A 72,089-nucleotide genomic window follows, 5' to 3' on the forward strand; every position below is an offset into this window, starting at 1 on the left:
GATGTCGGTACGATGCTAATATCATGACGCTCACTCACACCGAGTGAAGACATGGAACCAACCAGCTCAAAGACGGTTCTACAGCTGTTTGGGGATAAGTCGTCAAGTGACATACTTCACTTCCTGTTATTCTACAAAATGAACCACAGAGGAATGTGTGTGTGCAGGGGGAGGAGTCTTTGCCCAGGCTCTTTCTCCTCTGAAACCTTTGGCCTGCTTAAAGGAGAGCAGTAGGTAGTTTCCCCTCAGACCAACTGGTGGGAGGTGGAACAGTGCAGGGGAAGGCCACCCAGGTGGAAGAGGTGTGAGACCCGCCAACATCACAACTAATGACCAATAAACTGCTGAAGAGCCCCACTGCCTCACGCCACCGTAAATCAGTGAAAGGGAGGAATGAAGGCGAGGTGTGCCATGTCTTCCACCAGGAAGTCCGGCCATATTAAGATCCTTCACATGAACTGACACAGAGTTTATCTCAATTTAAGCTGTTAGACATGTTTGACCACGTTTCACACCTGAAACACTAAACCACTCCTCTGTCTGTTAAGTTCTGCCAGCAAAAACATTTTTTTAACAACAATTTGATGGATGGTAATCAACTCAATAACCTCAGCCCCAAACCAACTTCATCATTAAACATCCAAAGTAAAAACTGGATAAAGAACAGCAGGTAATTTGGCTTATCAAACCTGGCTACCTGAGGTTGGATAATAAAGGTACATTTAACAACACAGCCTCAGACATGGCTGGTGTTTCAGTGTTAAGTGTGACCCTGTTGACTGGCGACTCTGAGTCGACCATCACTGACACATTCAGCTGAGAGGCTCCAGTTAGCACAGTCACTCTTTGCTCCAAAACACGTGTAGCTCTGTATAACTCTGGATAGAAGTTGACTCCATGGTGTAGTATCATTTCTGATAGCTGAACAACCAGACATTTTTATGCTGCTCACAGCTTTGGTTTAATGTTCAAAGAACAATAACTCTTCTGAACTAATGGAGCTAAATGCTGCTTCTGTTACAAAAAATATGTGTGCACATTTTTGGTTGTAAACTCTGTTTATATGAGATAGTATGTTGTAAAAACAAAAAATTCCAATTTTTTAAATTTTATTTTATTCTATTTCATTTATTTTTCAGATAGTTATGTCATTAAAAACAGGAGCATCATTTTTTTTTTTTTTAGTGAACGGACCAGCATGTTTTGAGTGCAGTCCTCTAAAACAATAAAAATGACAGTTAGAGCATCTCAAAGCAGTCTATGACACTAAATCATGGTTTCAGACCACAGCAGGGTAGCACTGTTTGAGTTATAAATCATAAGGTTGACTTTACTCCATTTAATTTGATTTCAACATCAAAACGCACTCAGAATTTATTCCACAGAGCTTAAAAAACTTTCACAGTCTTTGGCAGAAACAGCAACCTAGCTTTTCTCTTTACAACCTAGCTTTTCTTTAAATTAACATGTATCCAACAGAAATCTACAATAACCAGAGCTGGCACTAGAGGAGACTCTGATACCTTAAAGATGGTCTACATTTAGTCAGTCCATGTGGTATGCTTAGGATGGAGATCTGGACCAACATACTGGAAACAGTACGGGTGTTTCCAGCATACCCTGCATGTTAACTGTCTCCAACAATGACTCAAGACCAAGCAGCCACCTCCTGCTGTGAGAAATGAAGCCCATGAGGAAGCGCTTAAAACTGCAGTTCCTAGAGTGTCCACCCATAACAGGAACCACATCCACAGCCATCCAGAGAGCCGAAACTAACACGTTTACAGCCTGGTTCAACACGTGAACCAGCTTCAGTCTGAAGAGATCATCTCTATCAGCACACACTGAACGGAGGAGGACCGTTTCATAACTCAGCAGTTTGCAAGATATGAAGATGACCAGTTTGTCCAATCGGAGGCTCAGCTCAGCTGATTGACAGGCGGGTGTCCAATGACTGTTAATGAGGGAGCTAAAAGCCCAGCCCATTACCAATATGGCTCCCAACAACCATTTACTCCAGAACTGTGTTTTAGAAACAGTCAGGTGATGTCACAGAGTCTGATCATTAACTGTCAATGGTTCTGTTTCAATTAGTCTTTATTATCTCTTTCTTTGACTGTGAGCCCGCTCTGACCTGACAGGGGTCTACAGATGAAAACTAGCTTCAGGGCTAGCTCTGGCTCTGGCTACATCAAGTGTTTGTTAGTAGGCACTGTCTCCACTGTAGAAAGGTAAATAAATACCTGTTTGTTGTCAGTGTGGGATTAAAAACTGTTTTAAAGTGTAAAATAACAACATTCTAAGTGTGGGAACATCAATGTCTGTAAGTGTAAGAAACTACTAAACCTCTAAACCTGACAGCCAAACTGAGGCAACTGAACGCTGATTATGAACCAGTCAGTGAATTAACACAGGACCAGCTATGAGTCCCCCTGCTAGGCCACAATCACAATCTCTGCAGTTAACTTAAGTCTGAAGAGCTTACCTACGATTATAATACGATTTCACAAGCAGCGATGGGCTGAAGAGAAAGAATAAATGAGGGAGAAATAAATCAGAGGAAACACACAGGGTGTACATGCTGTCCTCACATGTTTAGGTTATTTAATTGAGTCAATGAAATTTAAAACTTAAATTTTTCCCCTTCAGTCATAACTTCTGACAGTTTCAAGTGTTGGCCTATCACATTTAAATCACTTTATAGTTTGAGTCAATACAATTAATGGACTTTCAGAGAAATGGTGTTTTTATGCATTGTTTCAAGTCTTTGCATGTATCATCACAAGCCCTCATATAAAACCATTATAAACCACCAAATAACTGAGCACTGTTTTGTACAATTTATTAATAGTAGTATAAATAAACCCATTGAAATATTTTTTATTTTACTTGCAGTTAAACATCTCATCACACCTGATGATTTTATTTTCTTTTTTTTCCCTTCAACTTGTAGTTCAACCCTTTGGTCAAGTTGCTATATCTCATTAAACATGGTGAACTGAGTAAAACCTTGTGGCTCGTCTCTACAGGTTGAAATGATCTGTTTTTGGTTTTTGGTCTTAGTTCTCCAACATCATAAGAAAATGATAATAATAATTAAAAAAAGACATTTATATATAATAATTGTTTTTTCTCAGATTTTTTCTGGAATGTTAAAGGGTTGAAAATTCAATAGACTTCATATCCCTTGCATTTAAAAAGTAAAAATCAAACTGTAAAAGGGGAGGTAGTTGGAGCGCAGATGGCCTAGCAGTCCAGGTCTAGCTCCATGAGGCTCCCCCTCACACAGGCAGCCCAGCTTAAATCCAGCCTGTGGCCTCTTTCCCACATGGCACTCCCCACTCTCACCCTGTTTCCTGCTCTGTCCTCTGTCACCTCCTCTCGCATTAAGGGCATGAAAGCCCAATACAAATCCCTTAAATAAAAAAGGCAAGGTAGTTAAAGGGTTAATGTAAGGTCATGATAGATATTTGTGAAAAGATAAATCTTCACTGCCAGAGGTCTTAAGAACAGATTCATACTGTCTAGTTTTTAATTCTGTTTTTAATGTGATTGTACATTTTAATCAAACCCTGTCTTAACAAATTTCTGATTCAGATTCATCACAGTAGGAGCAAGTCTGTCATCATAAAATATATAAACAGATAACAGTTAAATAAACAAAGTAAACTATGATATATATATATATATATATATATATATATATATATATATATATATATATATATATATATATATATATATATATATGTTTGGTGTCCATGACCAACAATGAACCATACAAAGTGATGACCCAGTCCAAAAACAAAGATGACGAAAGAGAGACAAAAAAATTTACAAGAAACGGACAAAGAAGAGAGAGCTGCTGCAACAGGCAGCTACTTGGGCAGCGCCTAGCGATATATATATATATATATATATATATATATATATATATATATATATATATATATATATATATATATATATATATATATATATATATATATAATACAATAGAATAGAATAGAAAATACTATGGCTCACCATATTTAGTTAAAGTCAGTAATCTTCTTCAGAGCTTCAACAGCCCGACACAGCACAGCCCTGACTCCTGATCTGACAGCCCGTGGGAACAGGATGTGTTAAAACCTGCAGCTATCACACAGATGAAGACCACAGGTTAGTTTATGAAACATAGAATAGAATAGAATAGAATAGAATAGAATAGAATAGAATAGAATAGAATAGAATAGAAAATACTTTATTTATCCCCGAGGGGAAATTCAGGAGTCACAGCAGCAATCAAGAAAACAAAAGTAAGAAAGAGTATAGGAAGTGCAAAAAAAGTCCATAAGAAATTAGATGACGACAGCCCGTCCACCACTCTCCAGCCCAGCCAGTCTCCACCTCCACAGGGTCCAGGACTGAGCCTCCCCAGCAGTCTGTTCAGTCTCTGTCTCCTGTCTGCCCACAGCAGGTGGAGCTCCTCCAATGTGGCGCCGGCGTCTAATGTCAGCTCCGTCAGCCACGTCCGTGAACAGCACGATGCTGCTGGGTTAGCACAGCTAGCTCATCCATCCCCCGGAGATAGATCCCACATTCCCAACAACAATGGATGGAAGGACAGGTCCACGTCGTCACCTCCCAGCTCACACCTGAGAACCAGCACGTCGTCCTCACCTCCTCCTCCTCAGCTCGAGGGAAATCATCAAGCCCTACACTAGTTAGCATTGACATGCTACAGGCTGCTAACAGCTAATTTCGCATGTAAACAATGCAGCCATGGTTACATGTAGGATCTCCAGACAAACACAGGAGAAAAGTAGTAAAAATATCACTGAAGCCACAAAAAGTTTGGTGTCCATGACCAACAATGAACCATACAAAGTGATGATCCACTCCAAATACAAAGATGACGAAGGAGAGAAGAAAAAATTACAAGAAACGGACAAAGACGAGAGAGCTACTGCAACAGGCAGCTACTTGGGCAGCGCCTAGCAACGGAATGATATGAAAGAAATAAAAGAAAATAAAGCAATAAACATAAATAAATCAATAAAAAAATAAAGGAATTCCACCAAAGAGTGATGTTGTGTTTCCACTTCACAGTTAGAGAAGACAGAGGAGTTATTTCCTGAACTCAGAGAACATGTGCTGAATTGTTTCTGTATTTGAAAGGAGATAACAAAAAAATGTAAAATATTTTATTGCAGAACTCAATTAACCACAGACTCTGTCATCTCTAAGGTAAACAGCTGACCATCTTACTATCTGTGCTGAACAACCCATCATTTGTTAACCATCATCAAAGCCTGTCTTACATTATAGGGTCTCAGGCCTGAAACACACACCCTGGTTGTGTTCCTCTCAAGGAGAACAGTAATGATGACCAAACAGGGACCAGCTTCACCTCATGGAGACTCACAGAAGGCTTCAGACATCAGAATGAGACCAGGCTTCCTCTCCAAATGAAATCAGACCACTCGTCAGACTCATGGAGAGCAGATTTAGGTCCAGAGAGGTCCTCAGCTTGAGGGACTTGTGAGTAGTTGTGGTTATGCATGTACTGCAGTAAAACCATCAACAGGAAAGAGAAGGAGAGGAGGATGCTTTGAACTGAAAAAAAGAGGGAATCATTGTTTTGCTGCAGAAACGTTTTCCTCTGTTTAGGTCTGGGAAGTCTTCACCTGAATGTGAGCAGCCCCGATGATACAGTGATAAAATGACCTGAACAAAATGAGTCAAGAGAAATCTGCAAAAAAGGAAAAAAATGGACAGAAATAAGAATTAATATTTGAATTCAAACACCTGATCAGAACTGTTTCTCACAATGAACAACAACAGGGAAGTTCCTGTGCAGGTGGAAATAATGGAGACCACTTCCTAAAGCCTGAGAGGATCAAAATAGACCATTTTATTCACGATTTGATTGACATTGACAGGGATCTTTTTCAGGTGATGCCTTATGTGAATGATGCCTGGGATTATCTTCATTCTGAGATATCTAATGTGATAGACAAACATGATCCCATGAAAATGGTAAGAGTATAAGGGACATGCCCCCCCTCGATCAGTTTTGACCTTATCAGCCTCTTTTAACAAAGAGGCACTGCTTCGTCAAAATACTGGTCTACTAAACACCCTGACGACTGGGAACTATATAAACAGCTCAGGAATTTGAGCAAATTGAAAGCAAAAAACAATAAAGCAAACTATTATAAGGAGAGCTTGTCCCAGAGTTCCCACAACCCTCAGCATCTTTGGAATCACCTCAGTGGTGTCCGCAATAAAACTAGTAAAAGCTCTGTAAACTAGATACAAATAGGCAGTATAAACACATCTGATCCTCTCTGATTTCTGCATTCATTGATCATTTTTCCTCTGTTGCCCTCAAACTCCTACGTTACCACTAATCACACTGTTGTTTCCCCTCCTAATGGCTCCTTTTCTTTCAGGAAAATTATGCCTACTGACATCTTCAATGTCATTGATGACTAAAAGAAAGCTGCAGTCCTGGTCCAGATGGCTTGGAAGCTAAAGATGTGAAACTTGCTGCAGAAATATTGATGTATCCTCTGGCAGAGTATTCTTGTCTTTATCCACTTGCTGTATTCCCTCAATATGGAAATGTGCCAGAGTCACTCTACTCTTTTAAGGTGGTGATCCATCTGATGTAAACAATTACATACCTATTTCAATCATTTATATTACTAAAAAAAGAGAGAGAGAGAAAATAACTTTCAACCAGTTATTTTTCATTAATCAGTTTGATATTTTATCACCTTTGCAGTCTGGTTCCAAACCAAATTTTTCAACTACTCTTCTAAAATTGACCAATGATCTGGTTTCTGGTTTTTACTCTGTGCTGACTGTAGGAGCTATTTTTATTGATCTAACCAAAGCTTTTGACCTTGTTGATCATTATCTTCCTCTAGATATAGTCAGTGATATTGCTACCTTCGTTGCAGACGTCAATATGTTTTTTTTGATGGTTCTCAGTTCAGTTGTACTTTGGTTAATACAGGGGTTCCACAAGGTTCCACCGTGAACCCACTTCATTTGACATTTTTTATAAATACTTCCACAGATGTGCTCTAACTGTTACATCCATCTTTATGCCGATGATACTGTGATTTATTATGCTAATCCCGATTTTACTAAAATGCAAAACTCTGTACAGTCTGAATTCAACCTTATCCAAAACTGGTTCTCCGACAATAAGCTTGTTCTCAATAGAAATAAATTCTGCAGTATGATTTTTGGTACTAAAAACAGCCTGTCACGTCCTCTTAGACTGGCCATTCATTTCAATGATGGGTCTCTACTTGTGAAGGTTTCAGCGTTTAAACATCTGGGAGTCTGGATCAATCCAGTGCTCTCCTTTAAACCATATATTGACTATATTTGCAAAAGAACTTAGAGTATTTTGGGTATGTTGTATCTCTTAGTTGATTTTTTTTTTTTTTTCATTTCAAGTAAGGAAAGATTAATTTTACAGTTTATTTTTCCTATTCTAGATTATGCTGCACTGTTTATCAAAATACTTTAGATGATATCCTCAAACCATTAAATGCCTTACATAATTCCCTCTGCAGATTTGTTTTGAGATGCCCATACAGAGCCCACCTCTGCCTTATGTTTGACTCTCTTGACTGGCTTCAACTCACATCCAAACAACAGTTTCACTGGCTTCAATTTATTTTCAAACGTGTTTATTTCAGCTTGCCACCATACCTAAAACAACTACTCATTCCATATACATCTCCTTATCCACTTCGACACTTGAATCATCCCCTCTTCTCCATTCCTATAATTCATGAAGAAATAAGTCCCAAATCATTCAGTTTTAAAGCTCCATCTGACTGGAACGGTCTCTCAAATCCATCACATCTTTTCACAGTTGTAGGTTAAATCTGTTGACTTATTTAAAAACAAGATACTCCTGTTTTTGAGTGTTTAAGTTGTTAATTCTTGTCCCAGTAGGCTTACAGAATTTTATATTTATATATATTTCCTTGTGTTTGAAAATACACAGGTACAGTATTTGAATATGGACAGTATGTTTTCTGTATACCTTACATCTTCATGTTTGTACAAACGTGTAACTGTATATAAGTACTTTAAAACTGGAAATGGGTTGAAGGGTGGCTTCGTGGGAAAGCGGTGTGCTTGTTTTCGTTTTATTTTGCTTCACTTTGTGTTCAGTTTTTTGCCCGATCGTATTGCAAAATTTTATATTTCTTATTGGGACCTCCTCAATAACCAGAAGCTGCTTCTCAAGGGGCCAGCCCTTAATACACACCACCCCTCCTCTGCAGGTTCTACATGAGATCCAGAGTCTGCAGGCCTTGAAGGTTTGCCAGGTCCTGCAGGGTTACAGGGTCTCTATGTTCTCCAGGTTCTCCATGCCCCCACTGACCCTCTGCAGCACCCAGTGACAGGCATCCAGCACACCTGAGGTGGAAATGAGACAAATGATCCTACAAGTCCTGAGAGAAACACACACACACACACACACACACACACACACACACACACACACACACACACACACACACACACACACCAGGCACACACACTGGTTGCTGTAAATCCTTGGACCACCCGGGTCCAGGCAGACCACCAGGCTGATCAGTCCAGTGCTGCATGTTTTTGATCAGCAGGTCTGGGAACACACATAAAACCTGGCAAAGGTGAACACACACACACACACACACACACACATACATACACACACACACACACACACACACACACACACACACACACACACACACACACACACACACACACACACACACACACACACACTTACACAGAGTCAATAATGGAGCCTGGGTTTTATGCTTTAAAGTGTGTATGTTCCCCATTAAACCCGTGTTACATGATGAGAACCAATGGGCTGGCTGATAGCGGTGCTCACAGTGGGGGGTGAAGGTGATCAACATGAGGACAGCAGGAGCAGGTCAGACGTCTCCACACTGCTGAAATGATCAATCTGAGCTGTAAACAACATCAGGTTCAGGTTCAGAGTTTAGAGAAGAGAGACACACTCAGACTTCAGCTGTCACACTGACATGCACCATGCCACACATCAACGAGATCACAGAGGCTGAGTGCTAACCACAGTTCGGACAATACTGTTCTGATCACACATGAACATCATGACTGTTGAATACACTGACTCTCTTTTATGAGGTGCTGAATTTAAAATGTTAGTCACTGTTTAATAGACACATTTTGTGAAAAATTAGTTCTCTTTTCTCACATTGAGCTTGTTTTTCTTTCATCTGAGACCGAAGTTCATGCAAGACAGAATGTTCTATTTACTTAATAAATATGTGTACACATGAAAATAAATCTCAATCCTAAATCTCAATAGGCCTATTAAATCTAAATACTAAACCTGACTCTAAATCTACCTCTGAATACTAAATCTAAATCTAAATGTTAAAGCTGACTGTAATTTTTTTTTTAATGTAAATCTAAACATTTGATCCTTCTCTTAAATTGCTGGATCCAAGCTAAATGTCCAGTAGGCAGGTCAGTGCCTGTCTTCCACACCCTCTGCAGTTGCCTCGGATCACGCAGCCCCACCCCCCTGGTCATGAACATGCAGTTTGACCTCTGTGTTTCAGGCTGCTTGTAGCAAATGCTTGTAGCTGCCAAGCAGCAACCTCCGGTCTAAGAATAAGAGACAATGTTGAAGTGCTAAAATCTGCTCTTTCTCCAGTGTCTGCTTAAGGCTGGCCCCAGAAGTACAGGAAGTCACATACACACCAAGGCAAAAAAAAAAAGCCATTGGAAAGAAATTAACCTATTTACAGCCTGGTTCAAAAAAACATCTCCTGTATGAGTTGCTGATTTTACTGTCAACACACACTGGACGGGGGCTGAATTTTTTTCTAACTCGGCAGTTCAGAGAAGGTCATTTACGAACGGACCTTTAATTAGTATTGTAGCATCTGCATCAGAGACCCTGAGACTTAATCCAAATTTTGTTGTTTTCATTTGACCACTTAGTACCAGTTACTGTTGGCCGTAACCAGCAGTATAACACTATAATCAAATTATGGATATCTTGAAATAAATCTTGATTTCAGATATTTAAATGTGAGATATCTATAGATTTAATTCTGCCTAGTAAAATGTGATTAAAGATATCATGAATTAGAATTTTGACAAGGTAAAATTACGCAAATTATTGCAGGTATATGTAATCCTGACAAATTGTCCCGCCTACCACTTCATGAGGGAGCGGGCTGTTCTTCTATATGGTCTGTTGACACCACCATTTCGGAGGAGCCGAGGAGTTTTTCATTGACTTTTTAACATGGCAGCCCAGTCTGAGATATCTTTAATTCTCATTCTACCAAGTCAAAATTGAATTACTGGTATTTGCAATTACTTTTTGAGATGTGTAATGAGTTGAATGACGTTTCCGTGACGTCATTGCAGATATCTGTAATTCAGTTTTGCCCAGTCTACATTGAATCCAAGGTATCACGATTTTACATTTTACCTTTTTCAGATTGTATCACAGATGTCTTCAACTAAAATTCAGACAATCCAAATGTAACTGCAAGCAGTTACAAATATGTTGTTGAAATCCACAATGTTAATTTCAGATAGTCAAACTTAGCTCTTAAGTGTTAAAACCGCTTGCCATAGCTATAGCCTCATCCCCTCGTATCACCCACAGAGCTGCAGTTGGTGTTGTGGGTGGGGCTGTGTAATATGAGGCAACTGCAGGTGGTGTGGAAGACAGGTACTGACCTGCCTACTTTGCATAACCTCTGGACATTTAGCTTAACACTTGGCAAACAATTTTAGATTCAGATTTAGATCCAGGGCTCTAATTCCGTAGACCAGGCGCAGGTGCAGGCGCACCTGCCCTGCGCCGGCCTTCGCCGTGCGCACAGGGCGTGACCGGCGCACTTTGCAAGTTTCCTGCATTGCCAAGAGAGGCGCAGTACAGGCGCACATGAGCGCAGAGCTGCGCGTCCACGCCTCCCTCCGCGCAAATGGCAGAGAGGGAGGAGAAGAGCCGCGAGTGGGTTTAACACAGCCGAGCGCTGTTTTCACCAATCAAATGAGCGCCTCTCCTCGCCTTTAAATGCCCTGCGACTGAGGCGCAGCGTCTGATTGGTCTGACTGATCTCCAGCACCATAGAGAGAGTGTTGGTAGCGGAGACGGTCAGAGCCGCTGTGCCTGCAGCAGGTCAATGGACAGCGGGGCACATCGGAGGACACGACGCGCGTCACCGTGTGGGCCAGCTCCCGGGACAGATTTAATCTGTTCCTTTGTCTTTATCAGGAGTAAAAAATGAAGAGACAGTTACACAGCTGGCTTATCCATTCAGAATACTTTTGATCCACCTCCACTCCTGGTTTGTCATCGCCAAGCAGAGCCTTTGGTGATATACTGTATACTCTCCCAGTGTCTCCACCTCATCCTCCTTACAATAATGTACTCCATCTTTTTAGATCAGGTGAAAAATAAAGACTAAAACAGAGAAATATGGGAAATCACGGGTAAATCCTGAGTGACATACATTTATTTTGTCTGTTTTTCTTCGTCTTTTCTCTCCCTCTTTTCTTTGAATTAAATGAAATGAGAGAAGCCAGATATATACTCAGTATCAGATGTTAAGGCTGTTTATTGTTTAATTGTAAGATGTGCATCAAACTTCCAGCTGCCGTCAGGTTAACTTTCCATTATGACAAACGGCTTTAATCTGACATCAGATGTGACGGGACAGTTAATATAGATATAAATGTATATACTGGTTCAGACGGTTACATTAAATAGTGATTACTGTGATTGTTTACTGCATTAAAATATGCCTGACACTCTGGAAACCTGCCTCTGAGGCTTTGATGACATGTGCGCACATGTGCACCTGTCACCAAATTACAGCTGCGTGGGATGCGCTGCGCTTTGCGCCGAGGATAGACCAGGTTGGAGCTGGCGAGCTTTCAGCGCACTTTTTTGGCACAAAATTGTCACTCTGCGGACACCTCCCCCTGGTGCGCCGTCAACTCCCCCTGGCGCGCCGTCACACCCATCTCTGCGCAGACGGTCTACCAAATTGTCAAATTGGCAGCGCACGGCGGTGCGCTGCACGAAATTAGCCCTGCGCAGGCTGCGCCAGGCTTGCGCCCCCTGCGCTGCGCCACGAAATTAGAGCCCCCAATGTTTAGACTTAGTATTTAGATACTGACCTAAGATCAAGATGTAGATTTAGTATTTAGATCTCCTCCTCCTCTGGAGAGCTCACGCTGCTTTGCTGCTGTTTCATTAGTTAATTGTGCACAAAGGGTTAACTGCCCTCACCTAATGTGTTCATATTGAAGTCACAACCAGCTCCATGTTCGTTGCTAAGCCCAAGTTGCTGCCTCTTGCAGCAGCTCTCTCGTCTTTGTCCGTTTCTTGTATTTTTTTCGTCTCTCTTTCGTCATCTTTGTATTTGGAGTGGATCATCACTTTGTATGGTTCATTGTCGCTCACGGACACCAAACTTTTTGTGTCTTCAGTGATATTTTTACTACTTTTCTCCTGTGTTTGTCTGGAGATCCTACATGTAACCATGGCTGCATTGTTTACATGTGAAATTAACTGTTAGCAGCCTGTAGCATGTCAATGCTAACTAGTGTAGGGCTTGATGATTTCCCTCAAGGTGAGGAGGAGGAGGTGAGGACGACGTGCTGGTTCTCAGGTGTGAGCTGGGAGGTGACGACGTGGACCTGTCCTTCCATCCATCGTTGTTGGGAACGTGGGATCTATCTCTGGTGGGATGGACGAGCTAGCCGTGCTAGCCCAGGGGCAGAGGGGCTGCCGGAGGGCAGAGTGGCATCGTGCTGTTCACGGACGTGGCTGACGGAGCTGACATCGGATGCTGGCGCCACATTGGAGGAGCTCCACCTGCTGTGAGCAGACAGGATCCAGGAGACAGAGACTGAACAGACTGCTGGGGAGGCTCAGTCCTGGACCCTGTGGAGGTGGAGACTGGCTGGGCTGGAGAGTGGTGGACGGGATGTCGTCATCTATTTTCTTGTGGACCTTTTTGCACTTTCTATACACTTTCTTACTTTTGTTTTCTTGATTGATGCTGTGACTCCTGAATTTCCCCTCGGGGATAAATAAAGTATTTTCTATTCTATTCTATTCTATTCTATTCTATTCTATTCTATTCTATTCTGTTCTATTCTATTCTATGTTTCATAAACTAACCTGTGGTCTTCATCTGTGTGATAGCTGCAGGTTTTAACACATCCTGTTCCCACGGGCTGTCAGATCAGGAGTCAGGGCTGTGCTGTGTCGGGCTGTTGAAGCTCTGAAGAAGATTACTGACTTTAACCAAATATGGTGAGCCCTCAAAGCCATTGAAGAACCAAGCTTCAGGTTGTTTCCACAACCAGCTTCCTCCATTAGGAGCTCAGCTCTGGATCATTTCACTAAAACCAGTCAAATCAATTTCTAAGCAAAGCTTTAAGGTGCTGTGAGGAGGTGATGTTGAAACAGTCTCACTTTTACACAATTTCCTCTCTACAATTCATCATTTAAAATGAAAGTATCAGCACTAAACACTAACAGCCCAAAAACACCAGATGCAGCTCCCCTCTGTTGTATATCAGCTCACCCGGGCTGTGTGTCCAGTCCAGCACCATGCAGGACACCAGTCACACAGAGTGCGACCGAGGAGTTCCTGTGCTTCCCAATCCATAAATAATCTTCTCCTGGTTCCCCTCACCTCAAACCTGTCCAATGTGCCCATTTGTTGTTATAGTTGAGACAAACACCATCTGGTGATGACACTGTGGATTTTATTTTGAGAGTCACAGGCTGTTTTTGGGTAGTTTCAACCTACTGTCCCACTCGATCTTCCCTATGCTAAATTGATGCGTCACAGCTCTGACATCCAGCAAAATCAAGTGATCAGACCTGAAACCTCACAACAACCCTGGTAATCAGACCTAAGACCTCATTAAAACCCTGGTGATCAGACCAGAGCCCTCACAGAAACCATGGGGATCTGACCCTGGAACCTTTGAGAAACTATCCTGATCAGACCAGAGCCCTTAGAGAGACCCTGGTGATAAGACCTGAGACATCATCGAAACTGTCCTGATCAGACCTGAGCCCTCACAGGAACTCTGATGATCAGACAGGAGCTGTTACAGAAACCTTGGTGATCAGATCAGAGCCCTCACAGAAACACTGGATAACTAACCTCACAGAAACTGTCCTGATCAAACATGAAACCTCAAGGAAACCCTGATGATTAGACATGAGACCTAATGAAAACCCTCGTGATCAGACCAAAGCCCTCACAGAAACCTTGGTGATCACACATTGAACCTCACAGAAACCGTCTTGGTCAGACGTGAGCCCTCACAGAAACTGTTCTGATCAGATCAGAGCCCTCACAAAGACCCTGGTGATCAGACCAAAGACCTCATAAAAAAAAACCTTATCAGACCTGAGACCTCATAAAAAACCCCTAATCAGACCTGACACCCAACAGATCCCTGGTGATCAGACCTGAGACCTCACAGAAACCCTGGTGATCACACCTGAGACCCCATAAGAACCCTGGTAATCAGATCTGAGACCTCACAGAAACCCTGGCGATCAGACCTGAAACCTCACAGAAGCATGGTGCACACCTTAAACCTCACAGAAACCTTGCTGATTAGACCCAAGACTTCAGGGAAACAGTCCTGATCAGACCTAAAACCTCAGAGAGACCCTGGTGAGAAGACCTGAGAACTCGTGAAAACCCTGGTAATCAGACCTTAGACCACACAGAAACACTGCTGAATAGACCTGAGACCTCACAGAAACCTTGTTGATCAGACTTTAAACCTTGCAGAAACCCTGCTGATTATATCTGAGACCTAAAAAAAAAAAAAAAACATGATCAGATCTGAGACCCAACAGATCCCTGGTGATCAGACCTGAGACCTCACAGATCCCTGGCAATCAGACCTAAAACCTCACAACAACCCTGGTAATCAGACCTGAGACCTCACAGAAACCCTGGTGATCAGACCTGAGACCTCACAGAAACCTTGGTAATCAGACCTTAAACCTCACAGAAACCCTCCTGATTAGACCTGAGACCTCAAGGAAACCCTGGAGATCAGACCTGAGACATCATGAAACCCTGGGGATGAGACCCAAGACCTCACTGAGACCTTGGTGATCAGACAAGAGACCTCACAGAAACTGTCCTGATCACACCTGAAATTTTTTTTAAAAATCTGCTGATCAGACCTTAGACCTCACAGAAACCCTCCTGATTAGACCTGAGACCTCAAGGAAACCCTGGTGATCAGACCTGAGACATCATGAAACCCTGGTGATCAGACCCAAGACCTTACTGAGACCTTGGTGATCAGACAAGAGACCTCACAGAAACTGTCCTGATCACACCTGAAATTTTTTTTAAAAAATCTGCTGATCAGACCTTAGACCTCAGAGAGACCCTGGTGATCAGACCTGAGAACTCATGAAAACTCTGGTGATCAGACATGAGACCTCTTAGAAACTGTCCTGTATAGACCCAAGAACTCACAGAGACCCTGGTGATGAGACCTGAAACCTCACAGAAACCCTGGTGATCAGTCCTGAGACCTCACAGAAACCTTGGTAATCATACGTTAAACCTCACAGAAACCCTCCTGATTGGACCTGAGACCTCAAGGAAACCCTGGAGATCAGACCTGAGACATCACAGTAACCCTGGTGATCAGACCTGAGACCTCATCAAAACCCCCTAATCAGACCTGAGAGCCAACAGATCCCCGGTGATCAGACCTGAGACCTCATAAAAACCCTGGTGATCACACCAGAGACCTCATATGAACCCCCCAATCAGACCTGAGACCAAACAGATCCCTAGTGATCAGACCTGAGACCTCACAGAAACCTTGGTGATCAGACCCAAGACTTCACAGAAACCGTTCTGATCAGACCTGAGCCCTTAGAGAAACCCTGGTGATCAGACCTGAGGCCTCTTAGTAACTGTCCTGTTTAGACCCAAGACCTCGTAGAAACCCTGGTAATGAGACCTGAGACCTAATGAAAACCCTGGTGATCAGACCTGAGACCACACAGAATCACTGCTGATCAGACCTGAGACCTGATAAAAAACCCCTAATCAGCCCTGAGACCCAACAGATCCCAGGTGATCAGACCTGAGACCTCACAACAACCCTGGTGATCAGACAAGAGCCCTCACAATAACACTGGTGATCAGACCTGAGACTTCTCAGTAACCCTGGAGATCTTACCTTAGACCTCCTAGAAACCTTGGTGATCACACCCAAGACCTCACAGAAACACTGCTGATTAGACCTGCAACCTCACAGAAACCCAGGTGATCAGACATGAGACCTCATAGAAATCCTCCTGATTAGACCTGCAACCTCACAGAAATCCCAGAGATCTGCCCTGAGACCTCAAAGAAACTGTCCTGATCAAACATGAGACCTCAAGGAAACTTTGGGGATCAGACCTGAGACATTATGAAACCCCCCTGATCAGAACTAAGACCTCACAACAACCCTGGTGATCAGACTTGAAACCTCACAGAAACCCTGGTGATCAGACCTGAGACCTAACAGAAATCCTCCTGATTAGACCTGAGACCTCACAGAAACCCCAGAGATCTGCCCTGAGACCTCAAAGAAACTGTCCTGAACAGACCTGAGACTTCTCAAGGAAACCCTGGGGATCAGACCTGAGACATTATGAAACCATGGAGATCTGACCCTGGAACCTTTAAGAAACTGTCCAGATCAGACCAGAGCCCATAGAGAGACCCTGGTGATAAGACCTGAGACATCACCGTAACTGTCCAGATCAGACCTGAGCCCTCACAGAAACTCTGATGATCAGACAAGAGCTGTTACAGAAGTCTGGTGATCAGATCAGAGCCCTCACAGAAACACTGGATATCTGACCTGAGACCTCACAGAAACTGTCCTGATCAAACATGAAACCTCAAGGAAACCCTGGTGATCAGACATGAGACCTAATGAAAACCCTCGTGATCAGACCAAAGCCCTCAAAGAAACCTTGGTGATCACACCTTAAACCTCACAGAAACCGTCCTGATCAGATCAGAGCCCTCACAGAGACCCTGGTGATCAGACCTAAGACCTATAGAAACTGTCCTGTTCAGACCTGAGACCTCACAGAGACCCTGGTGATGAGACCTGAGAACTCACAGAAACCCTGGTGATCACACCTGAGACCTCATAAAAAAAACCCTAATCAGACCTGACACCCAACAGATCCCTGGTGATCAGACCTGAGACCTCACAGAAACCCTGGTGATCAGACCTGAGACCTCTTAGAAACTGTCCTGATCAGACCTAAGACCTCACAGAGACCCTGGTGATTAGACCTGAGAACTCATGAAAGCCCTGGTGATCAGACCTGAGCTGGGGTTGGCATTCTCTTTGAGCTGAGGAGAAGAAGGTGAGGACAATGTGCTGGTACTGCGTTGTGAGATAAGAAGAGGCTTTATGGACCAGTCCTTTCATCCATTGTAATGGGCAAAGTATCTCCAATAAGATGGACAAACTATCAGTTCTAACCAAGAACCAGAGGGAGTCCCAGAGGGCAGAGTAGCATCATACTATTCACAGACATGGCCAACAGAGCGTACACGGGACATAGATGCCACACTGGAAGGATTTCCTCTTTTTTGAGCAGACAGGATACAGGAGAGTGAGACTGAATAAACTGGTGAAGAAGGCCGGCCCAGTCCTGGACCCTGAGAAGGAATTTGCAGACTCGACAAGGTGTCCTCTCTGATGGACACATTTTTCTATTGAAACTCATTTTATTATTCTGTTTATATATAACTGAATGTTTTGCACTATAAACTTTCTTGTGCTGCAGCCGTGACTCTGAATTTCCTTTTGGGAAAGTACATTAAGTAGTGGAAAGTGGAAACATGTGATTGGTGGCCCTCACCAGTCTGCTCCTGTCATTGGTTACTGTGGGTATTTCCTTGGGGACGGACGAGAGCAGTTGAGTAATCATACTGATGCTACACACATGGAATATTTGGACTGATAACTGGCTACAGGACTCCTAAATCAGGTCATGCTGGAAAGGTTGGACTCTGGGCCAAGTCTGGATCTGTGTGAGTCCTTATAGATTTCATCTGGAGACACTGTGTGAAAACTATACAGAGATGTAACAGCTGTATAGGGGTTGGATGATCATCAGAGGAAGCAGATCATATTCTTTAAAGCTCAGTGTTTGTGTGATACATTCTTCATGCCAAAGAGCCTGGACCCACCCCTGACCAGTGGATCCTAGTTCCTGTTCATAGGATGTGAAAGTCCACTTTGATGTGCGTGCAGAGGGTGGAGCAACACTGACACCTAGGGGATAAGAATTCTTACTGCCCCAGCCTGAGAGGGCTCTGGATGCAGTGTTTCTGTGCAGACTAACTCTGGCTTTGATTTGTTTAAGACAGTGGCAGCTGCTGGTCAGTCAAGGAGGGGAAGCTCATTTCTTTCAGGCCTGCATCATAAATTTGTATATTCATTTAAACATGAATTCTACCCTCCGTTCCTTTTCAAGAAAATGATCAGTGACCCTGTCATACCAACCAAGTGTTTTTTTCAGAGCTAGACTGCTTAAACGGCCTTGGCCCATTGTGTTGTGGGTGTTCCACTTGAGCCGCTTTAAACAGGAGAAGCTTCTCTCTACACCTGCTGGCTGTAAGTGTGAGTGACAGGGGCAGAAGCTCCGCAGAATCTTTGAACACAACACTCATCGTTTTTAAGAAAGGTAAACTCGCTGGGGATGGATAAAGCCACCGGATCAGTCCAGAACAACTGAATGTAGAACTCAGAAGATGCTCCGGTGGAGGGTTATACTCTACTCCAAGATCCCTGACTGGCTCATTTCACTGTCAATCAAAAAGGGATTCGACCTCTGACAGATCATCCAATCATCATGCAGAAGCCCAGCGTCCAGGCCAGCCCACTGCCTCATAGACCCCCAGAGACGCTCAGTGTCCTATTGGCGGGACAAAGCCCAGCATTGAGCCAATGACCGTCCAGTTTCCACAGTGGAACAACCCACTCTATGCTTCCCCACTGAAGTCAGAAGACGCTCAGCGTCCTACTGTGTTGAAGCGCTGAGACGCTGCGGGGATGAATGAGAAGGAGGTGGAGCCAGTTACCTGTGATAGGAGCTGATTCTGAACTAAAGATGAAGGAATTCTAGCTCAGATTTTGTCAATGAAAAGCAGAGCATTTCACCACTTTTTTGGGGGACATTCTGAGGGAAGCTGAGCTTCCCTTGTAGTTTAAGAGCAGAATACCCTAAAGTTTTATTTTCATGGAGACAGAGTCTTAAAATCATTTTAACAGTTTCCAGATCCACTAATACTTCCACGATTTGAACATGTGTTGTAATGTATTGTATGAAATGACTTATCATTCAGGACATACAGTCAGCTGTATGTGCTCAGTCCTGCAGACTGACTGGCTGATGTGTCAGGCTCTTTAGGCACAGTGAGCCCTGTTAAAGTGAATCATTGATGCTGTCGTGAACCCAGCATGACTGAGAGATGGTTCAGCTGCTCAGCTCTCACCATTACCCTGATCACGTGACCCTGAGGCAGCTCTCTGTTTGTCACTTTGATCAGATGATGACCCAAAGAGCAATATCACCACTAAGATACAGTGCTTCTAATTGTAGGACCAATAGGATCTGAAATTCTTTGGTTCCAGCAGCCATTGTTCTGCTGAGTAGCCCAACCCTTTGTAATGTTGGTGATGTATACAGTCTTTCACTGACTATTTATTGTATTCATTTGTGTGTGTGTGTGTGTGTGTGTGTGTGTGTGTGTGTGTGTGTGTGTGTGTGTGTGTGTGTGTGTGTGTGTGTGTCCCTGTGATACTGCTGGCTGCAGAACAAACTGACCCTTAGCGTTAAAAAAGTTTTCCTTGACTTTGAACAATAAAGTGCATGTTCGTGCTAGTCAGTGTTCAAGGTGTCTGATCTTATTTTTACTGGTGGTGGTGTCTGCGAAGTTAACTACTTACAACACAAACATGAGGACAGCCGAGCACCTTATCCCAGATTCTGTAAAATCCAAACATCCTCTGATCAGAGATGCTTGACTGTTTTCTGATGTTTAGACACTTTTGTTTTAGTTTCTTCTGTATTTTTCAACAGGACCTGACTTGTTTCACTGGGTGTTAACATTAGGAAACCTGCGTCCTGAAGCCTGTTCCCCACAGGCTTCAATATATCAGTGCTTTCTCTTCATTCGCACACCATGCTAGACTATTGGATGTGTCTGTGTTCAGGATGACCAAATCACATTCAAACTCATGGTGAATAGAAATAGAAATAGAAATAGAAAACACTTTATTTATCCCTGAGGGGAAATTCAGGAGTCAGTCCAAATGTCATAATTTAAAGAGCCCCTGGATAAGCCTTAATAAAGCTGTTTGGCGCTTCAAGCAGGTTTTTCCTGACATGTTCTTGGTCCATCTCTCAGAAAACACCACAGTCCCATGGTCTGCAGAGAGCCTCCAAAGCATCAGCAGCTTTGGAGGCTGCTGATGCTCCAGGACATGGTCAGATGAAGTGACCTCAATACAAACCAATGTAACCACTTTTCAAAACCAGGTCACAACTCTGTGAGACAAATGTGAGGATATGCAGGGAAGAATAAGATGAGGAAACTTCAAGATTGCTGGAGTTGATAAACTCCCAGGCTGCAGCGAGCAGGAGTCCATGTCTAAAATGCTTAAAGAAGCGCTACAGCTGGACCAAGAGGTGAAGATTGACCGCTCACATCATACACTGGTCTAACTGAGTTAAAAATGCACAGTGTTTTGGATATTTACTTTTAAGAACATTTAACTATTTTATATCATTATGTTATTGGGTATTTGTGAATTTGATCTCATTTGCTTATTTTTATCTATGGTTGTTTTGGTTTTCCTGTGGAGGTTGCAATTTTGTCCCTCATGGCTTCTGTACCCCCTAGTAGCTCCCCCTCTCCCTCACCTCACAGCGTCGCTTTGCATTGCTGAGGGTGAGCTATGTGTGAAAACCATAGCCTGTATATAGAGTGGACAGCGTGGCTCCTCCATTTATTATTGTACGATTTTGCAGCCAAAATTCCCCCGTCTCAGGCGCAGCCATTGTAGCAGTTGTGCAGCCGGAGTCTGAGCAGCAGAGACTGTGAGGGATTCTGGGAGAATCTGAGTGGAGCTGGGTGACAAAAATAATAATGATTTTTTTTCTTTCGAGTTTTATCACTCCTTGGCTCTACCTCCCCACATATTTTACAATCCCTGAAAAAATACACGAGAACCGCAGCAATCGAACATGAGAAACATTTCTAGGAGGTGTATTATTTTTTTTAAAGTTTGACCACAGCCCATCTGGAATGACCGGAGAGCCAGACTTTTTTATGCCTATACTGCAGCAAGCCACCAGGGAAAGCAGTTTTCGTGGCAACCTCACTTCCAGCTGACCAAGAAGACATCCATTGTTTTTACAGTCTATGGTGAAAACAAAGTGTTATTAATTTGTTCTGAAAGTTATAAAAAGAGCGTATAAAGTGTGACCTTTGGTTCGTAGTAGTAAATGATGTAAACATGATGTTATCCAGGTAGTCCATGCTGTTTTTGTGTGGTTTCTGTTATAAGTTATGAACATGTTTACATGTAGCTTGTTGGCACAATTTGTGTTTCTGCATCCTGCCAAACATGAAAAGTAAATATAAAGGTTGTCTGCTTTATTCTTCTTTAATATCTGTTGTTAAGGAAGCTGAGGCACAGCAAGAGAGACAGAGGGCAAATGTCTCTTTGTGTCTACTGCAGGTATGTTTTTCTGTGATTAATTATATTATCTGTTGCATCTGTTTGGTTTTCCTCCATGCGTGTTATTTTACTCTGTCTTCCAGGTGTCGCCTTTTCACTAACATATTGTGTATTAGGCAGTATTTGCCAGTAATTTGTTATAACTTATATATATATATATATATATATATATATATATATATATATATATATATATATATATATATATATATATATATATAAGTTAGTGCTGCTTTGCATTGCTGAGGGAAGCTGAGCAAGAGAGACAGAGGCAAACATCTGTTTTTTTGTGTCTTCTGCAAACTAATTAAACTGAAAACCATCCTGTCACCCCTCTGCTCAAGAAAGGGAAAGTTAAACCCTGTAATCCCACAGATTAGATATTTTGATGTATACAATGCTAAAAAAAATTAATGCAGTGATAGGTAGCATATGAATGTGGTTTACACAGTGTAAAAGTAAAACTGACTTATTCCTGCTTTTACTTTGTTTTCAGGTCACTGCCTCTAACATGACTTGGCTTTGTAAATTGTTTTCAAGTTATCTCAATACGAGAGCAACATTTTCATTGTGTAGCACTGTCACTTAACTTTGTGAGCCCTCTGACATGTTGATTTATGCAAACATTTCAGCCCATTGTGGAGATCTGCCCACCAGTGAAACAGCTCATGGACCTCTGGCCAGCTCTTTGCATACAGTCTTAAATAAAATGGATGGCTCCAAGCATATATGAAGCTTAGTGAAAGCTCAGTCAGGAAGACTGGGTGCTCACACTCTTCTGTTCCTTCACTCACTCTTTCCAGCTTCTCAGCAGACCAGGGTGTGTGTCAACTTTTCTCTCTATCCAATCAAAGTGACTCTGCTTCAATCTTAAACCAAGAGCTCTCTCTCTCTCTCTCTCTCTCTCTCTCTCTCTCTCTCTCTCTCTCTCTCTCTCTCTCTCCCGTCAGTGGCCATCTGCAGCCCGCCCTCAAGCCCCGGCCAAGAAGAGAGGTCTCGTCACCGCAACAGAGCGTTCCCCCGTAATCCCAGTCTCATCGATTCCAGGGCCATCTATGTCAGACGACTTTCTCCCATCTGCGATCTAGTCCCTGACCAACTCCATGAAACTACCGACGTTTGCCTCAGTCATGGGAAAATGCTGCTCCTTCACCACCATCCCTTCCTGCCACTCAGGCTGTCTTGCTGCAGCCCGCTCTCTCATCCAATTCCTCTCCAGGTAAGTATTCTTCCATTCTTTTGGGGGATATTCATAATTCATAACGCCACCCCTAGATTGATTATTTTGCTCAATGCTTGATGTGGTCTAACTGCCAATCTTTTGCATTTAATCATTAAATTGTTGATAACTCTGTCTGGTGTATAACTCTCTCCTGATTGAAATACACTTGGAGCCATCCATCCATTTCCCTTTACAGAAAAGGTATGTTAATAAAGTGTTGTATTATTTAAAGCAATTTATCCAACTATTTTTTTAATGAACTAACTGATGTTACTGCACTGTCTTTTCCTTTCCTTGGACAGGATTTTATAATCTGTGTACAGCAACAAGACCAGCCTCCAGCTTTTATCTGCTGCAGATCAATGAACGCACTCATGTTAACTCGTTCACGCACAACACCTCCATGAGTTTAAAAAAAGCGCGTCTTTTAAATTCAGCCCTGGCCCCGTTCAGGTTTATAATGCTGAGTGTAAATACATTGAAGTGAAGGATTCATGGTATTAACTGCATTGCTTATGTGAGGTCATATACTAATAGGTTTATAGACGAAGGTAAGACTGGCATCCACAGTGTGAGGAATTCAGCCTTCCTGTAGATGAGATAAGTGTTATCAGAATGTTTGTGTGCGGATCATTTGCTTTCAGTTTGTTCCCAGTGACATGAGTTGTTTCAGCAGAAAAAAAAAGTTATTTTGACGTCAAACTGAATGTGTGGGTGGGGAGACGTTAACGTGCCTGGGTTACAGAAGCAGATGTGAGAAAGCTCAACTTTTGTTTTGAAAGATCTATGTACCTAAGTCCAGAAAAAGTTAAGATGCCATGGCAACAGATTTGGTGCTTATTAAGGAAGTATGAATGTGCAAGATGTGAGTGTGAGTGTGCACCAACAACTCCTTATGAGGTAAACATCTGTAGCTGTTCAAGCAGGAGGAAGAACGACTGTCGACCCAGCCTGCACAAGAAAACAAGACCTCAGATCAGCAAACACAGTGTCTAGATAGGTGGAGTGACTTCAAGTATAAGGGTTTGAGGTAACCAGTAGTCAAGGTTCTGAAGTGCTCACACCTCTTTGCTGTCGGCTGGCTAGGGAGAGCTATTCCAAACCGAGAGACTCTGGTGCACATTTTTTGACTCTTTGAAATCAATAAATCTTTGGTTAATTGAGACCTAAATGATTTCTGGTCATCCTTCTCTTCTCATCAAAGAAGAAAAAATGTTAAAAGGCATTCTGTGGAGTCAGATATTTATTAACCTGGATAATACATCTCTTCAACTACAGGAATAACTGTTTATAGTTTATTACATGTTAATTAGAAAGTGATAATTTACAATTGTTCCAACAATATCTCCTGATCAGACAGATTCTGTGTGTGTGTGTGTGTGTGTGTGTGTGTGTGTGTGTGTGTGTGTGTGTGTGTGTGTGTGTGTGTGTGTGTGTGTGTGTGTGTGTGTGTGTATGTGTGTATGTGTGTGTGTGTGTGTGTTGAGCAGTGGGAGTCAATAAAACCTAAGAACATGAGCAAGTGATCACTGCAGTCTTTACTAACGAGATAAAGACAGAAACACTGAAATGGCTTAGAGGGTAAAAATCGAACAAGGACGGCACAGAGTCTCCTCAGGGACCAGTGGCTGCAATCCTGCCGAATTGTTTGTTTTTCCTCAAATATAGTTTCTGGTATCAGCCGGCCTAGTCCTGCTAATGTCTGTTTGATGCTTTGATTAGGTATTTATTTCAGAGGAGGGTGGGGTACCATGAGGCTGCTGCAGCACCATGAACACCAGATTATCTGAGCAGAGAAAGAGTGAGAAGAAACGTCACACTAAACCCTGAAGCACAAGACACTGGACTTTCAATAACGATGAGTGTCTGCTTTAGACCAGCACAGGGAGCTGTCCTGCTGTGGATGGACCCCGTGAGAGATCCTGTGTTTCAGAAACCATTTACAGGACAATGGTTTTAGGACAAAAAGCAAAAGTATTGTTTCAGCCTCTTGTTTACACAAAAACAGAGTTTTAGTCGACTTTAACACTACTTCAGTGGAGATCTGCCAAATGCAGCTTTTGGGGAAGACAATTATAGCACCACCTACAGGCCTGGCATACTTTCTAAAGCGTTTTCAGTCCCTCAGGGTTTGGGCTTTTTTGGATGAAATGTTGTGTAAACGGGACCTCAGTGTGAGATCTGTTTAGCTCCTGGGGTGGCAGTCTTTTGGCTTCAAACACACGTTAGGCCTCATTCATCTGTCTGTCTGGAACAGGTTTTGGTGTAGAAACAAACATGGACACCTTAAGATCTCTGTCTCAACATGTTGAACAGTTCTGAAAGAAGCTGCAGACACACTGCAGCCTGCACCCAAGCCTGGACCTAAACCTGTCACAGACTGAGGAGTGGCTGGAGCTCTCACAGTTTCAGGTATCAGTGAGAGAGGGAAGGAGCGACCTGCACCGGGTCCAGACCGGACAAAATAGTCCGCATCCAGAACTGCAGACTGGTAAACTACCAAAGTGACACTAGGTGGGATCGTTTGGTCACATCTAGATGTGTGCACTGCATCTTCATAAGAGATGGATTTAACAGGGGTTGGTAAAGGTGGAAAAATGTAAAACATTCATGGTGTCGTAACTGATTTAAAATTCTGAATACTAACCTCTTCTCTCCTGAGCCCATTTTTTAGGCTCCTGCTTGAAAATGAGAAGCTCAGAATAAATCAGACATATCCTTGAAAATACAGGCTCTGAGTGCATCATCCTGGTATCACAGCAAAGGAAACAATTAGAGTTTCCACCAGGAGTGTCACCGTCACTATAGGTGCCACTGCATCCAAGTAAATTCAGACGAAACACAGCAGAAATGAAGGATTTCTTTCCTTGCATAGCAAAATACTTTATAGTTTATGTTCCCTTAAAAATCTGCAACAGCAGCCAAAGACTCAAGCAAACCATAGAAAAGCCTCCCGACATCAGCTGTGACAAGTTTGAGACCGCTAAAGTAAAGCAGGGTGAAATTTCAGAAGTTTCAGTGAAGAGATGTCTCTGGGCCTCACAGTCTGGCACAGCTGGGCTATTTCCCATTTTGACTATATTTCATTTTAATGTCACCAAGGGTCTAAAAATCCTTCTTGTTGAAAAATAAAACAAAATAAAATGATCCCATGATCTGAACATCACCTCCTTTATAGAAGTCCATACAAAGAGAATCTGACTCCAACAGGAGCAGATCTATTCATAGCAAAAAGCACAGAAATACATCAGTGAATGGATTAGTGAACCAATCAGTTAACAGTAATTAAAAAGCACAACAAAGGCCATGAAGTCTTTAGTCTCAGGACGATTCTGTGAAGGTCCTTGGGGGCCCCATTTGCCTGTGCACCAGCGCTCCCCATCCAACCTGTTGGGGCTGCGAGGTGCTGCAGGGAGGAATGGACTTAACCGTCTGTGGATACTGATGGGCATGTGGTGTCACTGTTTTTATGCATTTGGAAAAATAAATAAAAATCTTTGTTGATGTTTTTATTATGGGGTGCTGTGTGGAGACCATGGAGGACAAAAATGAATTATCTTTCCCTTTGAAATGAGGCTGTAACATTACATGCGGAAAACACGTAGTGCTGTAAAGACTTTCTGGATGCTATGTCTGTAGACCACCTTCACTGGACACCAAGGACACTGCAGAGATTTTGGACCTCCACATGGGCTCTCTTCTTCAATCCTGCAGGTTGCCTTTTGTAAACTGGACTGGACTGAGTGGTCTAACAGACACAAAGAAAACACATCCTGGGCTCCAGATGGCCTAGTGGTCGAGTCCCTGAGTGATCAGGTTTACTGGTTTCTCTCCTTTCTAGGGACTAAAGGCAGAAAAAGCCTGAAAATAACTTATTTTGGCCAGTGACTCCACATTCTGCTCTTTGTACACCCACCAAGGGAAGCCAAAGAGACATTTTTGGTGGTGTAGTGGTTGGTGATGTTAGTTCATAGCAGGAAGGTTGCTGGTTCAGTTCCTCAGCCTGACAGGTGCCATTCTGAGTGGAGTTTATATGTTCTACCTGAGTGTGTGTGGATTCTCTCCACATCCCTCCCAGAGTGCAGAAACGTGCTCATCAGGTTGATCTAAACATCTGTAGGTGTGAAGTCGTCTATCTATGTGTGAGCCCTGTGATAGGCTGCAGAACTGTCCAGGTGAACCCCACCTCACCTCTGACCCCCAGCCAGTGACAGCTGGGATAGACTCTAGCTCATTTCTGTTCAGTTAATAAAGAGCAGTCTCAGCACACTCAATCCACAGGCTGTGTCCACCTGAACTCTTTGATGACCTGATTGGATCTTATCACCTGATTCTGCTTTCAGCTGATTTGAGAGCAAAACTAGTGAAAAAAAATCAACTATAACAATAACAGTTATATATTTATTCTTCAAACAAATCCACACATGATGAAACCTCTTTAACTCATTAATAAATATTTTATACAAAAATAAGTTTCCTTACAGTCAACTGAATTCATTGAGAAGAGTTAAATGAGTTATATTCCTATCAGTTCAGAGCCTGATGAGCACTCTGAGCCCGTCACTGAGAGAAATAAGAGGAGTTAGTGACACACTGTGATACATGGAGGATGATGAAGAAAAACACATGGCTTGCCTTTAGCTTACTGCCTTCCCTTTAGTCTGACATGCCATAAGGTTGTTGAGCTGTCAATATAGTTTAAACTCTTTTGCTCTCAGTGTGGTATTTATACCCTGTGTGGTACTTTTCCTCCAGGACCAACGTGTTGGGGTTTAATTGGCCGGCTGCTGCTGGTCGTCAGCCCTCTGAAGAGTTGGTGAGCAGTTCAGTGGTTCTTCCTTTGTTTTACACACGGGGACACTCTCACTTTCCAGCTGTGTACAGCGGTGTTTCTTTAAGGACTGGGACCGGGTAAACAGTCTCTTACAGTGAGAGCACCAGTAGGGTTTCTCTCCTGAGTGCACGCGCAGGTGTCGGCTGTAGCTGTACGAGCTGTTAAAGCATTTCCCACACTGCTCACAGCTGTACGGCTGCTCTCCTGTGTGAATACGAAGGTGTCGCACATAGTTACTGAGCCGACCAAATCCTTTCCCACATTTCTCACACTTATGTGGTTTCTCTCCAGTGTGTGTGTTCACATGTTGTTTATATGTTTTGGAGATAGAAAAACTTTTGTCACACAGCTCACAGTGGAAAGGTTTCTCTCCTGTATGGATGCGCATGTGTGATTTGTAATTACCTAGCTGAGAGAAACTTCTCCCACACTGGGAGCAGGAGTAGGGTTTTTCTCCAGTATGGACCCTCATGTGAATCCTGTACCCGCTCAGGTCGCTGAAACTCTTCAGACATTGCTCGCAGTCGTACGGTTTCTCTCCTGTGTGGTTACGCAGATGCAAAGCGTAGTGTCCAGACTGGGTGAAGCTCTTCCCACAGAAGTCGCACTGGTACGGTTTCTCCCCACTGTGGCTCAGCTGATGTCTCTTATATGAGCTCAGAAAGCTGAAGCTCTTGTGGCACTGGTCACAGCGGTACGGTTTCTCTCCGGTGTGGACTCTCATATGAATCTTATAAATGCTGAGATAGGTGAAACTCTTCTCACACTGCTCACACCGGTACACTCCCGTGTGTTCCCGTAGGTGCTGTGTGAAAGCGCTGTGGCTGCTGAAGCTGCGTTCACACTGCTCACAGCGGTGCAGTGTTTCCTCTGAGTGTGTGTGAAGCTGGTGGGTCTTCTGCTGGCTGAGGCAGCTGTCACACTTCTCACAGTGGTAAAGCTCCTCTGCATGGTGACCAAGTTCATGACGTCTGAGGATACACACTGGGCTGAAAGACTGTCCACACTGCTGACACGGATGTGATCTGCTCCTGTCCGGCTCTTCCTGTTTGATCTGAGGAACACGCACAAGCGCGCGCGCACAAACACACACACACACACACACACACACACACACACACACACACACACACACACACACACACACACACACACACACACAGATCAGAGATCCCCTGACATCGTTCCAGATTACAGCCCAGTCCTAACTTGATGCAGATTTAATGTCTGAGTAGTATCATTGTGTACTTCCTGTTGTTCTTGATTTTGGCTAACAGAACTATGTTGTTCTAGAACACAGCCCAGGAAGACTATAAAAACATTAGTATGTAGTGTCAAAACTATCCCTCACAAGCTGAGTACACAAGCATTCAGACTAAATGAAACACATGCCTGTTTCACTGAACGACCTGTCTGAGCTGTCTGAGCTGTCTCGCCTGTGAGAAGGAGCTTTTCTCCTAATTTGATTCTTTCATCAAATAATATTGGGGGTGCCAAGTGATTTAAACTGTGATTCTTTGATATTTTAGGTATTTTTGATTTTTATTTTGCCTCTCTAACACCAGACCAAGAGAAAAAGTTCAATGATGATGATGATGATGATGATGATGATGATGTCTACACACTATACAAGGAGTCATAGAGTTCCAAAAAATGCTCATCAGATGACAGTGATTGTTTATTATTATTATTATTAATTTTTTTTTTAATCATTATTATTATTGTTATTATTACCATTATTGTTGCTGTGAATGCAGCAATGCATTCACAGCATATGTTCTTCTGTTATGGTATTCTTTATTTTTTATTATTCTTCCGCCCGCTTTGACCATTTTTCACCATTCAAACTTCAATGCAGCTCATTTAGGATAAGTGCGCTTGCTTTCCTAAATACTTTCAGAATTTTTTTTAGTTTTTTCAGTCTCAAAGAGAATGAGTGCAGAATCTTCAAAATTTGCTAATTTCATGACATTTTTCAGCCTGTTTCAAACCTTTCTCATTCAGTCATATTTTCAGCTAGAAACTCCATTCAAACAACAAAGTAATCAGCCATCTTTTGGTTTTATTCAGTGGGCTTCAAAGGTTCTCTTTATAGCATGTATAGTTTCTTCACGATGACCCTTAAAAAGTCATGATGCATTTCAGCTTCTCGAGCAATTTAACATTGGTGTGTATTGGACGGAATGTTTCAGCTTAGAGTGGGAGATTCAAGCAACAGAGTGGGCTGATGGGGAGACAAAACCTGGAAACTTTCTGGAAATATTGTTCTCTTGGTCATAATTTTTGAGCTTTCATCAGATCTAAGGTATCAAAACAATGGTTATCTTGTCCTGCTTCTGACAAAGTGGTTTTTAAAGCAAAAGGATGGAGCACTTAATCACAATGGCCAACTGTCAGGAAAAGTCAGAAAATTCACCCCATGTACTCCAATGTTAATTCCTGAGGGGTTTTCTCAGAGATCAGTGGAGAATCACTCATGTGTCTCTCGCCATTACGGCCACATTTTTTGGTCTTTTGACATGAAACTTTTATGAAACTTACATTCCGTGCAATACACACCAATGTTAAATGGCTTGAAGAGCTGAAATGCATCATGACCTTTGAAGGACCATTGTGAAGAATCTATGAATGCTAGGAAGTAGCTGAAAGATAGCTGGATATTTTGAAGTTTGAATGAAGTTTCTAGCTGAATGTATGACTGAATGAGTAAGGTTTGACGCAGGCTGAAAAAATGTCCTGAAGGGAGAAAATTTCGCATTCATCCAATGGGACCAAAACTGTGTAAATCATTGAATATTTCTGAAGTATTTGTAAAAAGTTCCCGAAAAGTCATAGCCCCATTGTCCTCACTGAGACACACATTAAGTTTGAACAATAAAATTAAGTTGAAGTTTGTAAAAGGAGTAGTGGTCCAAAAAACTGGCAGAAGAATGAAGAAGAAGAAGATTTTTCATTGTCACAGAAGATCATATGTGCAACTAGACAAGCAATTTCTGAAGAAATTGCGGAGTGAATGCAGAATGCTGAAGCAGCTTGTGCTGAACTGCTAATGCAGAATGCTGAAGATGAATGACTGAAGAAATGTCTGAAAATGGTTGAAGTAAGTCTCGGAAAGATTGCGCTCAACTGTTAATGCAGAATGCTAAAGATGAATGACTGAAGATATGTCTGAAAATGGTTGAATGAAATCCTGAAAAGCTTATGGTGAAATGCTGCATGTAGAATGCTGAATTAGCCTGCCACTAACTCTCAGATGGAAGGAAATGAATGGATGAATCAATGGAATGGATGAAGGAATTTAAAGTTTAAATGGCTGCATCGATTAAAAAATCAAAGAAGTGAATTTAATTTTTAAGAGCATCTATGGAAATGATGGCCTGACTGAGGGGAAATGGTAGTCTGAACCTGAATATTCTGTTTAGGAGTGATGCTACGCGTCATGTGTGTGAGTTTTATCATGTAAACCTCTCAGGTAAGGCCCATCTGAAGCCAAATGTTGCCATGGTGATGAAAGTTTACCAACTGCCATCAAAGAGCTAGGGAAGTCTGTGGATTCCCAAGACCTCCCCACTGAAATCATGTGTCAAACTGAGATTGTGACTCTTCGAACTAAGTGTTTTTTTTTAAAAGCAAAAGGATGAAGCACCTATTCACAAAATGGCCGACTGTCAGGAAAAGTCAGTTCCAGCAGCCATGTACTCCAATGTTAATTCCTGAGGGGTTTTCACAAAGATCAAATGAGATCACTCATTTGTCTCTCACCATCAAGCTCACATTTCTGGATCTATTGACATGAAACCTACATGGACAGCTTCCTAGGGATCTTGGGTTTCTCATGGTCTGTTCATTTTTCTTCTAGCCCTCAGGGTTTTGGCAAGGTGACAGTAGATCTGGACTCTTGCTTTGCCACCAAATGTCCTACGATAAACAGTACCAGAGGAAAGTTTGGCAGCTGCAGCCTAATGGTGCGGCCACACCAAACGCGAATTTGCGGCGCGATTACATACAAAGTCAATGCAAAGACGCGTTTAGCCACCGATTCGCCTCGGGTGGCGCGATTCGCGCGTTTGGCGAGGCGAGTTTGGAGCGTTCACGCGTTTGGGCGGTAGACGCGAATTCGCTCGAGTTCAAAATATTCCCCCACGACGTCATTGTTTTGACGACGTTGGGGGCAACTGCCGCCTGGTCCGGCTCCAACTCCGCTGGAGGATGGAGGAGAAAACAATCTGTGTGGTGTGTCATCATCCAGAGTTATACGATACGACGTGTGTACTCTACAGAGACCGGAAAAACAGGAGCAGGCTTGGTTGAAAGTCTCTGAGGAGACAGGTTTTGAATGTAAGTTCTGAAAACATTCGTTCCCAGCTGGATCTGCCTGTACGGGCTATCACTGAGTCCGACTGTGTTTTCCTCAGTGGAGTTTTAAGCCTGATAGAGAGGAGGAAAGTGTGGGGCAGGGGCAGAGCCAGGGAAAAGATGGAAGTTCTCTGTGCTCCTCTCTTTCCTCCACCCCTTCATTATCCCCAGGGAGACCTCCGGGAATATGGGTCGGGGGTTCGGGTGGTCGGGGGTACGGGGTGTCGGAGGTTCGGGGGATCGGGGATGAGATCGCAGGGAACAGCCAAGCAGGGCTGGTGGATTACCAGGGAGAGGCAGCAGGCATTGATTGTGATCTCCAAAGCTTTCACACACTCTCCTGTCATGCTTTGGAAACCACAGCTCATTGTTTTTCAGCTGCTCTTTTGGACTTTCGGTCTTTAGATGAACGAGCTCTCTACTCCGCATGCGCAGTACCGCGCATTCGCGTGTTCGCACCTCAGCTTGTCAAAAAAGTCCAGCGGCGAGACTCGGGCGTTCACGCGGCGCGTGACAGGCCATTCGCGCGAGTAAATTCGTGTGTTCGCGTTTGGTGTGGCCGCGGCATAATGAACAGGTCACCATGACAACCTTTCAACTCATGCAGCTGTTTATACTAACTCATCAAAACATTCAGAAACAAAGACACGTTTTTGTTTTTTTTTTAATCTATCAGTGATCATCAACGCAACATCTGGCTTTAGATGAGCCTCAGCAGACAGGTTTACATGATTGAACACACACAGGACACAAGGTATCACACTGTAACAGCATTCTAAAGATCAGACTTCCATTTCCCTGAGGCCACTCATTATTTGCCTAGATATTTTTTCTTCAATTTTAATCTTTTAATTACTGAACTCATTCAGCCATTCAAACATCTAAATTTATATATCCATTTCAATAATTCATGCATTTATTTATATCCTTTCATTCAAGAATTCATGACAGGCTCTTTCAGATTTCTGCATTCATAGGCCTGTCACGGTAATCAATAAATCAATTAACCGAACGATAAATAAAAATGTCCTCGGTAAGTTTGCCAGCCTCGATAAACTGACACGTGTATGCATGTTTGTTTTCCTCCTCTCTTTTGACCAAAGAGGCTGAATGAGAAGATGGCTCACTACTTCTATCTTTCCTAACATCGGAGTGCATAGGTTCTATAGCGGATTTAGCGGATTTATAGCGGAGTGAGCATCTGGCAAAAATGCGATCTTTGGGGTGAAGACGGGGCTGCTCGCGCGTACACACGGAGAGAGCTGAAGCGAGCGTCTTGAGGGGTAAGGAGGAAACACATACTAATATAAGTGATGGCACGAAAGATACGGTTCTTGAGCCGCCTGCCACAGTCCCAGTGTGGGAATATTTAGTTTTTTATCAGAATGAACAAAGTGTGAGCTCATGAACACCATCGAGCTGATATGTCGCATTTGTTTGAAAATAGTGGCGACGAAGAAGAAGATGGGGGGGGGGCGGAGTCTTGTTCTTTGAAAATCCGCTCTTACTGAGGCTTTTGGTCGGCAAAGTAAATAGAAATAAAAGCACCAAATGGTGGCGCTCAAAGACAGCTACATTTCCAAAGAAATGCAGCCCTTCAATACAGCTGAAAGCCAGAAATGTTAAAAATGTTTGACAGACAGTACGGATTGACTGGGAAAAAGGACATGTTACAAACAATTCAGGAACTGTATAAACTCCCTTCTATTAAGGCTATAGTTTTTATTTCTTTTTTTTGTGGAGTTTAGTTTTTTCTTTAGAGACAGGGTCTATGTTTTATTGTTTTTGATTAGTATTAATTATTTTCATTGACATGTATTTTTTTTGTAAAAGAGAGTCCATTTCATTTTCATTGTATTTTTTTTCTCTTTCTTGTTTGTTAAATTTATTATATTCTTTGTTTAATTTATTTTATTTAAAAGATCCTGACCTTTTAATTACAGTTAAATACGCTTAAGAAATTAAAGTTTCTTGCTTTTGATATGGTGTACTCACTTTATTATCCCATTTATCATAATTACATCAATGAAAAAATGGAAAAAAAAATCAAAAATAATATTGGCAATAATATCGTTTATCGGCAATAATATTTTGGAAAATTATCGTCTAGCAAAATTTGTTATCGTGACAGGCCATTCAGCATTTCAGAGCAAACCTTTCAGGACTTCATTCTACCTTTATCAGACACATTTTTAACATTCTGCATTAGCAATTCAGCGCAAGCTGCTTGAGCATTCTGCATTCACAGCGCAATGTCTTTAGAAATTGCTAGTCTAGTTATTATTATTATTATTATTATTATTATTATTATTATTATTATCATTATAAGCTTTATTCATTTTGCACGAAACAAGGTTACGATGTTTTTTACGGGCAGCTTAAACAACAAAGCAGGTAAAAGTAAAATCTGGCAGCAAACAAGATCAGATAAAAAGAAATGAATTCAATAGAATTTTAAGACAGTAAGATCAAATACAATTTAAAGTAATGGAAACTCAAAACTTGGGTAAAATCAGGGTAGGCTCTCAGATAAAAGTATGTATTTAGGGGTGACCTAAAAGAGACAGCTCCCTCAGCAGACTGGATTTTATCAGACTACTACAGAGCATGCACTGCAGATGTCTGGTCTCTCCTTAGTCTTCAGTAGAGTCACTGACAAAAGGACCGCCATAGACACATAGGCTCATATGGTGGATGCTACACAAAGCTTTAATTTATTTTAATTCCAAAAATGAGACGATGCTCATTCTTGCTGGATCTCACCTCCTGTGAAGAACTCATCTCAGATCTCTTTGTAGAGGGAGTTTCTGGGTGTTCCTGTTGGTTCCCCTCAGCTCTGAAACGATCAGAGACAGAAACAATAGTTCATTAGTCTTCATAAATCCATTGGAGAAAAGGGCAAAAATCAGCCAATCTGTTCAGTTATTTAGGTCAGCCTTTCTTTTCCCTCTGTCAGGATCTTCAACACAATGGCAAACACTGAACATCAAACTGAATAAAACCAGCTTACTGCACTACATTCTGCTGTGTTTCTGTACAATATTCATCACTCATAAATGCATTCATTTTTCCTATGTTAAAATGAACAGGTCAGATCATTTCAGTTTATTTCAGTTCATTTGATTCATTTTACTTTATTCCCATGGGGAAAATGTGATTTGACAAACCAGTAATTTGAGTTGCGAGCTCCATCACAGAACAAATTAAACAAATCCATGGATATAAACAGTAGACAGATTATCTATTTATGTCCATACAGAGGAACAGACACCTTCACTCTCACAGACACACATAGAGACACAGACACACAGACACTCGCAGACACACATACATACATAAAGCGGAACAAACACCTTCACACGCGAACGCACTTGCTTAGATACACATACATACATACACACACACACACACACACACACACACACACACACACACACACACACACACACACACACACACACACAGAGGGAAACAAACACCTTCACTCTTACAGACAGGGAGACAGGCAGAGGAACAGACACCTTCTGTTTTGGTCCCTGAAGCTGATGTTGCCACGCAGCCATCGCCATCTTGAGACATGACGTCATCTCAGACGCGCCTTCTTCCCCGAATCATTGAGCAGCTAAGAGCTGCGGTGACACGTCACTGCCCTCTGCTGGAAGTAACTCTGCGCACGGACCGTCATCCTCCTCTCACCGTCAGAGTCATGGTAAAAAAAGCCTGTAGCGACTAGAATCCTACCACCATTCATACATTCATACATTCATCATCATCACTCCTCTATCCCAGCCACGTGTCACTACAGAACCAGTTCAGGCGCTGAGTCTGAGTTCTGCTTCCAAGTACATGTGGTGGTCTGCAGTCACCTGTGAGTCTGGCTGAAGGAGATCACCGGTGGACCTCGGTCTGCGGGTCTTTCCGTCCGCTACAGGAGGTCTGGTTGGAGCTCTTGGGTGGATGCGTGGTGTTTCTCTCCGTGGGGGAGCTCTGAGACAGCTGTCTCTGTGTGGGAGAGAGACGCTGGTTTGTTTCTGTGTCTCAGCTGCAGGTCCGCGGTGAAACCCGGACTGGATTCTCTGTTGTTGGGTTGTGATCAAATACTGTGAAGGGTCTGTCTGCGGCTTGCAAGACGGAGGCGTGTCGTGTAGAGGGCGTGTCGTGTAGTGACATAATGACTACACGACACGCCCACTAGATAAGACGGAAATCACAGAAAACCACGCCAGACACTGTTAAAAGTTCATAAAAAAGGAAGAAGACGAAAAATAAGAATGAGCCATGGTAAGATTATCATTATTATTATTATGTAAAGAATTGAAATGATGTATTTCTGTGTGTAATGCAACATTTAATAACTTTAATCTTCTTTATGGACAGTGAATTTAAAATGATGGAAAAAACCCTGGTGGTATATTGTAGTGGGTGTGTCACGTAGTGACGTCACTACGTGACGCGCCCACTATACTGTTCTTAAAGAGATATGATCTGGGGTAGCATTTAAAGTTTGAATTGAACGTTCTGCTCTGTTTCCACACTGAATACCGTTTTGCTTGTTGCCTTATGATGAATTGATTTAAAAGTATTGAAATGTTAATATTCTTTGACCCACAAAATAATAATAATAGTTAAAGATACAACTCAGGAAAAAATTAATGAGCTAAAATACATACATAAATATATATATGTATATATATATATATATATATATATATATATATATATATATATATATATATATATATATATATATATATATATTATATGTGTATGTGTGTATGTGTGTGTGTGTGTGTGTGTGTGTAAAATCGTTATTTCTAGATAAGATAATTATGAGAATAAATTAATAATATGGAGCTTGAGCTGTTCCTAGTCACAGAACTATCATCTTGATAGGCTATATAATGTGTCTTTGTGATATTAAGTAGCCTATTTATAACTGTAATGTGTTGATTATTGTGAGATTATGAGTTCATTATTGTGTGGAACCGTGGGAGGAAGCTGGAAGAGAGCGCATGTGTCCAGGCAATATCTGGACGGATGGATGTGGCTCTCAGTGTTTTTAGTGAAGCTTGTAACATTTGTTCCCATTTATGTGATGGCTCTGTGACATGTAGAACTTGAATGTTGCTATGCAAATAATAAAAATGCAACATATTTCAAAGCTTCCCAATCTTTATTTTATATCATAAACGGCTGAGAAAAGCCTCAGAAGAGAGGGCTCTGTCCATTTTCAGCTGGAAACTTTTTACTTTGAATGCTGCCTCCTCCGCTCCGACAGGTTCTGCACCAGGGTTTTCTCCATCATTTTAAATTCACTGTCCATAAAGAAGATTAAAGTTATTAAATGTTGCATTACACACAGAAATACATCATTTCAATTCTTTACATAATAATAATAATGATAATCTTACCATGGCTCATTCTTATTTTTCGTCTTCTTCCTTTTTATAAACTTTTAACAGTGTCTCGTGATTTCCGTCTTATCTAGTGGGCGTGTTTTGTAGTCATTACGTCACTACACGACACGCCCACTACACGACACGCCTCCGTCTTGCAAGCCGCAGACAGATACACTTGCAAATACTGACGGCTGAGACCTGTGGGAAGGCTGGGCTAGACATCCAGCCCCACCTATGTCACCTACGCCACACATCCAGCCCCGCCCACATCCACTACACCTTTGTGGTTTGTTCAGGGACAGTCGGGATTTTAGAAACTCGATTGAAACAGTGTACTATTTTAATGAAGGCTGACTTAGAAAAAATAAACATTAAAGGAACATGAATGAACATGAAAACTGTTTGTTTTGCAGTGATAGGCTACATTGTGTTTTTGCAAATAATAAAAAGTTTTTCACCGTTTATTAAACTAACAGAAACCCATAAGGAGAATGGTCTAGCAGAATGCTAAGGAGTGGAGAAGTGAGTGACTGTCTTTTTATTAGTGCTGTCAGGTGATTAAGAAATTTAATCTAATTAATTACAAGATTTGTAATTTATTAATCTAATTAATTGCATTTTAATCTCATATCTGCTTAAGGTCCCAAAATAAAGAATTTGAATTCTAGGACATTAAAATTACATTAAAAGACATGTAAAAATAAGGTGGGAATATATACAACACATTTTTCGGTACCCTGAGGCATAAGGAACAAATTAAAAAAGTGTTAAGATTCTATCTTTGCAAAATCTACACAGTCCTGCACCTAAGGTAAGCTGATTTGATTTTTAGGACGTTTTTTGCTTTTGTTCACATTTTTACTCGATGTGGACTCAATTTTCACTGCAATATGAACTTCTATACTTCTATGAGGTCAGGAGAACCAGGGCTCAAGGCTAAAAAAGGAACTATGTACAAAACACATTTCTCTCAAGTCTTGGATCAATCAAAAGTGAAGTATTCTCAGTTTAACATGCTCTGAACACACAAACTGTTGTCATTGGTGCAGAGCAGCCCCAAGCTGAAACATGACACCAGGAAGATGGAAGCAAATTTTCAGAGAATTCTTTTTCAATCATTCATGGCTTGTTTGATGCAGTAGAGAGTGTAAAATTATCTGTTTTTTACAGAGTTGAGCTAGAGCAAACGGTTGATTTTCTGTAGATTTTCAAAAAGGACGTGTGAATAGACGAGATGTTGACAGCAGTCCCCTTAACAGCGCCCCCCCCCCCCCCCGCCGTTCAAAGCATGTTGCTAGGTGTGATACATTCAGGGACCGTCGGAAATTTGAAAATCTGACGAGAACACCACTTTTTTCATGTAGGGCAAACGGTTTGTAAATGCAAGACATTTGAAAATCAGTGCGTCTTTGAACGCCTCGCGGGTTTGGGATCCAGATTAATCCGCGTTAATTTTTATGACGCGTTAATTTGCGGTGTAATTAATTAATCTAAGTAAAGCGTTAAAATGACAGCCCTACTTTTTATTAATCAGTTACTCACAATCATGTAGGCTACATCAATCAAAACACATTTTCAAATAATCAGTCAAAACATCACATTATATAATTAATTTATCTTCCAGTGATGTATCAGAGGGAAAAAAAGTTTTTATTTAGCCAACATCAATTCATTAATATTAACCTCTGTTAAAACTGTATTGACTACGTCATTTATTCAAATTGTTACCAACAGAATTTACCTTTGCCAACCTCCTGACCAGCCCTCTCTCTACAATTACATTTCTATAGAGGGCATCCAGTACACCACTATTTTTTGTACTATTTTACCATTATATCTGACCTAATATCAGAATGTGTGAACAAGTGTTAGCAAATAATGGAAACTAAAGGAAAAGCTGTTCTATTATTTAGCAACAATGAACAGACTCTTCTGATCAAATTATGGAAGCAATAGCAGGTCAGGCTAAACATGGAACAGGAAAGCATAACATGTCAATAAATTTGGATACAAAAGTACAAAAGTGTCAATGATAACTACAGTTATCATTTAGTCGTGAACACATTTACTCAGTCTGGAAGAACTAGAGGAAGGATGAGTATTCGTTGAGTATTTGTTGAATATAACTGATAACTAGTAGTCATTTTGTTTTCAAAGTAAAAAAGGGAACATTTCTAAAAAAATAAAATAAAAGTTGTATTGAGATGAAAATAATCAATGACCAATCAAAGAGTCTTCACTCTGGAACGCCAGCACAAATTTGGCAGAACTTTGAACAAAAGCCAGGGTGAGTACATTCAGAGTAGATTCCCTGCAGCTCCCCTCTCTTCCCCCTTCCTGCACAGCCTGTGGGCAAATAAAAGATTAATTAACTAACAGTACTTATTTGAGGCCTGACCTCAATTTTTCTATGTGCAACAGGTCTGCATTGGAGGCTGCATTTGCAGATGCGGTATTCTGCAAGACAAAATATTTATTACATTAGAGCCCCTGACACCCTCACACACGATGCACATGTACTTGTAATGGGGAGGTGAAAAGGGAGGAGTAGGAGTAAAAGTTACTACGTGATATGTTAAAGTAAAATAAATTCAATCAGTAAATTCAGACCATACATCCATGGTGGACTGCTCCAGATAAATGATTCTGTAGATGGTAAAATGACTTTGTTGTGTCCAGAAAAGGACAACATGGACAATGGTATTCCTCTGCTGGAGGAAAAACAGGTTCTTCAGTCACTTGGAAATGGGTGGGACGCTGTGGAAATATCCACACACAAAAAAAGAAACAACTGACCACTAGATTCAAGACACACAAGGCCTATTAGCATTAGTGTCCTTTTACATTCCGGTTAGTTCATTTAGTCAAATAAGTTTTAACTACAACATGAACACCTTAGATAACTGTTTTGTTACATTACATAGTGTAGCTATTTCATGTAACTTCCAAGTTCGTCACTTTCGACATATGCAATAAAAATGACAGACAGACACAGACATACACACGCACCGCTAAATTGGGGTTGCAACCTATGGTTACAAAAACAATGCTAACGCTAACTCTAACAATGTTGACGCTAATATCGCGTAGGATAATGTCACCACACAAGCTAAGTGTTGATCATTAACCTGCCAAAATAACCTAAAGCTATACAACAGCAATATACAGCAACAGAATCGCCATGAGATATGAATAGAGCTTTTCATTCATTGCATTTATTGTAGCAACGTAATTTCACTCACCAACATGAACCATCTTGACACTGAAGCATTATAGGAAGAGGTGGAGTAACCTGGGGAGGATTTCTATATTTGGAATTGTTGGACGAGGCTGGACCTTTGTGGACGGGGCTGGAAGTCCAGCCCCGCCTTCCCGCAGGCCACAGTCGTTACCCTCTCGTTGTGATTGGTCTTAAAGCATGGACTGAACTGCGGGGCTATAGAAAAAAAACAGAGTGGAGTTTATTTCGAAAGAACTGGACTGATGAACCTTCAATGATCAGTGGAGGTTATTCCATGAAGCTGGCTTAGCTCAAAGCCTGGCTTATTTTGTTTAGCTGCGCTAACTTTAGGGGCCGTTTACATGACAACAGTTTTATGGTGCGTTGCAGCCTCACGTTTACGCGGAAACAGCGTTTCAGCTGACCTATGACCCAGAACTTTTGAAAACGGCCTCCAGAGTGGGATTTTTCTGAAACATCACCGACACTGTTGCAATGTAAACAGTAAGACGCCGTTTTCAGTGGAAATGCCGACATCACACTCCAATTCACACGAGCGCATACAGTCCAACAGTGCTCTTACGAGCGCCTGCAATATCGTTCATTTGGGCTATATTTTTTCATCCATCGCTATCCATCGTTATCACAAACACACTCCTCTTCTGTTGCCATAGGCGAACACTGTTCACAAGCGCACCACCAGTTCACATTGAGTGGTGGACGTGCTCCTGTTTGTTGTTCTCGAGCCAGCTCTTTGTCTCTCTCCCTCTGCATCCTTCTTTCATGGAGCTCCTTGTCCGTGTACTCAGGCTCAAACTGGTAAGGACAACCATCAAACGTTTGTTTACCAGGTCAGCTCTGGGTCAGCTGACCCACCTGAAGACGGTTGATGAGCTGACTTTAAGATAACACTGTCGATAGATGAAAAAATATAGCCAAAATGAGGGATTTTGCAGAGGTTATGTCCCGCGCTGAAGCTCCCTTGCCGTGGCCCCCGCTAAGTGCGGCTAAAATGGGTTGGCTCTAAATAACTTCTGAAGGACTCCGAGCTGCACGATGTTTGTCTGAGTGAGTATATGAGCATGCACACACCTATAAATAAGGTCCAGGTGTCAAAAAAACAGAGTTGCCCTTTAAGGCGAGGACCCTTATAAATATATAAAAGTAGGATAGAGAACTGATCTCAAATAAGGCAAAAAGAAAAAAAAAACATAATATACAAATATAAAAGTACTGACAGAGTGAACTAAGGAAGCTGAATGAAGCACTGCTACATAAAAACCTTTCATTTGACCCAGCATAAAGAAAACATCCCTTGTGTGGTTTGCCGGAAAGATGGCGATAGGAAACCTTTATAAACCTTTCAGTGGAACTGCTCACCTCCAGCTGAAGTGAAAATGGAACAGCAGCAACATTAGAGGAAGAGCCATCTCCATCAGAGATACTTCACTTGTTCACTTTGTCCACATGTTCATGGACAGGTGTAGCTGGATCTCATACACTCACAGGCCTCTGCCATCACATATATGTGCACATGCTTGGCACACACACACGCACACACACGCACACACACGCACACACACACACACACACACACACACACACACACACACACACACACACACACACACACACACACACACACACACACACACACACACACAGGATGTGGTTTTCATGGTGATCACTCCTCTCAGTCTCACAGAAGGACTCTGAGCTGCCTGTTCCTGTTAATCAGGAACTGCACTGAGCCAGAGGTCATCTTCTACATCATCACATGTTCACGCATCTGCATAATTCAACCTTCTCACTTCTATTTTTTTACCATGTATGTTATTCTAGTGCCCAGTGTGATCATTTCCCATCCTGGGTCCTCTGGGTTTGGGTTCTTGTTGTTGGTTCTTGTGGTGTTTGGGTCCAGTCTGGGTCAGTGATCATATTGGTGGATTTATTGGTTGTTTGAAGTCTTTTAATTTGTTTTACTGTTTGCTTCCTTTGCTTTGCTCTTGTCTGCCAAAGCACTATGTGGAGCCTTGTTTTTAAAGGTGCTTTAAAAAATAAAGTTTGATGTTTTTTGAATTAACCTTTGTTTTAGTTTGCTTGGCTTCAGACAGTAATAACAGTATAACTTTGTGTCACATAACCTTTACAAACAATGATTACAAAGAGCATTGGAAGAAACTCAGGAGTTGGTGATAATGAAGCAGTTGAGACATGAAACAGGTGGGTCAGGTTTCTATTAAGAATTCAGTGGCAATAAAATGATTCCAGGGAGAAGAAGACGTCACATCAGACAAAATGTAAACAGCTCAAGGGATGAAGAGCAAAGGCATGAGAATTCATATATTTGTTTATGAACCCACTCCCCAGTGTAGGGGTAGGACCATTAAAGCACATCCAGGCTCCTCTTCAGCAGGACTACTGTGATCTGCCTCTAGGTGGAGCAGCATTCAGAGAACACAAAGTAAGCAGAGCAGACACACACCTGATCGACAGCAACCAACAGTGTGTGTCCTTACACACACACTCTCACACACTGACACACACCATGGGGCTGCACAGGAAAAACTTGGCTGTCTGTGTGACTGCAGGTACGCTCTCTCTGTTTCTGTTTTACAACAGTGATTTCTCTGTCAAACACTGTCCTCAAATGTTTCAGGTAGGTCTGCCTAAACGCTTAATCTGTCAGGTCATTCCTTCTCCCTCCTCTGTTCAACCATCATCTTTTCCAGCTGTTCCTCTCTTTTTCTGAGCGGGGCTTGAAGCTAGAGGCACTCAGGAACAAGAGAAGGGGTAAAAACAGAAACAGGATTGTGAACAATGTAGCTTTATACACGGTTTTCTCCTCCTCTTCTGATAAAAGACTGTTACGGCTCCCCTGCTCAGTTTCCAGGTGAGGTGTCTCAGCCTTTAAAAGCTCACTGCAGCTTGCAGCAGGAAAGAGGCTTTTTAGCTGGGGACTACTATACTGCTGCGTCTCATTGGGGATTTTGTTGTCTTGTTTGTTTAGTGTTTGGCCTCATAGGGCCACCTGTGAGTTGGGACGTTTCAGAGATCAGCAGTTTAGACATAGTCTCTCCAGCTCTGCTGTCTGTGTCTGGATTACAGGACAGAATGTGGCTATCCTGCCTAAGCACTGCATGGTTTGGATGGCCAGTGTGACCGCACCCTGAACTTTTTATCCCAGAAGCAACAGACAGGGGGACAAACTATTTACTGAGGATTAATTTAATTCACGTGTTAAACTTGGCCTGTGAAAAATGCGGGCCTACAGAAGTCTTAGAGCTGTTTAAAGTTCTGGTTCTGTATCACATGCTTGTCATCTGATTTCTTGCTGTGGCTTTAGCAGTGACAGCATCACTCACTTTTTTTAAATGTGATTTATCTTCAGCTGAATTCTGTTTTTGCACATTTTGTCCACCTTAAAAGTCATCATCTGCTGAATTTTTATTTGTTTTTGTGTGTGTTCCTGTAGTTCCTGCTGATTGTGTATCTGGAATCCATCATTTACTAGTTGTGTTGTACATTGTGTAAAAACCACTTTCCTTCAGAGTCCGTTATTTCTGTAAAGTCAAAACATGCCCTTACATTTCCTGGTAGATGACAGGATGTAGTGGTTTACTGCTTTTTCCACCTGCAGCACTGCCTGAGCTCACTCTTTCTCTCGGTTTTACTCACAGGTTTTCATGCTCCCTCTTTGTTTATAGCAGTTCTGTGGTTGTGCGGTTCAAAAGGAGTTCCATGTAAGATCTTAAAAACACTCCCATGTTCGGCTGTCAGTAAAAAAGAAAGCAGATGTGATCGAGTTTCATGTCTCTGTGGTTTCATGGTCTCTGTCCCCAGTGCTGCTGTGCTGTGTGAGCCTAGGTGAAGAGAGAGAGACGGTGAGAGGCAGAGAGGGAGACTCCGTCACCCTGAGCTCCAAAAGAGACGGATGTGATGGAGGCGCCCAGGTGGTGTGGATGTACGGCCCCCAACAGGACCCCAACCTGAGGATCTCCAGACTGAAGGAGGGAAAGGTGACACACTTCATCGAGCGCTTCAGAGACAGACTTCAGCTGGACCAACAATCAGGGTCTCTGAGCATCACCAGGCTCAGACTCAATGACTCTGGGGTCTACATGTGCCGCTCCATCGGCATCAACACTTTCACTCAGCACTTCAACCTGACGGTGTACGGTGAGTCCACCTGAGAGCCAGGAGAGGATCCTGAGGAGGAGATGAGTTAAACAGTACTGCTTTTTATAAACATGACAACATTTACAAAGAAAAAAAAACAGAAAGCACTTTGTCTATGGGGGTGGGGGGTGGGGGGTGGGGGGTAATCTTCAGTCCAAAGGAGTGCAGGTACAGAGCAGTGTCAAAACAGCAGGTTTTAAGTGTGTTTCCAAGACCTTTCCCATGAACACTGACACTTTGACAAGTGTGAAGAAACTCACAATAATTCAAAGTCAGGGTTCAACAGGAGGTAAGGTTTCATTCAACCAACCTAAAGGATAACTCACTCCTGCTTTCATCCAAAAATGACTGCTTGGAATCAGCTTAAAGATTCCTGAGAGAAAAATGTCTCCTGTCAAAGTCACCACAAACTCCAACCAACATAAACTATCTCTATGCCAAAAGGTTCCCATCAGTCACCCTGTTTGTTGTCCTTCCCCAGTCTTATTTCCCTACCACTAAACATTGTTCACTGTGTCTAAACCTTTGTTATTGAGCACTCCTCCTTGACAGAGATGGTCCATCCACCTTACAGGTGTGGCATACCAAGGTGCTGACTGGACAGCAGAATTATTGCACAGGCTGGCAGCGCTAACTTACACAGGTTTAGACATATTAGTGAACAATACTTGTGAGGAACAGTCCTCTAGTGTTCATAGGAAAAGCCTGAGATCTTTGAGTCCAGCTCATCAAAACAAAAGCTATATTTCTGTTCAGTGTACATGGTTCCTGTGGCCCATGGTTGCTCTGCTTTTCCACCAGGTGCAGGAGACACAGGTAGATGATCCAAATCAGACCAGTAACACACAGGGAACACATAACAGTAATCACAACACACAACCAGACCAGTAAAGGGCAGTAGGACATCAACCAAGGCCAGTCAGCAAAGATGAGACCATAGAAGGGAAACGCAGGCCAGCATCGTTTTGTGCAGCTCCACAGGTAGCCCGTTAATGCTGATTTATGCTTGACACGTCTGTGTTGTCTGCACAGTGGACGAACGATGTCATTTTGGCACCTACACCCCCTTGCGCGGCTCTTTTCATGCGGAAAATTTCGCGCACATTGAAAAATTTCTAACCTGCGAGATGGAGATGCATGGACAAGATGGCGGAAGGACAGGATCTCCTAGTGGTTGAGGCGCAGAAATACTGGCATCTGTATGACTTTTCTCACCGAGACCACCGTAATAACTTAGTGGCAAATAATTCATGGCATGAAATTGCGGCCACTCTCGGCAAAGAAGAGGAGTCTGTTAGAAGAACTTGGGAAGATCTCAGGGACAGATATGTAAATGTGTTGTAAACAAAGGCAAACCTCTTTGACGGGTTTAGTACTCTGGTAGACATACGTTTGTGATACACCGCCCCCTGCAGTTTGGGAATGGACACCAATGGACGCTTTGCCAGGTGTTAAAAAGCATAAAAACCTCACATGTTCTCTCATGCAGATCTCGTGTGTCTCATTTTAGCACGTCACATTTGTGTGGAAAGTTTTATTTCACCACAGATGGATTTGTTGATTCTTAAAGTAGACCAGCTCTAGAGACAAAGCCGTCAATGGCTGATCCTTTCCTAAATAGACCCCTCAATTGTCTCAAAGCATTAAGCTTCCTCATTAAATCCTGATCTGATGAGGAGATGATGGCAGCTATGTCAAACTAAGCTTGGACGAGTTCCTCAGGACTTTTTCAGCATCTGAATACTTGTTGTAAACAGGATAACTGCTGACACGTTCAGCTGAAGGTTTACAGGGTCACTCTCTAGACTGGAACACCGGGACAGTTAAAACACACCAAACCAAAGGGTCCCAGTCAGGGAGGCTGGACCCCCTGAAATGATCTCTCAGTCAGACTCAATAATCTTTCTCTTTGCTCCCTCTCTCCTCCAGTTTCTGTCAGCGCTCCATCCATCCGGGTGACCCAGTCTGAGATGAGCTCCAGCTGCAGCTCTCTGTGGGTGGAGTGCAGTGTGGGGAGCAGCAGGGGGCTCAGTCTGTCCTGGTTCAGAGGTGGAGACAGATTGGAGCAGACCAGGCGTCCTGACTCGTCATCCAGGCTGCGTCTCTCCCTGCTCGTATGGTCAGGTGATGGAGAAGAGTACAGCTGTGTGGCTGAAAACCCCGTGGATCAGAAGAGCAGCAGACTGCACACAGAGGACACGTGTCTGAACCACGGAGGTATGATGATGAAGCACGGGGACACAGGGCTCCTCCTCTTCCTCCTCTCTGTCTGTGTCCTCTTTCCTGCAGATTCACTCTGATTCAAACCGCTCTGGTGTTTCTGTCTCTTGTGGAGGACTCTGTTTTTCTGAATAAACTCAGATGAGGTGATTTTGATCTGTGTCTCCTGGTTTTCTGCTGGTCCACCACCAGGATCAGGTGGCTTCACTGCAAAGTTCCCAGCAGTGCTCTTTTTGTCCCCATGCAGCCTCTTCAGAGCAGCTCAGCTGGTGTCACACTGAGGCCACCATACGGCTGTTGCTCTCCGCTGTGCTTGCCTTGGCCCTGATGGTTCTGGTTGCAGACCACATCAGACTTGGACGTCAATCTCAACCATGTGCTGGGAGCCGCCTGATGAGACGGAGGAGGAGAGCATTGGAGGATCAGTAGGAAACAACCTGCTTAAATCATCAACATTGCTCTAATAAAAAAAATGACTTCAAAGTGTTGATCTTATCAAAAACCTGAAACAAACTTAAAATTGTTGTTCATTAGCTTCAGAACTGCCTCTGAGGGACCTTTTTGACTTCACTGTAGATCTGAGAACATGGTCAGCTCACATGTCTCTGAAAGCAGTGCAGTGCACACAGAGGAAAGTTTTCTGTCATTTGTCACCATATACCACTCTGCCAACCATCATCAGACACACTGTGCACCCTCTGGGCCTATGTTACACAGGGATCAGCCTCGGTCAGAGCCTTTCTTAGTTTGAGTGTTTGTGTAGTGAAAGAGGACCTGATGGTTGTCTGAAAGGAGAACAGAAAGCAGCACGAGGACTCCAGGGCCTGACGGAACAGCTCATTTCATAAATTCTTCTAAAGAAATCTGACATAACACAAAATACCTGATGACTCTCAAAACTGTGTATTTACTTTCACAATAAATCAACATGTAAAGGCTAACGCTAAGCTAATGCTCCAGAACAGCTTAATCTGTTTTTCTCTGACGGAATATATGTGGAAACTGTGTGTGTGTGTGTGTGTGTGTGTGTGTGTGTGTGTGTGTGTGTGTGTGTGTGTGTGTGTGTGTGTGTGTGTGTGTGTGTGTGTGTGTGTGTGTGTCTGAGTGTGTGTCTGAGTGTGTGTGTGTCTGTAAGTATGTATGTGATTGCGTCTGTGGGCGTGTCTGAGTGTGTGAATGTGTGTCTGACTCTCTTTGTGTGTCTCTATATGTGTCTGTGACTGTCTGGGAGGTCTTTGAGGTCAGTGTTGTCCTTTGGAGTTCATGCTGTGGCACAGTTCCTTCACAGTGGCTGTTTAGTTCGGTGTTGGTTGGTGTTTGGTTCAGTGTTATTGGGTGTTGAGTTCATTTTCATTGGGTGTGGGGTTTAGTGTTTGTGGGTGTGTGGTTTAGTGATTTAGGGTGTGTGGTTCAGTGTTGGTGTGTCACCTATGCATTAAACTCTACCTTGAGAATCTTCTGGCCACACATGCCATTAGAGACACAGCCGGTTCACTTTAGAATGACTGAAGGACCGCTGGCAAGCTGCTGCCACGCCTCACCCGTTGTTATTCACTCTTTTTAACATTTCATGTCTGTTCATTGAACATTGTCCTGTATGCTTACTGGTCTTCAGACCCTACTGATAGATTTGGCTGGCTCAAGCTAACATTCTGTGACTTCGAAACAGCAGTTATACAGCAAAATAGCAGTCTCTACCTGTCTGCTACTACTACCTCACTACTCGTTAGCTTGAAGCTAGCTCCGCTGGTTAAGGGCTCACCTGTAATGTGAGTATATTGTGGCTCCTCTCTACGCTGGGGCTGTATAACCTGCCCTGGTGTGCACCACGAAGCACACCCATTCAGACCATTACACTGCTTCCCTGCCAGCCTGGACGCTTACCTGGGCCCATGGTTTGCTGTCAACACAAAGGACGCCGCCTCCCCCGTCACACCAATACCCTGCTGGTGTCCGCCTGCTGGCTGCTAGCTAGCCAGCTGCTAATCCCTGGCGCCGTCCTACTGGTCTCTCCGTCCTCTTTTCAACAGTCAGTCACCTACTTCAGCCCCCTGAAACCCTCCCTCCAGACATCTCTGCCAATCAGTGCACTGCCTACCTGGATTTCTTTAGCTCCAAAAACAACACCATTCACCAACAACTGCACCTCGTATTTCAAATATAGGACTGCAGTCTTCCACCTCCACAATATCTCCAGACTCTGCCCAACACTGTCCCAATCCAGCACTGAAAATCTGGTTCACTCATTTGTCACCTCCTGCATGACTACTGCAATGCCCTCCTCACCGGTCTCCCCACCAAACTCATCAACAAACTGCAAATCGTTCAGAACTTGGCTGCCTGCATCATGACTCACACTAAATCATTGGACCACATCACCCTTGTTCTCATCCAACTTCACTCTCTCCCGGTTCAATACCGGATCCACTACAGAAACCTTCTGCTCAACTACAAAGCTCTCCATAACCTAGCCCCCTCATACCTCTGCGATCTTCTTCATGAGTACACTCCCTCCTGCACTCTCCGCTCAACCTCTGCTGGACTACTCACAATCCCCACTTCACTCCTCACTACCATGGGTGCCCAAGCCTTCAGCTGCTCAGCACCCAGACTCTGGAACTGCCCCCCCCTCCCCTCACATAAGAGAGTCTGATTCCATCAAATCATTCAAGACACAACTCAAAACTCATCTGTTAAAACTAGCTTACTTACTTTAACTCATCACTGTGCAATTCACTTGTTTTTATCCTGATGATTTGTTTTAGTTATGTTTTACAATGCTTTTATCTTTTGTTGTAAGGTGACCTTAGGTGTCATGAAAGGCGCCTCCTAATAAAATGTATTATTATTATTATTTAGAGGCTGATGGTGTCACTGCAGAGTAATGAAACATTCTAAAGTTCCCCGTCAACCTGTTTATCATTCAGGAACAAAGGATCTATTGAGCGCATCTTGGCCCACATTTCCAAAGCTCAACAGGTCCAGTTACTTGGTGCTGGGTTGGTCAGCTCACTGGAGTGCAGCAGCTGAAGTTGCTATAGGACAGGTGCTTAGCAATGAAAGGATGAGCAGTTTCTGATGTCAGCAGAGCACCACATTTCAGCTGCCTTTAATGCTCTATTCAGACTACAGAGACCACATCATCCATGGTTTGTGTCCTTCAGAGGCTGAGTCCAGACACAGGTCCAGGTTCAGAGGACAGTTCAATGTCATGTCAGCTCAGTAAATGGAGAACAAATTCCAAAAAGATGTGAAACACTCAGTTTATTGACAATCACCTGTACACTCAAAGACTGATCCAATGGATGAAAGTGGTTTAAGGGTGGTCTCTATTCCTTCTAAACACACCAAATTTCATCATCATCATCATCATCATCATCATCATCATCATCATCATCATCATTACCGTCATCATCTTCATCTAATGACTGTCTTCGTTGAACAGCAGGTGGAACCTCACTTTCATCTTTGCATCCACTGAATGTACCTCTCATTAAGTTCATCTTCCTGTTCTAAGTCTAGTCCACATGATTAATATGTTAGTTCAACAACACTCCGCCTGAATGTATGAGTTACATTTTGATTTACACACTGTAAAAACCCACAGATGTCCAGATCTTGGCCTTTGAACTATCTGATGCTCTGAGCTCATTTCCCCTTCAGCACACATAGGACCTAAACCAGGGATGTCAAACTCGTGCCATGGAGGGCCAAGAGGCTGCAGGTTTTCCTTCCAACCAAACACTACACCAGCTGATTCCACTTATTACCTCACCTTCAAGCAGAGAGCAGGGACTAATCAGTGGAACCAGCTGGTGAAGTTTTTGGTTGGAAAGAAAACCTGCAGCCTCTTGGCCCTCCATGGCACGAGTTTGACATCCTTGACCTAAACCAACCTTCATTTTGATGAACTTTCAGAGGGAAACCAACACACTGCCCCCTCTGTCTCATCAGCCTGTGGTCAGTGATATGGAGCATGAGCATCAGTGGCTGGTTCTCATTAGACTAACATGTTTGATTAAATTAACAAAGAACCAATCAACCACACACCAGAAACACTGATAAATCATTTTATTCAGACACTTTCCTCATGAACTAATCCAACACATGCACCAGGGGACTTTGAGGAGCACACTCGTGACCACATTAGTGTTGACCCTGAAGGACAGCAGGTTCAGTATATGCTTCAGTTAAATTGCAAGTTTAAAGGCAGTATCCTGACTAAACACAACATCAAGACTTTGAGTCCAGATGCAGGCAGCGCTGAAGTCTGAGTCACCAGAGCCTGAGTTCGACTGGAGGTCTTGGACTGGGGAACTGAGGGCTAAAGGGTGTGGCTTAGATTTTAGATTTACTGAAGTCCAGACAACTAAAACAACAACTTTAACTGTACCACAGAGAGTTAAATTTAAATGTAATCTAAAGGCTGGCCCATGGTGAGGCCTCGAATGCTGACATTTCAAAATCCAGACGGAGTCCTGGAACAGATGAAGGGAAACTGAGTATCAATCCAACCATCTGGAATTCAAAGAAACAATATCAGTATGTGAAATAAATTGTCAAAAATACTGCCCTGAGAAAAAAAATCATCACTTATGTTTCTTTTAGTGAGGTACGGAAGCGTATTGCTGCCACCCTATACAAATAAATTTGATCAGTAACATGTTATAACGTGTTATGTTTATTGTTAGAATAAATTGTCACATTATGACTTGATAACCTTTATTGTAAAAACGTGTTAGTTTCACGTTATAACGTGATAGTTATATTGTAAAAACGTGATTACTTATATTGTACAAACGTGATAACTTATACTGTAAAAATATAATATAATTTGTATTGTAAAAACGTGAAAAACATGTGATGATGAAAAAGTAAAACAGGGTGAAGGGGAGTGAACAGTGGGCAAGGAAGCAGATGCAGTGTGCAGAAGACCATGGCCCAAGGCCCAGTCCTACTGGACAGTTTTTTACGAAACCGTGGCGTACCTGACCAGTACCTCTCACGGATGATACAAGAGCGTATTATATGTATTTATTTATATATAATATATTTATACAGATATCAAACGGTTTCAGTTTGTCGTAGGAGTCAACATGCCACATATTGGGTGCGTCTCAATGCGTTAACTTCGTGCCTCCTCCGTCCTATCTCCTCCGCGGCTCAGGAAATACTTTCCCAGTTGCCATTTTGAGGACTGTCCCAAAGCAATAGTTGCGCTTGGAGGAGAGAGGAGAGAGGATGGAGGAGACTGATTGCAGGAGCTATGATCAAGGAAACACAAGCGCCGGCTTTGCAGAAGTGTTTTCACTGACAGACACGCCCCCATATGGAATATCACTCTCTGATTGGACGCTGCAGCAGCTCAGACTTCTTTATATGAAACTTCACAAACACAACAGAGTTTGATGAGAGAAAAGGCGAGGGGAGGACAGGCACAGAGGATCGTTCAGAAACTGATCATAAATCTGGTAATTAAGTGTTTGTTGTGAGTTTAAAGCACAAAACACTGAACACAACCATCATCAAATCAATATAACAGAGGATTAATACTGAAGTCTAATAAATCATTTCTTCACGACTAGATGTGCTCTAGATAGGAGCTGAATAATTCACAAATAATCTCACAATTACGCATTTCCCTGGAAGAGTGATCCATGAGCTTCTAAACAGCACACAGAATAAACAGAGAGCAGGTTTTCTTCATGGTAACGTGTTTAACAGGTTAAAGGAACAGACAAATCTCTGTTACTGTTTCTGTTTGATCAGAGTTATTACAGCGCACATGCCCAGACGCACAAACAGCTGTTAGAGCTGACTGACAGATGATCCAGAGGTGATCAGCTGATGCTGTCATCAATGAAACACGTCGCTTCATGTGACGCTCCAGAGGAGAGGATGTCCCATTGCTCTAAAAACAAATCTCCTCCATCCTCTCTCCTCTCTTCATTTCCTCGCGTCTCTCTCATGCATCTCTGGTAGGAGGGTCTAAGACACAAGTGGAGGAAGGAAGGATGGTTAGGTAGATAGTTAGGCCCTGGGTTGACGTACATGCGTCACATCAGGCGATTTCTCCGTCTTTGCGCAACACAGCGGGAGTCCAGAAACTAACAAAAGCCTCACTGTGCTTTGGGTGACAACATACCCAGCCTGGATGCAGCTGAGATGGTGTAGCTTTTACCCATGGTGCCTGCCATATCCTTCCAGCTGATCAATAAGAAATGATGCTACTTCCAGGGAGTCAGACAGATCTTTCCTTCTGTACAGTCCCATGTGGTTCAAAATCCTTCGTAGCATGCACATACTTATCACAATGCCATCAACCGTGCTCAGTAACAAAAGAATCTCACCACCTCATTTCAAGCATGGAGTACAACTTAATTAAGTCACTTAGATGAGCCATTTCTTCCACTTATTCGCTCCCCTTCACACTGTTTTATCACTTTATCATCACATATTTTTAACCTTTTTACAATATAAGTTATCACGTTTTTATAATGTGTATTATCACGTTTTTACAATATAAGTTATCACATTTTACAATAAAATGATCACATTTTTACAATATAAATTAACACGTTTTTACAATATAATAAACTATCACATTATAATGTGAAACGTTTCATGTTTTTACAATAAAGATTATCACGTTAGGCTTCCGTAGTAAGGGAATAAACCAGGTTTCTTTAGGAAAAGGAAAAAAGCTAATTTCTGTCACACAGATTTGGGAAGTTGCAGGGAGTAAATGATCTTTTGGTCCCTGTGAGGATCTTAAGGACGCGGTCAAACTGGCAAACCATGCTGTGCCTGATCACGCTTCAGCCCTAAAGCTCGTTTGGAATGGCCAGTGTGACTGCAACCATACCGTGCTCAAGTACGATTCCCTTCTCTGCTTTGGCACGCTTCCAAGAGGTGGGCTTCGGCACGGTTTACTACATGCACGAGCACAACCACACGGTTGTATGACTTCCGAGAGCGCATCTCTCAACAATCATTTTAAACAAAGCAGGGGTGTTAGAGGGCTGTGTCGGGAGAAAACACCTCACTATAAGTCCAAAAGTCTCTAAAGTTGTAGCAGTGCTCTCTGTGTCTCATTGTGCTGACTCTGATGAGATCGCGCTTCATGTAAACAAATGCTTCACGATGACGTAGGCGGGCCGTGCGCGTGTGTGATACCCGCTGAAGTCTAGAGGCAGTGTGACTGCTGGCCATACTCTCCAGCTGGGGGACAGCTCTACGGGGGCAACCGTGCCCAAGCATGGCACGGTTTGGATGGCCAGTGTGACCGCGCCTTTAGTCCTGGTCCAAAGCCTTGTAGTGGGGTTCTATGTATGAGTAATTTTTTCATTTTCATTCAAGTTGATGCAAAAGTTTTGTTTTCACTTCAGAAATGTCTGAAAGGGTCTTCAGAACAATTTTGGTTTGAGAGTCAGGCAAGCTAATCAAAAAATTGCCCTCTAGGGGGCGGTGAAGACTACGAACCCACCACCAGCCTTAACAGAACATGGAAACTGTATTGATCAGATTAACTGATCCATACATTATAAGTAAGTATTGATTCAGGATCAGGAGTAGTAACTGATATTTCTAGTGTATGGCCAATGTAAGCCATTTTTCAGTTTTAGAGCACACCTTAAAAAAAATCAGTATGAAAATCATAGGTCTGTAAAACATGTAAAACAAGTGTAGTTTTGTGTGTGTGTGTGTGTTTTTTAATAATCTTGGTGATTAGTGGTTGTTCCACCACTAACAGAGAGACTTGATAGGGGTTGAGGTGCTGCGTTGACCTTTAAGCCAGTCTGTAACAGGAAGCAGTACTTTGGGACGTTTCTGTTGCATAGACTCACCATCTGGAAGTTTGAACATATGGGTGGAGACCAGCACCTATTGCTCTGAACTGAGATGCAAGGCTGGCAATACCTGTGAATGATCCCTCTCTATGACTGGGAACTGGACTTGCAAGAGTGACACCAATTTTGTTGTCCATTTGTTTTTGATAACAGACATTTGTTATTAAATGTATGGAATGAATATCCTATCTTAAATCAAGAGCATTTTAAATTGATTTGAGAGCAGTAATATATTGATTTCACTCTCAGATTTTGTGATATTGTCTCTCAAAACTCTGCTCTTGCGCTCAAATTTGCTCTGCGCCTGCTCAAACTGTGTCCTTGCGCTCGGTTATAATGCTGCGCGTGCTCAAACTGTCTCCTCGTGCTCGATTATAATGCTGCGCATGCTCAAACTGTCTCCTCATGCTCGGTTATAATGCTGCGCGTGCTCAAACTGTGTCCTTGCGCTGGGATATAATGCTGCTCACGCAGATATCCTGCGCTCACACTCCGTTTCTTCCTCTCGCGCTGAGGGATTTTTTGCTCACAGATCTCTGTGTGCGCTTGAAATTTTTGAGAAGGGTCTGTCTGCAGCTTGCAAGACGGAGGCGTGTCGTGTAGTGGGCGTGTCGTGTAATGACGTAATGACTACACGACACGCCCACTAGATAAGACGGAAATCACCGAAAACCACGCGAGACACTGTTAAAAGTTCATAAAAAAGGAAGAAGACGAAAAATAAGAATGAGCCATGGTAAGATTATCATTATTATTATTATGTAAAGAATTGAAATGATGTATTTCTGTGTGTAATGCAACATTTAATAACTTTAATCTTCTTTTTGGACAAATGATTGAAATCACCCTGGTGGTATATTGTAGTGGGCGCGTCACGTAGTGACGTCACGTGACACGCCCACTATACTGTTCTTAAAGAGATATGAGCCGGGGTAGCATTTAAAGTTTGAACGTTCTGCTCTGTTTCTACACTAAATACCGTTTTGCTTGTTGCCTTATGATGAATTGATTTAAAAGTATTGAAATATAAATATTCTTTGACTCTGCCACAAAATAATAATAATAGTTAAAGATACAACTCGAGAAAAAATTTAATGAGCTAAAATACATACATAAATATATATATATATATATATATACATACGTGTGTGTGTGTGTGTGTGTGTGTGTGTGTGTGTGTGTGTGTGTGTAAAATCGTTATTTCTAGATAAGATAATTATGAGAATAAATTAATAATATGGAGCTTGAGCTGTTCCTAGTCACAGAACTATCATCTTGATAGGCTATATAATGTGTCTTTGTGATATTAAGTAGCCTATTTATAACTGTAATGTGTTGATTATTGTGAGATTATGAGTTCATTATTGTGTGGAACCGTAGGAGGAAGCTGGAAGAGAGCGCATGTGTCCAGGCAATATCTGGACGGATGGATGTGGCTCTCAGTGTTTTTAGTGAAGCTTGTAACATTTGTTCCCATTTATGTGATGGCTCTGTGAAATGTAGAACTTGAATGTTGCTATGCAAATAATAAAAATGCAACATATTTCAAAGCTTCCCAATCTTTATTTTATATCATAAACGGCTGAGAAAAGCCTCAGAAGAGAGGGCTCTGTCCATTTTCAGCTGGAAACTTTTTACTTTGAATGCTGCCTCCTCCGCTCCGACAGGTTCTGCACCAGGGTTTTCTCCATCATTTTAAATTCACTGTCCAAAAAGAAGATTAAAGTTATTAAATGTTGCATTACACACAGAAATACATCATTTCAATTCTTTACATAATAATAATAATGATAATCTTACCATGGCTCATTCTTATTTTTCGTCTTCTTCCTTTTTATAAACTTTTAAGAGTGTCTCGCCTGGTTTTCGGTGATTTCCGTCTTATCTAGTGGGCGTGTCGTGTAGTCATTACGTCACTAATCGACACGCCCACTACACGACACGCCTCCGTCTTGCGAGCCGCAGACAGATACACTTGAAATTTTTTGTGTATCAACCAATAGGAGGCTGACTAGTATTGACCAGTCAGATTATCCCTGTTTGTTTATGGGTGTGTTTGCTGTTGTTCACGGAGCGTCACATACGGGCGGGCACTCTTTCAACCTGGTTTATCAGCCCCTGACCTCCAGGGCAGTAATAAATGTGATTTCTTTAATTTTTTTTCTCCACTGTTAAAATCAAATATAATTCAATAAATACACGAGCACCTGTGTTTTTCAACTGAAATAGCTTTGTTGTATACCCATAGCTGCATGACACAGTGCTCTTTGCGGTGTGCTGGTGGAGTAAACAGTGTCACCATCATGCAGCTAGGGAGACAACAGCTCTCATAAAAAAAATGGACGGACAGAGTCAAGAAAATCAGGCAAGTTGTTTTAAATTCATTTTAATGAAAACTATATTGGGCTGTGCACTGAATATTTGATCATATACCTACCATTATGTCTGAACAATACTACACCTGTATGACAGTAAATAAGCTACCTTACCTTGATTAACCAATGCATTAAGTAGGGTATAAATGACCTTGTGCCCTTCGTTATCAGCTATAAATGAACATTAATTACTGATATTAGGAAGCCTCTTCCTGCAGCCAAGATATTACTGATAGACTAATAAACCGTGTAAAATAGATGTTTCATATTCCAGTCTACAGCATGATTACTAGAGATTGAGCTAAACATGATGAGCAAACACGTTAGAGCCAGGCATCATTTTAAAATGGTGTGTAAGCATTAATCAATGGTTAACGTAATGATGACTAATTGATAAGTATAATGTTTGGATAAGCCCCTTTCCAAGTCCTCCTAAAGGATCACATCTTGCATACAGTATGATCATACTTCGCATTTATTAATGTTATAAATCATTTTCAAAACAAATTAAACAAATACAGGGTTAGCCTATGTAACCGGCTGGTTAGCGGGTTATGTGCTGCAGCTGGGGCGGAACCAATGATTGGCTCAACAGGTGTTGGGGGGAGATAAATTTCGGCCGGACATGCAGCTCGGTCCTTGTTTCCTCCTGGGACCGGAGCAGGTATGAGCTGTATGTTCAGTGATCGCTGTTGTTTGACGTTATGGTAATAATTTTATTGTCGTTGAAAGGTTTGGTGCAGCAGCATAAGCCTCGACGTGTTGGTGCTGACGGAGCGGAGCCCCGTGTTACGTGCGGGGTAGCACTGGAGTGAGGTCGGGACAGCCGAGGTAATAGAAGCTGTAGCTCACACAGTCCATGTCTCTCCTCTTGCACAGTGAATTAAGCTCAGCTTCTCTTTTACAGTTTGCCGCTGTTGCCTTGTCTTTTCTTTCTTTTCCCCTGGCCCTTTTTTTGGTTTGTTTTCTTGTCTTTTGCTTGTCTTTCGTGTGTCCTTTTCCCTTGTCTTTTGTTTGTTTTTCCTTGTTTTTTTCGGTTTATGTTCCCGTTTGTTCTTTGTTAGCTTTTAGTCATTTTAGTTAAGTTTCATCTAAGTTGTTTCCTCTTATGTATGTTCTTTTGGCCTCCAAGTTAACCTTTGGTTTAGTTTGTGGAGACACTGCGCAGGTCTGGTACAGCTGCAGGGACGCTGCTGGCGAGCTAGTTAGCTTTGGATATTGTAGGGGTGACTGGGGGGCAGACCTTTCGTTTGCTGCATGCCTACTTAGTACTAGTTGTGTTCATCGTTTATGGTCTGTCTAATCAGTTCCTTTGTCCATCCAGGAGTGTAGGCTCAAATTACATTCCAGAGTGGTCCTCGTGCTTATTTATTAAATAAAGAAACTTATTTTTATACTGTACTAAAGAAAATAAAGTTTGTATTTATATTTTTCTAATACTGTCTCTGTATTCATTTGTGCACGTGCCTGCGTTATCTCTAAAGGGGAAACCCTCTGTTGAAGGGTTATAGATCGCTGTCAAAGTTAAAAACGCTTTTGGTGAAAGTCCTAAGGTGGCGTTGTTGGAACCTGTAACACCAGAAGTCCCTCCCAGTCCTAACTTGGTCACACCTACATAAATATATTTTTTGTATAGTTTCCATGTATCTATAACCCCAGGTATATGATCAAATATTCAGTGCACAGCCCAATATAGTTTTCATTAAAATGAATTTAAAACAACTTGCCTGATTTTCTTGACTCTGTCGGTCCATTTTTTATGAGAGCTGTTGTCTCGCTAGCTTCATGATGGTGACACAGTTTTCTCCACCAGCACACAGCAAAGAGCACTGTGTCATGCAGCTATGGGTATACAATATAGCTATTTCAGTTAAAAACACGGGTGCTCGTGTATTTATTGAATTAAATTTGATTTTAACAGTGGAGAAAAAAAATTAAAGAAATCACATTTATTACTGCCCTGGAGGTCAGGGGCTGATAAACCAGGTTGAAAGAGTGCCCGCCCGTATGTGACGCTCCGTGAACAACAGCAAACACACCCATAAACAAACAGGGATAATCTGATTGGTCAATACTAATCAGCCTCCTATTGGTTGATCCACAAAAAATTTCGAGTGCACACAGAGATCTGTGAGCAAACAGTCCCTCAGCGCGAGAGGAAGAACCCGAGTGTGAGCGCAGGAAATCTGCGCGAGCAGCGAGCGCAAGGACACAGTTTGAGCACGCGCAGCATTATAACCGAGCACGAGGAGACAGTTTGAGCACGCGCAGCGTTATAACCGAGCACGAGGAGACAGTTTGAGCACGCGCAGCATTATAACCGAGCACGAGGACACAGTTCGAGCACGCGCAGCATTATAACCGAGCACGAGGACACAGTTTGAGCACGCGCAGCATTATAACCGAGCACGAGAAGACAGTTCGAGCACGCGCAGCGTTATAACTGAGCACGAGGACACAGTTCGTGCACGCGCAGCATTATAACCGAGCACGAGGACACAGTTTGAGCACGCGCAGCATTATAACCAAGCACGAGGAGACAGTTTGAGCACGCGCAGCATTATAACCGAGCATGAGGAGACAGTTTGAGCACACGCAGCATTATTACCAAGCACGAGGAGACAGTTTGAGCACGCGCAGAGCAAATTTGAGCGCAAGAGCAGGGTTTTGAGAGACAATATCACAAAATCTGAGCGTGAAATCAATATTTTACTGCTCTCAAATCAATTTAAAATGCTCTTGATTTAAGATAGGATATTCATTTCATATAAATATTATCTCAAGACACTGTCCAAAAACATCAATGTATCTAGACCCCAAACACTAAGTCAAGACAAGGAGTCTGATCTCATCTTGACTCACCATGAGTACAGAGCTTAGCAGCTTTTTTTTTAGCAAATTACATTGGAGAGTAAGAAACCTTGGACAGAACCAGACTCATGTTAGATGGACATCTGAGGAGACTGTGTTAAGGTTAGAGAGAGAGATGGGGAGCACACACACACACACACACACACACACACACACACACACACACACACACACACACACACACACACACACTGCGACGTAACGGTGTGATGTATAATCCATTCCGTATGATTGCTTTAACCGCTCCTCCGCAGTGCTGCCAGCTCAGCAGTACTGTGCTGCTTTTCAGAGGAGTGGACTGTTTGGTCTGAACTTTGTTAGACTCATTCTGAAACCCAGGAACAGTACAGTATTGCCCCCCTTTGGTCTAATCTTTAGGCTCACCACTCTCCATCGTTCACTCTTGTCTCCTGCTAATATCTCTAGCTTTAATTTGGACAAGAGGACTCTCGCCAGCTCTACAAAGCCAACCCCATGGCATCATAGCTTTAAGTTCACTACGCTCTGCCACGAAGAGTAAAACAGCGCTGTGTTTTCCTTTTATATGCTTTTATTTGTCTGTACTGTAATTAATGATGAGACTGGGACTCTTTCTGGTTAATACTATTAAATGACTGTTTCATTTCCACTTTAAAGTGTTGGAAAGGGCTGGATTATAAACCAGTTACAGTCTGTGGAGCATCCATCCACAGATTATTTTTCAATCAGTAAAATGAACAAATCAAGGCTTCAAACCCACAAACAAGGCCCAGGGCTTCAGTTCAGAGACTGAATGAGGTGAAGGGACACCTGACTGACAGCCTGCAGCTCCAACCTGTTCCTAAAAGAGGCCACGCCCCCTGAGTGCATACATTTAAGACTCTTCATAGTTTGACCAGGTGAGGAAAATATCAGTCTGCAGTTTTCAGGATCAGAGAACCAACAGGAACCACAGCTGGCTACACCATGTCCTACTATGAGGGACACTTTAACATGGGCTCCGTGGTGACTGACTCTGACTGGTGGACACTTGGGGTACTGCAGCTGTCTTTTTATCTTTATATATCTTTATATATATATATATATATATATATATATATATATATATATATATATATATATATATATATATATATATATATATATATATTTGTCAGCTGTGATTTACTGGGGACCAGTCCAGGGTGCACCCCACCTGGTGCCCTAAACAGCAGGGATAGGCTCCAGTCCCCTACAGCCCTGAACAGGAGGAGCAGTAGAAACTTAATTAATTAATGATGTTGACAGTTTTCCCCCTAATCTTTTCATTTCTGGGTTTTCTTTTTGAGTCCATCAACTTTCATTTTCTGCTTTGAATAATTGAAGAGGAAACAGAACTTTGACAATAAATTGAGACTTTTTATTGATTACACACATTTACAAAGAACTCAAACTGTCCTGGTCGTACAACACATCCTTACCATAGAGAAGAAAAACATTAACAGAGTGATCCATCACATGTGGATCAAAGAACACAGTATAAAACAGTTCATTCAGACACTCAGCAAGTAATGGACTTTAAACAGCAGAAATCTTCCTCCACTCTGTCAACAACCCTTTAGGTTCCTGGAGCAGATGAAGGACCGAGCAGTACCACACCCATCGTTCTGCCAACCAACTAAAAAGAGAAAACATTTGGAAGATTTTAATTTCTAAGGCCCAGGGCTGACTTATCTCAGAGAGAACCAGGTATCAGGGTCAATAAGAAAGAGGAGTCTGCAGGTAGAGCAGACAGGTGTGTGGACTCACGATTGTGTCTCAGAAAGATGCAAGAGTAGCTGCTGGGGTTAGACTGGTGGTACCAGTTTGTGTAGGAGAAACTATCAAAATTGGCCCACAACCATCTCCCCTAAAAGAGACAAACAGCAAGAGAGTAAGGGTTAACTTTAAGTCTATTAGAGACCTCTTTGCACTTGCTCTTAGTCTACGCCTGAGCCTAGACTGACCTGCAGGTAGAAGCCTCCAAGCCAGGGGTAGCTGAGACCCATTCCTTGACTCATCAGTTGCAGGAAGCTGTACTGCTGACTGTTTTTGGCTGAGGCAAGATGGGCCCCCTGACTTTTACAGAACTCCTGGAGGACAGAGGAAGGGGCTCATTGAAACAATACGTTTGGTATGGTTCACAAGACAACATGAGAAATCACAAAAACCTAAACAAGCTGAGTTGAAATCATAAACATCAAAAATTAAATAATAAAACTGAAAACAGAGAAAGAGTTTAAAATAGGCCCACAGACAGCATTTAGGAAGAAATACACGTACAACACACAGCTCGACAAATTGAAACATGACAGACAACATGAGAAAACACGTCAAACAATGAAGAAACATCATCAAAACAACACACAGATAAAAAAAAAACAATGGACCAGCCCTGAAAACAACATCACAGACATTATCAACAGAGTGAAACAAAGACTATTTCAAACTGTGGCAGGACTTAACGTCAGTACCTCAGCATCGAACCATGAAATGCGGATGGTATTGAATTGGAAACATTCAGAGTCGCGTTTGAACCAACCAGGAGGACAGTAGTTAAAACGAGCTGCAGAGACACAGAGGACATTCACTGTCTGATCTTTAAATAGAAGTCGAACCAGGGTGTTTTCTGCTCAGAGGATGTGCACACACAAACTGAGCTCTACAGACAAGTCCTCACCTTCAGGAGCGCTGGCCTCCTGGAACAGAGCTTCATCTGAAACATGGACAGAAACAGGGGTCAGGTAAGCTGAGAGGAGTGGATCTGACATGGTGAAGTGTTTTCTGTCTCATTACCATCCTCAGCTACAGGGACAGGATCAACAGCCACCAACTCTTCTTCCTCTTTGGGCATCACCTCCTCCCCCAGCTCTGAAACATCAGCAGCATCAGCAGCTTAGCTACCGCTCTTTTCTATTAGTAATTAAAGCTGGATCAGTGACCATTCAAACAGCTGATAGCTGCATCAGAGACCAGGACCAGACACAGAGCTGCTTCATGTCAGGACTCCTATGTTTCTCCTCCTAATCATTTGTAACAGCAGCCTGAATCTCCCCTCTGTGGGTCATCCTGCTCTGTGGTCTGAGTACTGTGTTTGAAGAGGCTCTGTGGGTCACCCTGCTCTGTGGTCTGAGTACTGTGGATGAAGAGGCTCCGTGGGTCACCCTGCTTTGTGGTCTGAGTACTGGATGAAGAGGCTCTGTGGGTCACCCTGCTCTGTGGTCTGAGTACTGTGTTTGAAGAGGCTCTGTGGGTCACCCTGCTCTGTGGTCTGAGTACTGGATGAAGAGGCTCTGTGGGTCACCCTGCTCTGTGGTCTGAGTACTGTGTTTGAAGAGGCTCTGTGGGTCACCCTGCTCTGTGGTCTGAGTACTGTGTTTGAAGAGGCTCTGTGGGTCACCCTGCTCTGTGGTCTGAGTACTGTGCTTGAAGAGGCTCTGTGGGTCACCCTGCTCTGTGGTCTGAGTACTGTGCTTGAAGAGGCTCTGTGGGTCACCCTGCTCTGTGGTCTGAGTACTGTGGATGAAGAGGCTCTGTGGGTCACCCTGCTCTGTGGTCTGAGTACTGTGTTTGAAGAGGCTCTGTGGGTCACCCTGCTCTGTGGTCTGAGTACTGTGCTTGAAGAGGCTCTGTGGGTCACCCTGCTCTGTGGTCTGAGTACTGTGCTTGAAGAGGCTCTGTGGGTCACCCTGCTCTGTGGTCTGAGTACTGTGGATGAAGAGGCTCTGTGGGTCACCCTGCTCTGTGGTCTGAGTACTGTGCTTGAAGAGGCTCTGTGGGTCACCCTGCTCTGTGGTCTGAGTACTGTGGATGAAGAGGCTCTGTGGGTCACCCTGCTCTGTGGTCTGAGTCTGCACGCCTCAGTTCACTGACCTTTAGTCTGCTTCTCCTCTTCAGCTTGAGCTGCACAGAGAAAAACGCTGTTAGAGAACCTGTGTGTGTGTGTGTGTGTGTGTGTGTGTGTGTGTGTGTGTGTGTGTGTGTGTGTGTGTATGTGTGTGTGTGTGTGTGTGTGTCTGACCTGCAGAAGCAGCACACAGCAGGGTGCAGATGATCAGGGCTGTCTTCATGGTGATGATCAGCTGTTTGTTGGTGGATTGAGAGAATCTTCAGGAGCACAACAGGAGTCTCACCTGTCCTGTCAGGTATTTATGAGGAAACACACACTCTGACAGTCTTTATATACACACCTGGAGCTCAGTGTTTGGCTTGGAGTGGGCAGGACCTCTGTTTCTTATCAGTGACTCAGCTGTGTCCGACCTTCTCCTCTGACCTGTTTGTGCCGGCACGTGAAAATTTGTGTATCACAGATTGAACACTTCCTGCTGGTCTCAGGTCAGGTCAGCTGGGTGTGCGTGTGTGTGTGTCCGTGTGTGTGTGTGTGTGTGTGTGAGAGAGAGAGAGAGATAGATAGATAGTGAGAGAGAGACTGAACCATAACCCCAGGCTGAGCTGATCTTGTTGTTGACCATCACTCAGTGTTTCAGCTTCAGTAGGATCAGCCGCTGATGTTCACTTTTACTTTGTTGACGAATATCACTGTTTTATCTTTTCATATTTAGACAGAAGTTTAACCCTTTATCCCTCACTGAGATAACCCAGTCATAGTAATGAACCCCTGTCGCTGATTAAAGTAAGAGCAGATGATCGTGTTCATGTCTAAACACTTAAAGCACCAATATAAGCTGGCATTGGTCTCATTACAGCAGGAAGTGAGAGTATTCTGGTGCAGGAAGTAGATCACCTGTCACTTTACAGGACATCATCGAACCTCCTCAGGTAACCACGTCAACAGACCTCCTGCCATGTCTCCATCACTCAGTCTGAAAAAGGGAAATTCTGTATAATCATTATCAGCCCAGACAGAAGCGGGGCCAGCACGGCATGGGGAGGCTCAGAAACCGTCAGACTCTCAGACTGTGGCTTGGTAATCACACAGAGTCATTGCCTCATATTTTTAGACCAGAAATTGCAGCTTGGTTTGGACCTGGCTACTTTAAAACAGCTCTCTAATTGGCTGGTTTTTATTGGTGCCGCCACAGTAAATGCCACGTCACTTAGGCCCCGTTTACACGGAGACTCCCGCAACGATTCTTCCTTTGCGTTTTCAAAAGCCACCCGCGTTTACATGAGGACGGCATGAAAACTATCCGCGTTTATACGACTCCAGGAGGACAAGTCTCCTCTTCTGCTCTTTCTTTTTCTGCCGTTTTGTTGTGTGAGACGGTCGGCAATCCAACCATAACGCGCATTACCGCCAACTACTGGCTCAACTGGAAATGTGGCTGAGCGCGGAGCCTTCACCTAAAACTGCGAGTGCGCATGCGGTGACGTCAGCGTTTCACCCTGAGACGCTCCGCTCTGTGTTTACACGAAGCTGGATGGAGGAGCGGATTCAGATCTTTCCACTCTGGGGAGCGTTTTCAAAAGTTTGCGTTTTCACTGAAAACGCAACGTGGTCTCGTCTAAACGGAAGGCCAAAACGCAACGAAATGTTTGCGGAATCGACCGTTTTCGGCGTCGTGTAAACGGGGCCTGAGACTGACTCTGGTTGACCCACTTTTGTGTCTTTTAATGGGCTCGGTACATTTTTTAACCTAGTGCTTCTTAAATATACACTGAAATATCAGTTGATAAACCAGATCACAGCATGATACTCAAAAAGATAATAACAAAAATGATCATTCATAGAAAAACTTGTAGTCACACTAGAGCAGATTTTTATTTATTCATTTATGTAGTTAGTAAATTGTATCCAGAATGATAAATTAAATGTACCCTCCAGCTTTATGTGTTGTTATATCTGATTCCTTCAGGTCTGTTGAAGTTTTCCCTCTTCTCTGTGTAGATGTTGGTGTTGCTAGTCTACCTGTTGGTCTAATTGGCTCTTTATTGACCCTCCTCCAGGTGCATCACTTCTTGTCCTGCCTTTATTTTAGGACAGTGACATCAAAGATCGTAGGCTTTGAGCTGCAAGCTGATGACAAGCTGGATGGTCCCTGTCCACTAGAGACTCAGGGACACCGTGTCCATGGTTTCCAAAAATAATTTCAAATTTGGTTACATCTGCCCACCGAACGCAATCATGCTTAAGCACGGCACAGTTTGTATGGCCAGTGTGACTGCGCTCCAAAGGCTCGCCCTCCCATGCTACCTATAGAGACCCTAGGTACGATAAGCAGCCTGGTGCTGAGAACACAGTGACTTTGACAGATATTACGGAACAAGGAGGTCTTTAAGATGGAATGGCCACATGCCATTAAGAGCTTTGTAAGTCAGAAGAAGAATTTTCAACTCTTTCCTAAATTTTACAGGTAACCGGTGTTGAGACGCTAACACTGGAGAGATGTGCTCTCTCCTCCCAGTCCAAGTCAGTACCTGAGCTGCAGCGTTCTGAACCAGCTGAAGAGTCCTAATAGACTTACTAGGACAGCCGGATAAAAGAGAGTTACAATAGTCCAGCCTAGAAACGAAAGAATGGACTAGTTTCTCAGCATCGCTCTGAGACAAGATGTGTCTAATTCTCTAAATATTAGATGTGAGAGTTAAAGGACAGGTCCTGATGGAAAAGAACTCCCAGGTTCCTGATTGGGGTTCTGTAAGCCAAGCTGATGTCGTCCCGGGCAGCCATGCTGTTCAAGAAAGGCTCTCTTAGATGCTTAGGGCAAGAACAATGACTTCAGTCTTCTCTGAGTTCAGCAGTAAGAAGTTTCTGCTCATCCAGGACCTTATGTCTTTGAGGCATGCTTCAAGCTTAGATCAGTGGCTGGTTTTCGTCTGGCTCCATTTTCTATTCGTCCTGCAGGGACAAAATGGTGTTTCTGAATGAGGCACACAGACGAATGAACTAAATCACATCAAAGTAGGAGAAGAGAGAAAGTAATTAGGATGTGTGGACATAAATAATGAAAGATCATTTAGTCTCCTGTGCAGAGACAATTTGGAAAATAATTTGCCAAAATGAGTGAACTGTTGAATTACGCAGCACACACGCGGAGTAATAAAAAAAAGGTACGCAAAAGTGCAAAAAATTTTTTTCTCTTTTTTAAAATTGTCCACAAAGAAAAAACTCAAATTAATCAATATAATCAATACATCACCCAGGTCTTATATATATATATATATATATATATATATATATATATATATATATATATATATATATATCTATGTAGCTATGAAATTAACTGTCATCATTAAGGAGCTGTGTGTGTCATTATTTAGATCAGGAAACACACAACCTGCCCAATTGAGACATGATAGCCAATGCCGCTCTAATGGAAATAAGGCAGAAACATCTCGCACCGAACACCTAACACCACACACTCACACACTCACACACACACACACACATAAACACACACACACACACACACACACACACACACACACACACACACATAAACACACACACACACACACACACACACACACACACACACACACACACACACACACACACACGTACACTTTGTGGGGGCTAAACGTGACTTTGTGTTGTAACTTGCTTCAGATTCAGGTCTGTGATAAGAGATTAAAGAATTTACTGGAAGCCCATGGCTCATTTTTATGATGACTGATAATAACATGTTTATGCTACCATTATCAAAACAAGAACGAAACCTTTAAACCTTTTAAAAGACAGATAATGTGCCCTGGTTTGAGATTATAAAACACTGTGGATAGCTCTCAGAGATTTATCATCTTTGTCTTCCTGGTTCTGTCATTGATCTGTGTTGAACAGCTCCATGTTGAAGTACTATCTGACCAGCAGACTGAACTGAACTCAGCACAATAAGAGAGGAGAAGTGTGTTTGGGACGGTGTTTGTGGTGATTCCTGTGTGGACTTCTGCTCCCTCTCTTTCCCCTCCCCTCTCTGAGGAGCTGCTGCATACCTGAGCCTCCTGCACACCTGAGCCTCATGTTCAGTCAAGCCGCGCCGGCTCTTAAGCTCTGGCCTGGGTGGAGAGTGGAGACTGGCGCCAGTGTATTGAAGCTTCTACAGCGGTACCAGTGCTCTCCTGCTAAAGTATTTCTAGAGAAAATTTCAAGCTGAATTCCCGTTTGCCTACCACTAACGTCTGTGTCTCTCTCCCTCCTTTTCCAGGGCCTCCCTGTTAACCTGCAGCAGCCCAAACCAACATCCATGCAGCCACAACTCTCTTCCTCAGAACTCTGGACTTTCACTCACTCACTCACTCACTCACCTGCTGTCAATAAACCCCTTAAAACTGCTTTCTCTGCCTCTGCCTGCTTCTGGGTCATTTACAAACAAGTTAGTTCCCCCAAACCGTAATAGAGTTTCTGTCTTGTAACAAAGTTTCTCTGTAATTATCTTTTACTGCTTGAAAGCCTGTTCATTTCCCTTTAAAGAAGCCTCATCTGTGAGGAACAGTGGGATGAGCGGCAGAGCTGAGAGTGTGGGTTGTGTTCATGAAGAATGTACCATTCACAGATACAGCAGCTGATCCATGGTAAGGGAGAGGTGTACAGACCCAGCTCAGTAAGCAGCATTCAGAAAACAGCTCAGACCGTTGAAGGGGTGTCTGCAGCCATTAAACTGATGACTGACATCAGTGATTTCCAAACCATTAAAATCTACTTTCTGTAGCATGTCATAGTGACCCAGTGTGTACAGACTGTGTACAGGATGAGGTTGTTGGGACACACTTCCTAAGCCTTTTCAAACAACTAACAGTCATTGGTTTTGGAGAGACAGTGCATGGAGAAACACCACCAGAGCAACAGAAGGGGTTGTAATTATCTGAGTTCCCTGACTCTGTGGCTGTGCAATGCCAGGATGACCTTATTAGGATTTAGGCGTGCGTCACATATGAAGGATGTTTGAAAAGACTGGGCACACTTCCCCAGCTTCTCTGTGTCTATCACAGAATCAAACATTTTATTCCATTTGCAATTTCATTGTACTTGTTGCAATGACAAATAAAGTTCTATTCTATTCTTTTCTATTCTAATCTCAGCGTATCCTCACGAAGAGGATAGCTGTGCGTGTGTGTGTCCCTTGATGGACAGGTTGTGTTGATAAAGCTCATAGTCAGACTCTGTGGGCTGCACTTCCAACACATTTTCTGCTTGGTTACAGAAAGCCCATTCCCACCAAGCGGTCCAGAGTGAATCAGCATAGTTTGGATTGGGTTGAATCAGTAAAGCCTGATCCTCTTTGTGTTTCCACAGTCTTCCATGTAGGCAGCATGTAAGCTGGATACCAAAAGCTGCATCAGCTATGTTAGCATGATGCCATAGCAGCCCAAAACAGTGTACCCAGCCAATAAATCCAACGAAGAAGAAAAAAGCGAGACAGTTAACAAAGAGCAACGGTGAAGACATCCAGCATTTCTTCTTCTTTGCGATTTGCATGTGACTCTGTGCATGGAGAAATACAGCAGCCACTGTCCCCAGTGTTGGGCAAATTACTTTAAAAAACTAATTAGTTATAGTTACTCACTCAGTTACTTTGAGTTGCTTACTCAAAAAGTAATTGAATTAGAAACTGAGTTACTCCTTCATAAATGTGATTAGTTGGGGAAAGTAATTATTTTGTTACTTTTTGAAAAAAAAAAAAACAACTTTAATTTGGCAAAAGAGTTCTGTTTTTGAGCAGGTAATGCTCTGAGGCATAATGTTCACATGTATGTTCTTGCCTTTTCAATCTATGATATTTAAGTAGTGTCTGTTTACTTCCATTCTGAAAATGAAGTGCCTACAACAAGACACACCAAAACATGAAGTGTCCACACAATAAAGATCCTCAAAACTCAGTGGTAGAGTAGTTGCTTCACAATCGGAAGGTCAGGGGCTCGATTCCAGCTCCTGCAGTCACATGCTGAAGTGTCCTGAATCCCACTGTTGCTCAGTGGGGTGTGTGGTGTGTGGATGGTGTAAATGTGTTAAACGAAAGAACTGATAGTTTGCAATAGGGAAACCTCTGCCAGTGTGTGAATGTAGTGTGGATGGGTGAATTAGACTATTGTAAAGTGGTCTGAGAGACTAGTAAAACGCTATATAAGTACTAGTCCATTTACCACTTGACATCTCTGAGCTGAGAAAAGAAATACTTCAAAGACTGTTAATATCTGGGCAAGGGGCCTGATGACCCCAGGAGACTTGGCCTTCTCGCTGCGAGTCTTCCACCACCCACAGCAGAGTTAATACAAGCAGTGTTGCCACAGTTACTTTAAAAATAAATCGGATTACTAATTACTCCTTTAAAAAGTAACTTAGTTACTTAAATGTTTACTTGATTTTAAATGTAACTAAATAAGATTGAGTTACTTTATGATATTTTCTTTTTAAATGTTTTGTTTTAGTCTAGTTTTTATCAGTTCCATTTTATGCTGAAGCTTTAGCCTATTGATCCTGTATTTATTTAATAGAATAAGCAAAAATAAATGTTGCCAGAGTGTGGGCTCACAATCCTCAGTACCCTGCTCGGGGCACCACAGTGTAAAAAGCACGCCCCTATTTGCCACCGGGTGCCTCGTTGTAGCTTACAGAGGGTTCAGCTCTTGGAATAGAGGGAGTTACAGTGAAAGACCGGCCTCACCTTTCCCCCAGGTAAAAGTCAAACAACTTCTCAGGCATTTATGGCTGCAGTGCACTGATCTCCCTCTAATTGATTCCGAAATGTTTCAAAGATCTGAAGCAAACTGCCAGCACAGAGTGAACAACAAACCATAATACTGTCATCTTTAGCTGACAAACTCAAAACAGTGACTGAGTTTCCAGCCAGAAAACACACATCCTTCCTCTCCCCCTGTGTTGACCTTTGTGTGCTGGCTGCTATTATACTTGAGTTGTCCTCATGCTGGAAACAAGATGAACACACAACTTCCGTCACTCCCAGCGATGCAAGAAAAAAAAGCAAATAGATTTTTTACAAGAAAAATGAAAAGAAAAGTAACACACAGTGACTTGGATAAGTAACTTTAATCTGGCTACTGGCTTGGAAATAGTAACGTGTTAGATTATTCGCTACAGAAAAAAGTGGTCAAATCAGAGTAGTGTGTGACTTAAGACCCGTTCCCACAGAGTGGTTCATGGCGTCACGCTATTGCTTACCAGATGCTGCTTTCAGCATCTGGCTTACATGCCGCCTACCACGAGGGGGCACAGTTTGCTGTGGAAACGCAAACGGGATCAGGCTTAACTGTACCAAACCCTGCCAAACCAAACTGAACCAAACCGGACTGCTTGGTGAAAACGCAGCTTATTAGCGCGTTACTGGCATTATAGAATACAAGCAAGCATCCATGTCCTGAAGAGAGGTTTGGAGACTTGCTTTTTTCTTGCAACATTTGAATTTCAACCAGGAATAAGAATCATGTCATTTTTGTATAGTACAGTCTGAATTCTTCTAAACCAGTTTAACAGATCACACAAGTATTGCCGTTGTGGTTTTCTCACATAGAAAAACTTCACTTTCAGGGATGATTATGACACATTTACTCACTCTTGGAGCTGACTTTCACGTTATCTTTTCTGTCACTCTTACAGAACCAACCTGCATGATTCATCTGTGGAAATTAACCTGAATCATTATTTATCATGTAGCAGATTTGTGTTTGATATGAGGCATTGTAAGTATTGTATTAAATGAATAAATTAAAAACCAAAAAAACAAACAACCATTAAGAAAACAAACTTAATTTTCATTTGCTTCAGTCACAAAAAAAACATCAAT

At 42.6% G+C, this 72,089-nt stretch overlaps 3 protein-coding genes across 9 annotated transcripts; 1 reads left to right on the plus strand and 2 right to left on the minus strand.

Annotated features, from left to right (window-relative positions):
* Nucleotides 1–24,427: 24,427 nt before the first annotated feature.
* LOC141803576 (uncharacterized) lies at nt 24,428–36,364 on the minus strand. 5 transcript variants are annotated; one of them, XM_074687707.1, is made up of 4 exons: nt 36,143–36,363; nt 35,798–35,965; nt 35,040–35,112; nt 24,428–28,974 (listed from the first exon to the last, which is right to left on the minus strand). In XM_074687707.1, the coding sequence occupies exons 3-4, from the start codon at nt 35,055–35,057 to the stop codon at nt 27,859–27,861; spliced, it is 1,134 nt and encodes a 377-aa protein (XP_074543808.1). In that variant the 5' UTR covers nt 35,058–35,112; nt 35,798–35,965; nt 36,143–36,363; the 3' UTR covers nt 24,428–27,858. The 5 variants fall into 5 exon arrangements, with proteins under 5 accessions (XP_074543808.1, XP_074543819.1, XP_074543816.1 ...); XM_074687718.1 differs by lacking the exon at nt 35,798–35,965 and having other exon boundaries at nt 36,143–36,364; XM_074687715.1 differs by having other exon boundaries at nt 35,768–36,364.
* On the plus strand, nt 35,911–48,355 carry LOC141803656 (hepatic and glial cell adhesion molecule-like). Of its 3 annotated transcripts, none has more exons than XM_074687725.1 (4): nt 35,911–35,985; nt 44,739–45,074; nt 47,004–47,291; nt 47,542–48,355. In XM_074687725.1, exons 2-4 carry the CDS (start codon nt 44,858–44,860, stop codon nt 47,721–47,723), a joined length of 687 nt encoding a protein of 228 aa, XP_074543826.1. In that variant the 5' UTR covers nt 35,911–35,985; nt 44,739–44,857; the 3' UTR covers nt 47,724–48,355. The 3 variants fall into 3 exon arrangements, with proteins under 3 accessions (XP_074543826.1, XP_074543825.1, XP_074543827.1); XM_074687724.1 differs by lacking the exon at nt 35,911–35,985 and adding an exon at nt 43,243–43,486; XM_074687726.1 differs by lacking the exon at nt 35,911–35,985 and adding an exon at nt 44,483–44,638.
* Nucleotides 48,356–61,955: 13,600 nt separating this feature from the next.
* Nucleotides 61,956–63,241, minus strand: LOC141807672 (ladderlectin-like). The gene is made up of 6 exons (XM_074693827.1): nt 63,184–63,241; nt 63,068–63,103; nt 62,862–62,953; nt 62,355–62,480; nt 62,158–62,257; nt 61,956–62,026 (listed from the first exon to the last, which is right to left on the minus strand). The coding sequence occupies exons 1-6, from the start codon at nt 63,239–63,241 to the stop codon at nt 61,956–61,958; spliced, it is 483 nt and encodes a 160-aa protein (XP_074549928.1).
* Between the last annotated feature and the right edge of the window lie 8,848 nt (nt 63,242–72,089).

This window comes from Halichoeres trimaculatus, unplaced genomic scaffold (genome assembly GCF_033239565.1).
Source record: "Halichoeres trimaculatus isolate MK-OKI-2021-1 unplaced genomic scaffold, fHalTri1.1 fHalTri1_scaffold_2, whole genome shotgun sequence".
Taxonomy (NCBI): domain Eukaryota; kingdom Metazoa; phylum Chordata; class Actinopteri; order Labriformes; family Labridae; genus Halichoeres; species Halichoeres trimaculatus.

What these genes read in the sequence shown, in the direction of transcription:
- LOC141803656 (XM_074687724.1), top strand. Translation starts at nt 43,249, where the DNA reads ATGAACCCACTCCCCAGTGTAGGGGTAGGACCATTAAAGCACATCCAG. An exon ending in GGCTGTCTGTGTGACTGCAG is followed by an intron (nt 43,487 to 44,738) that starts GTACGCTCTCTC and finishes CTCTGTCCCCAG; the next exon opens with TGCTGCTGTGCTGTGTGAGC. An exon ending in CACGTGTCTGAACCACGGAG is followed by an intron (nt 47,292 to 47,541) that starts GTATGATGATGA and finishes GTCCCCATGCAG; the next exon opens with CCTCTTCAGAGCAGCTCAGC.
- LOC141807672 (XM_074693827.1), bottom strand. Translation starts at nt 63,241, where the DNA reads ATGCCCAAAGAGGAAGAAGAGTTGGTGGCTGTTGATCCTGTCCCTGTA. An exon ending in TGTCCCTGTAGCTGAGGATG is followed by an intron (nt 63,104 to 63,183) that starts GTAATGAGACAG and finishes TCCATGTTTCAG; the next exon opens with ATGAAGCTCTGTTCCAGGAG. An exon ending in CATCTTTCTGAGACACAATC is followed by an intron (nt 62,027 to 62,157) that starts GTGAGTCCACAC and finishes TTCTCTTTTTAG; the next exon opens with TTGGTTGGCAGAACGATGGG.